Genomic DNA, 64,250 nt, shown 5'->3' with positions numbered 1-64,250 from the left:
TGGAAGAAATAGATATTAAGCAACTGCTTGTGGCAAGTTGCTGTTCAGTGCATATCCAAAGCAGCTATTGTATTTATGTTGGTGTTTACCAGTGTAGAACATCTTGTTATTTCAGTTCCCTGCAGTACTTGCTTCTGTGCAGCTGAACTGTGAGAGAGAAAGGGTTTTTCTTTCAGGTTCTGATGAGTTACCCAAGACAACTTACGAAACAGAAAAAATACTAGTTGAAAATAGTGTCTTGATCTTGAAAGATGGGTGAATCTTATGCAACACCTATAATGCCAGGTCCCACATTGCTTGACTAGCAGACACTGTGTGATTACAGGCAGAGAGGGGTTTTGTTCCTTGGTGAACAACAGTTCAGCCAACAGCCTGATGCATCTATTTGTGCATCCAATTATATGTGGCTGTTTTGACTCTTGGCAACACAACAAATCTCTTGCTAATAATTAGAAGATAAGCATATGAAACTTAAATGTATCTTTACACTTCACTGTTCCTAACTTCAATTGACATGTCTGCATATAGTGATAGCCTTTTTGTCAAACAAGCTCTTCATCACCAAGTAGTAGGATCACTGTGGAGCTATTGGGAACTCATAGTTGCAGGATTTGTCCCTTTCTGAAAAGAAATGATGGATGCAAGAGGACTTCTCTTGTGCTGCAGAAGTGCAAGCACTGCACATTAGCAGTGAAGACATTTGTCAAGACTTCCAGGCCTAGCTGAAAAAAAAAATTAAAAAAAAGAATTATTAGAGACCTGGAGAGTCTGTCTTTTAGTGTTGAATACACAGGGGTTCCTAATTTTAATGGAAAACGGACTGATTAGGCTTCTAACAGAGGGACAGTCTTGAAATTCTTCGTAATGCATCTTTGAACATGAAATGAAGACATTAGTGGATGATTAAGACCTTTACAATTGATTGCCAAAGCAGTCTTACGAACTCGGACATCTCTTTAATTAAAGTTTAAAAGCAAAATGCCTTAATCCCTTTGATCACTCAGAACGCTCTAAATATTAAATTGCCGCTGTTCTGCATTTTTGCAGAGTTTACAAGTGGAGTAAGAATAGCTATTAGTTTCTACACTTCCACTTTAACTGCTTGCCATAAGACTAGACACTTCAGGGACCTCCAGTGTAGCAAGAAGCTGCTACACACAGCTTAGCCTCATGTTCTGTATATCAAGTATTACTGACATTAATAATGCATATTGACAAATACCAGTTTCAGAAAATGTGAATATTTTATAAGTGATCCTATCTATGTAGGGTAAGCATGTTAAATTCTGGGTAAAATTTGTGGTTGAGGAATTGTCTATAAGGAAAGCAGTGCATAGGCTAACTGTAATGTATGTCCTCACTGAGTATTATTTGGATCTCTGTTGTTCCTCTAGGATATTACTACCTAAAAGTGAGTTTGGCACCAGCATCAGTAGCCAAGGATGGGTGCCTGAAGTTGTTGTATCGTTAGCCAAGCTGAGGTAAAACAACTGTGCTAGTTGGAAACTTCTTACTGCTGTTACAGTGCACCTTAAATTGAAGAATTTTAAGTCGTCATTTTCAACTTTCATCCCAGCTTTCAAATATTGTAGTTTAACAGTGTAAGTGATCTCTACAATTACAGCAGTGCATTCAAATGGTCATGTTTGTATACATTTCCTGACTTTTCCTTTGGCAATTACAATGTTCAAGTCAATGTTAGCAGGTAATAATGGTCTTAATGTGTAAGCTGCACTTTTTGTACCTTCTAAATAAGTCTGGCAGAGCACCTGCTGTATACTCAGCTTAATGAATAACTTCACATTCAAGTTCTAAGATTTAGGGATTTAAAAAAAAAACCTGGAATAGATAAACAGAAAAAAAAATTAGTACTGTTTTCCATATGCTATGTGGATACTTTACAAAGTACTTCAAGCTTGGTGATTAAAACAGATGCACTTACAACTTCTGTGTTGTCAAAGCTTAGTTCACTCAACGATACAGAAGACTGGTAACGCATACTTAAAGTGAAGAATTAGAACAAACTGTTACTTTTTGCCATGTTGTGCTGTAGCTGGGATTATTTTTTTTCTAGATTTCTCACCTTTTTTTGACCTGTTCTAGATGCAGGAAGGAGCAACCAGCTGAATCTGATACCTGACTTTATAAGTGGGTGAGAGGCCCTTTATACTACAAATGGCCAGTTCAATCCGGGGATGACTTTGTAAAGGTATTGTGTACAGGGTGCTTTGGAAAAAGCCTGTTTGGCACCTACCTGCATCATTATGTACTTCGTGAGAAATTCTCTATTTTTCCAAATCTAACCCATAGTACTTCTGCACCTGAGCATCGTAGTCCCTGACCAGAGGGGAAGCTCTGTCAGCCTGTCCTGTAAAAGGTTTTTGCAAACAAGTGAGCTGAAGTGCAAGAGAGGCAGTAGCAGCAGTGTGGCTCAAAAAGCCACGTGGCAATCTGCAGACACAGACTATTCCATGGTCTCTTACATTTTCAAAGTTTATTTCACACTGCAAAATTATTCTCGATACAAAAGCAAAACAGGATAATTTGAAGCTCAGTCAGTTTAGTGCTTTCTCACTCAAAAAAGCAAATGTTATTCCACCCAGCAGATCTGCAGGTGGAAAATGTAAGTGCAATATGCAGATTCAGGAAGACATTAGTTAGATCACTTAGTGTTTTCTTACAACATAGGAAATCAAAGGCAGCTTCTCAACAAGAGCAATTTCAGAACTGTATTTATAAATACTAAATTTCAAAGTAATGCTGTTTTAACATTTTTTCCCAGATAGACTATTCACCACTGGGCTAAGTTTGCAAAGGACTCAACATCTTTCACAATGAAACTGTTCAGTATTTTGCCACCCCACCGATGTGGTGTCAGTATTTTATCTGACCCCTCTAATCATTACAGACGGCATCCTGTTCAGTGCCTGTGCACAGTTCCTTGTTTAACAACCTTCTCTAGTAATGTCATAAAATGTGTGTTAATACCCAGGGGCAGCGTAAACAACTGGAAATGTAAGTGGGGGAACTTTGACCAGCTCGGCACTGTTTCAAAGTCAGTTTTGTCTCATAAAGAATTAGTTTGTCTTCAGAGCTTCAGGAACTTCCTTACGCCCAAAAGTAGCAGCACAGGTGCAATAAACAGGATTCAATCCTTGCAATTAATTTTTTTAATGTAATACTGTAATTAGACATTAAATTTATTATGTTGAAGGATGCTAATGGCTGTTCTGTCTGTAATAGGAGACTTGCTGTAGCCAGAAAACAGGTGTCCTTCAAGATCATGATCATTTCCTTTATGGGTTGATCTTAGAGGCTTGGTTGGTTGGGTGGTTGTTTTTAAGAGTGGTAGAGGCTGTAGATTTTATTAATTAGCCAGAAAAATGTGTTCGTGCTCAACATGGAAGAATACTCTTTTTTTTTTCTTTGACCTTGGCTAGCAGAGCAGAAAACTTAACAGGTCAAAACAGCTCCATCAGACATTGCTGATTTAATGTCTAATTAGTTTGCAAGTCGGGATGTTTCTACAGTAGTCACAAACGTTTTACCTTTTAGGTTTCTTCTCGCTTTCTTTGCCAACACTTTCTCCTGAGGTAGAATTGGTTTTGTTGTTATTAGACAGCCCTTGGCTAACACTCAATGGTTTCCAATTCAATCTCTTCAGTTGTACTTGCTGCAAATAAAAGGATGTTATTATTGATTGGCAAATGGATTGGAAGGCCAGCGTTCCAAAATTAACAACGCTGTGTTAATAGCTGAGACATTTTGAACTTTTTAATATTAGCTCAAGCTTACTCATCTACAATTAGGTTTTAAATACATCTTTTCAAAATATTTAACTGCATAAAGAGTCCCCTGCAATCTTTAAAGTGACACTGGTTTCTTCCAATACAAGGCTAAAGGCGCTACAAAAACTGAAGTCCATAGGGCCCATCCATATACCTCTCTTCACGACTTCTCAAAGGAGGGCTGTTCTGAGGTGGAATTGGGGCAGAAGTTAGGTCCCTGCTTCAGATCATGTTTTGGGAGATGACAGAGCAAGTCTCCAGAACTGTGGTTTTCCTGAACTCTGCCAAATAACTATTAAATCCGGCTCTGTAGGAAGACTGGCTTTAACTGGAGGAAGAAGAGGCTTTAGCCAAACAAAAGCCTGTATATTCTGGCATGATGGGAAAATTTTCTGTACCTACAGAAGCTTCTGAGTGGTGTGTGCACCGTGAAAACAGCAGCAGCCCTTAGAGCTGTAGGTGAGTGGCAGAAAGGAAGAGACGGCTCAAGCCAAATTCATCTCTTCTCGTATCAGGTTTTGCAGAGTTGACATACAGTCTGGGCCATAAGGCTTAGGATTTTTAGGTATCTACTTAGGCTGCTTGTTATAATATAACAGCTTAAGCAGCGCTTATTAGAGAAGAAACACAGACCTTTTACCTACAGGGCAAGAAACCACTAGTGGATCTGCACTTAGAAAGAAAGGAGGTAAATGCCTGAAATGTTTTGAAGTGGTAAAAGAAACCTCCCGTTCCAAGGATGTGCCCAGAGCTTGAGCCCAGGCTTGTAACGTGGCACCTTGTCTTGCTGCCTAGGCCAAATAACCCTGGCTGTGGCTTGGAAAATTTTCTCAATATGTGAATGTTCCCTTCGGTGCAGCCCTTGTGTTCCCTTGATCTGCTTTTCACGACTGGTGTCTTTGGCGCATGTTAGGAGTCTGCTTTTGGTACTAGTCAGTGGTCGCTGGAGGGTGCAACTGCATCAAACGTGAAGGCAGATGAAAGGGGGGTTTGAGAGGAGAGGGCGGGGTGCAGTCCTCCATGAAGTGAGGTGAGGACCACTCCCAAGGGCCATTTGAGTACCTTCCCCTAGGAGATACCCTTCTAGTGCAGACCCTGAGAGCGTTGCTCACGTTCTTGACTTTGTCTCCTGCCCTCTGATGCGGTGTTATAGCAGCTCTGGCCTTTTCTCCCTAAGTTTTGCAGTTAGCAATGTTGGGAAGTGTTTTGTGGTTTCTGATGTAAAATGTATAAGGTAGATGTCCCTGCGCATTGTTCTACAACTAAATACCTATTATTCAGTTGCCTCAGCTAGTAAAGAGTTGAACAGGGTAACTGAACTGAGCCCTTCCACTCTTGTTGCTCAGTATCCCTGCTTAGCACCTTTATGGCCCAAATCACAAGTGAATCTTAGGCTCAGAATTCAGGCTTGAAAAACCTATACCTTGACTGCATTTGTAGAGAGATACCTGTTAGTTTGTGTGCCGTCTTCTTCTGAAATAGATGCAGAGATTTATTGCACAGCCACATGAAGCAGATCAAAATGGCAGAGACTGCAGCAAGAAATGCAAAAAGAACTGCTACAAAATGTAAATCTTCATAGATAATCTCTGCAGGGAGGACAGAAAAAAATTAATATTATAAAATTGATTACAAGCAGACTAATGTTTAAACACAGGGTAAAGCCAAGAACTCCCATCTAGTTCGTACCATAAACGTTGACTATGATAGTGCCATAGGTGTTGGTTCCATATTCCTCTGTTACAGTGATAAAGTAGTAGCCAGCATCTCTCATGCCCACGTTCAGAAGCTGTATAGAGCCATTTTCAAAAGTTGTTACTCTGTCCTTGTAGACCGTGGATATGTTGACATAATTCCCACTTTTCCACTCAACAATTTTGGTGGTGCCCCAGCTCGACACGTGCTTCCACTCAATGGTAGCGACGCCTCTGCAAGAGTATTCAACTGAGAGGAGGATGTTTTGTGCCACTGTTGCGTTGATGTTGGGTTGTGGGACAACTAACGACACTCCTCCAGGAGCTGAAAGACAAAGGAGGGTGATGAGTGTGGAGGTGATACTGCACCCACTGTCCAGGGCAGGATGGGACCCCTGGGGTGTGATTCATCCTACCTATCTCAGTGGTCTGTTTTAGGAGAGGACGGATTATGCTTTGCCGTTTCTCTTTCTTTCTGCTGACCGTAAAAGGAATATACATACTTAAATTAAAGACATTTTTAATTGACGAGAGTCAGGAGAAATGTTTCCACCACACAGGCCAAGTAATTGCATGTGTTTCAGTGTTTCGATACCCAAGAGGAGAGAGTTTGGACAAGTCTTTTTGGGTAAGGGAGCATAATATTTTCTGAAAACTGAGCAATGCTTTGGTATGCATCAGTAACTGGCCTTCCTTTAAAATCCTGCATTTAAATGGGAAGTTTAATCGCCATGGCCAAGGTAACCTATTATATTAATTAATTACCATCCCCCAAAAGCAAGAAGCGTAGCAGGCTTAAGTATGTGAAGGCTTGGCAAGAACTTCATCATGTTTTCAGGATGTGTAATCAATGTTTAAGGCAACAGCTTTGTGAAGGCAGCCAGTTATATGCCAGTGCAGATAAATCACATGTAATCAAAGGTACACAGTTTCACACCAAGTCAGGGACTTCACGTTCCTGATGATTTCCAGGCAAAAATGTACGTGAAAGCATATTTAATTCTCACCTCATTCCTACTGATGTGATTCTAGAGCTGTTCATAACACTCTGAAATTGAACTGACCATTTAGTTTAATGTGTAACTGCAATGATTTCTGCTTGCATGTGGGTATTTCTGCATACAGATTTGGATGAACACCAAACATCTTAAGTTTCAACTGGCATACTTTTTTTTTATTTATTATATAATTAATGGCAGGTTTGGCACACTTGGCTAGAGACTGAAATCCTGTTATCTACCCGCAAAAATCAAACCAGACAAAACACAGATAAAGCACAGAGTAAGCCTCACCACTGAATGCCTTTTCCTGGTTTGGCTTGGCACAGCTCACCCGCTCGCCTCTCATGCTGTGGGAACAGTCTGACTGCAAGAGCACAACTGAAAAAAATAATGCTGAGCTGCAAATGTCTGTAACCCAGTGGGGAGGGAGGATGAGATCCTGAGCTATGCTGAAGAAGTGCAAAGCAGGACCGCTGGGGATGCTCCTGGAGGTTCTGCAGAGTCTTCAGGGAAAATAATGGTTTTAAAAGGCAAAGAAAGAAAAAGTCTCCAAGGGAAAGAAATTATTTTTAAAAATCTTATTAAAAAAAATAAGAAACCCCCATGGCCAGAGCAACCACAAATGGGGGGAGATGGGTAAATGAATTACGAGCTGACTTTGCTCTATTTGGGATCTGTGGCAGAATTCAGAAACTCTGCTGGTCAAGGTAAGGCAGGGAAGCTCGAGAAGCCAGTTTGATTCCCAGGTCCTCGCCTATGGGACCAGCACAGGAGAAAGCCTCAGCCACTCTGTATTTTATTAACCAGATAGGATCTGGGCTTTTCCCAAGATGACACGCCTGGGATTCCTACTTTGTGGGCATCTTGTCGTGCTCGCAGGGACACCATGCTTTCCGGGTAGCCCAGCACATCCTCAGCTAAGCTGCGGTCTGCCGTTCAGCCGGTGTGCAGGAGAGACTAACCAGAGCTGTGAAAAAGGGGTTTGTGCCAGCTAGAGAAACAGAACAGACGGGAACCTCTGGTAATCGCTGCAAATTGTTCTAATTGTTTTCTGCTCCATGTATTTATTTAAAGGCCCTTTGCACCGTTTCTGACCAGACGGGAGCCGAGTATCTCACCACAGTGACCGTTTTATGTTTTGATAAAGGCATGGCTCTGTTTTGAATATGTGATTGCAAGGTAAATGTAAAAAAAAAAAAAAAGTAATAAAAATCTTTCCATTAAATTATTTGCAAACATTTTCTGTCCCTATCCAGCACACAAAGCTAAAAAAGGCAGTGCAGTAGCTAACCATTCAACAGTATTTTCAACCCGCAGTCCACCTAGATGACCTGAACTGGTCTAATCCAAACAGAGCTGCATCAGCCTCCAGAGCAAACATCGCACCCACCCGCAGCACCCTGCGCAAGGCCGCCGCGCTCCGCCGCTTGCAAACCCGGACCCTTCGCGCCCAGTAAAACACGTCCCAGGGAGAAGAGGGTACCGGTGCTGCTCGAAGCGCAGCGAGTTTGCGGCTGGCCCTGGCACGCTGCTGCGCTCCGGAGCGTTCGCCGGGCCGAGACTCAAAGCTGGAAGCGCAGCTCTGCCTACCGGACCTGGGCCTGCGGCGTGACGGGGAGTGGGTAGAAAAGGGCTGGCGGCGTGGAGCCCCCACGCAGGAGCTCTGTAACGGGGGACGACGGGGGGGACAGCTCCCAAACTCTTGGACCGTTCCTCCACCCTCCGGTGCCCCGCTCGTGCGTCACCTTGATGATGAAGGAGACGGCGTGACGTGTCCGAACCAAACCCACTGGTGGCACTGCCCCCCGCCCCCCACTTCCCGGCCGTGGGGGCTGCCCGCAGCCTCCTCCAGCCCCGGCTCCGAGGGACCGGCCGCCTCCCCGCCCGCTGCCCCCCCCTCCCCGGGCTGCTGGTCGAAACCCACCTTCCCTCTTCCCCCGCGGCGTTTCCCAGCGTGACCCGAGCCCCCCCCCCCTCCCCTGGCTGGTTCACGGGGATTTGTTTCCCCCTCTTCGCTTCCCCTCCGCTGCTGGGCTCGCAGAAGGGAACGGCGGCTGCTCGGTGTGTGTGTGTGTGTGTGTGTGTGTGTCCCGGCCGCGGCTCCCCTCCCCGGGCGACCGGGGCTGCAGCCCCGGGCCGGCACCGCTCGGCTCCCCCCGAGCAGCGGGAGCGGGGACGACCCTTCCCACACGGTTGCCAGCCCGCGGAGAGCAGCGCTGCCTGCCTCAGCCCCCCCACCCCCCACCCCCCCCCGCCGTGTCCCGTGTCCCGTCCCCCACCCCCAGCAGCTCCTCCGCGCAGATGCCGGGCGCCGGGGCTGAGCCGCGGGGAGCAGGCGAGGAGGAGGAGGAGGAAGGAAGGAAGGAAGGAAAGGGCCCGGGGAGGAAGCGGAGGGGAGAGAGGGACACTTACTCCGCAGAGCCCACCCGGCGGCCAGGCAGAGGGTGACGGTGCCCACGACGACGCCCCGTCCCCGGCAGCCCCGGAGCGGTCTCATCGGAGAGGAGCCGATGCCCCAGGGGTTGCATTTAAGCGGCCGGACCGGCCGGCGAGGCCTCGACCCCCGGGGGCTGCCCGCCCCGGGCCTCTTCCTCGCTCCTCTTCCCTCCTCTTCCTCCCCCTCGGGCTGGTGGCGGCTCCCCGGGCTCTCCCACGCCTCACCGTGCCCCGCGATCCTCCGCTACGGACTGAAGACGCAATTGGCTGCGGACGGGGAAGCGCTGCCCGGGGCCGCCCGCCATCGCCCCAGCCGGGAAATGAGCGCGAGTGGGCGGCCGGCGGGGGGACGCGCAGCCCGGCCCGGCTGGGCCGCTTCCCCGCGGCGGGGAGCGAGCCGTGGGGGCCCGCCGGATCCCCGCGGGGGAGGGGTGGGGGGTGGGGGGAGCGGAGGGATCGGGCCCCGGGGGCGGGACACTCGGCCGAGGGCGCTTTTGGGTTTGTGCCATTGCTGAGGGAGTGGGGGCTGTTCGGGCGGGCGAAGAGAAGGCTGCGGGGAGACCTTGCAGCAGCCTGCCAGTGCCTAAAGGGGGCCTGAAAGAAGGCCAGAGAGGGACTTTGTACACGGGCGTGTAGTGATAGGACAGGGGGTAATGGCTTTAAGCTGAAAGAGGGTAGACTTAGATCAGATGCAAGGAAGAAGTTCTTCACTGTGAGGGCGGTGAGGCACTGGCACAGGTCGCCCAGAGAAGCTGTGGCTGCCCCATCCCTGGCAGTGTTCAGGGCCAGGTTGGATGGGGCTTGGAGCAACCTGGTCTGGTGGAAGGTGTCCCTGCCCGTGGCAGGGGGGTTGAACTAGGTGACCTTAAAAGGTCCCTTCTAACCCAAACCGTTCTATGATTGATTCTACGAAACATGCGTCTGCAAGGGAAATTTCCCTTCAGGGTGTTAAAAAGAACTTTCTTGCCCCGAGGACTCTGGTGAGTCTGTGGGTGAGGTGGTGGGGCTGGGCAGCAGCATCTCTGTGTCCCCAGGGGTTGTCTCGATGACCGCGCTGGTTCCCATCCCACCGTACCCAGCACAAGCACTGGGTGCTCCTCTCCATCATCTTCCAGAGGAGGTCCCCAGAAATACTTGTCTTTCTTTCAGAAAGCACGGGACAGCGCGAGTTAGGAAGAAACAGGATTAGAAAACATGCGAGTGCCCCAATCCTGAAAATTCATCCTCACTCAGGGGCAGATGCTGCCAGAAGCCATATGCACCCTGACGAGAGCTGCCCCTCTGACCAGCAAAAAAGTGACGCGCCAGGGTGGCTCTTTTGCAGAGCTTCCATCCTCCTCTTCCTCATGTTTCCCTCTCCTCAAGTTTTCTTTCCTAGCATGTGGATCAAAGAGAGACGCCTCAGTCTGCTGGTCAGCACCGGCTTCTCCGGGAGGGTGGGAGGAAAGGGCAACCCCCCCACGCGAGGAGGGACGGCCGGGGTCTGCCAGAGCCCTCTGCACCGGGCAGCCACATCTCCCACTGCACTGTATGGCCCGGTGCAGGTTTCCCTACACACTGCTTGTCTGCGAGGCTGACAGGTGGGTCCGGCGGGGGTCTGGGTGGCCAAAGCACAGCTCCGGGCAGGGGGGCGAGCAGGAGTGGGGCTGGGCTCACTCGGAGCTCGGTTGCGGGGGACCTGCTCCCACTGGGGCTTTCCAACACGGGTGATGCTCTCACGTGCAGCCAGGGGAAAGCCTCCGTGAGACATTAGGGTTTCCTGCTTGCACACCCCGGGGGGGACTTCACAGGACTTAGGTCAGGCCTTGGCAAGAGAGGGTGCAAGCTGCGTGGACTCCAGGGCCCGTCTTTTATTCAGGGTGCAATAAAATCTCTCCAGCTTCCCTGACTTCTGCTGCATCTCTTGAAGCTTCAGCAATGGGAGTCAGGAGAAGGGACAGGGGGAGGAGAGGTCAGTGAAGACATACTGCCCGAATATTTGATCTCACGTGGGTTTTGCAGCCTGCCGTGGTGCTGGGGGTGCCTGAAAGCACAGTTGCGCTTCATCTGCAAAGGCAGCCGACAAAGTGCTTTGCCTCCACCCCACCCGTCTGAGCGGCTCCTGTATTGCCAGGTCCCCTGTGCTGCCTGCGGCCAACATCATGGCTCCGTGTCCCTGCTGCAAATGAGATCCCCAGCAGCAAAATTTCTTCCTGATCCCATCGCTTCATGGCAGTTTCATTCCTCAAAGCGTTAAAGAAGGTCTCGTGGTAATATAAATTTATGACCTTTTCCCTTCTCATCTCTTTAAACCTTTATTTAAATTATTTTTGAGCTCTTGGCTCAGTGACCTATTTTGGCAGCACAGCATATGGGGCATACGCTCAAATAAAATGAATTGAATTTTGAGTAATTGAAAATGTATCACACTGGTTGCATTGATTTAATCCACTCTATTGGACAGATGTTAGTCATGAAATTGAAATCCAGGTCTGGAGTTCTTCCCAAATATTGGCAGGTTTGGCTTTGCAGTATAGGTCAAATGTTCAGTCCTGAGATAAGAAACGAGTGTTTTCAGCATCAATAAGTAACAGCAAAGAGCTTTTGGATTCCTTCTTTTTAAGGGGAAAATTATAAAATGTCTAGAGATTGGCTTTTTTTTAATATAAGAGATACAGTGACACATATGACAAAATGCCCAGTATTAAGAAAGCATTTAATCAGATTTTTATAAACCCCATTTATCTGAAAGCGGGCTGGTTCCTCTCTCCCTGAGAGCCCATCGCAAGCGGTGCACTCTCCCGCTGTGCTGCAAGGATCCCCTCTGCAAGGGAGGAGGTTTCTCTTAAGCCGAAATGCGTCGGGGTGTGAAACGGCAGCAACGGGTGAGCGCTCTGGGCAGGTGGGAGCCTGCTGGTGGGGCAGCGGAGGGCAGGGGGGATTTTTGGGGCCGGGTCCCCACTAGCAGCCTGCGGAGGAGCATGGCCGTGGCGAGCAGCACCGTAGGGGCTGGTGCTGGGGACCACGGGGTGCAGCCCCACAAACAGGTGACTGCAGAGCGGATCGCTTGACTTCAAGGAGTACCGCTGATATCTGGATTATTGATTAACAGCCAGTCTAACCAAATTTAACCTTGATGCTTGGCCCCTCTGAGTCCCCCCGGCACCTGCCTGCCTCCCAGCACCCCAAATGCAATGGGGGATGAGCTTCAGCAGACCTCTCCTTTTGCTGGGGATGGGGTTTGAAGAGGATGCTGTGGATGAGCCGGTGGTGGGTCCTGGGCTGCAGTGCTTGGGCATCAGTGCAAGGCTTCGACAGCGGAGCTGTTTCTGCTGAGTGGGAGCAAAAGGGTGCACCCTGCCCGGCTCTTCTGCAGGGATGCTGATTTGGTAGCTAACTCGGAGTACGTTTACAGGAAAGCCAGACTGGAGTGTTAATCCTGAGATTGCTTACCAGGGCATATTCACGATGTATTTTGCAAACAAAGCTTTTTATTGAAATCCTGTCCAACCACATTCAGGTGAGGCTAATGATACGCCGCTCTGGTTACAGATGTTTCATCCATTAATGTTGCTTTTCTGGTTTTATTTTTCTCTGCTTGTCAAAGAGCAGTTCTAGGAAACGTGAATGTATCAAGCAATATAGTACAGGCTGTAAGAAATCATTTTTTCCTGGTTTAATTACAAAGTGCCCTTAAACTAGCAGGCTCTAGGAATGATTTACAAGCTTTGTAAAAGATTCAGCTCACCATTCCTACAATACTATAGACACCTGCAGGTTTTTATTGCTACATACTCAGTATGTTAAGTTTCCCCTCTCTTCCCTTTCCTTGTTTCCATTATTTTAAGGGTTTGGGTTTTATTTCCTTCCTTCTATTTGCCATCTGCAAGTCTCTCAAGTTTGTCTAGAAGGCCTGATTTCTCTTCCTGGTGTCATTAATAATGGAACAAAACCACATTAACAATTGCAACAACAGCCAGATAGGAGCCAGAAAGCTCCCTTTGCTCTCTAATGTGCTGCATGAGTACTCTGAAATGCTTTATACAGAGGGTTTGCTTTTTTTTTTCCTTGCCCTTTTCCTTTGATGTCTTTTTGGACTCAACAGAATGCTTGACCTTGTCTTTTGTTGAAGAAAGGATAAAAACCACCACGGAGATTTCAGACCTGCAATAGCACTTTAGAGGTAATTTCATCCTGTGAGAAACCATCAGAGAAAATTCAGCAAATAAATCTTTAGAGGGACTGCAGGGCATTGCATCTGCAGAGTCAGAGGGCTGCGAAGGCTGCTCACCACTGCCTTGGGATGCTTTCGGCCGATGCAGTGAGCTGGCGAACTCTTCTGCCGAGAGTAGGAGAGAGCTGCAGCCTTCTGAACTGGCGACAGGAATATACACCAGGCACAGCTATAGAAGAAAAATAGGTAACATCCTGCTGGACCCTCCTCTTTCACATGAAGTTGGCCCAGGCTTATCTTATTCTGGTCTTCTGGAAGTGAAAAGAACATTCATTGGGAAGTCTCGGTGTGTAAAAACATTCCTTCCATCCATATAAGATGAAAAAAATTCTTTGTCAGCACCTCTAGTAGATCCTGGCCAAACCTGTACTTTGTTTGTCAGTGGTTTCTTTTTGCCTTTTATTTTTTTGGCGGAGACACAGTACAAAAAGCCCTTCTCTTACCCCAGATCAATCAATAGCCGAAAGAGGAGAGACCATAGGCAGTTCTGGTCTGTCAGCATTCCTCACTTTCTAAGCTATCTAGACTGCCTGAGTCTCCTTGTCATTGTGGTCTGTGGTTTTGGGGGTTAGGAAAATAGAGGAAAAAATGAAATGAAGTGAAACTCAACCTTGAAAGATGCAGAAATGTATATCTGAGGATGCACAGAGGCTTAGTAGAAGGGGGACATTTGGAAACAGCTTTTATCATATAGGAGGTACGCAAAGCACACCTTTGAGTGGGGATAGCCAGGTGACTGCATTTGCTGACGAGGCACTGTTCAGTTCAGAAATGAACCAGGCTTTTGCTATGTGGCATTGAAAGTCTTCCGACATGTTACATCTTCCTTCTGTATTTACAGAGAGTGCAATACCCCCGTATTTTTTCAATGGGAAACCAAAGCACAAAGGTGCTTTTTTTCTAGGAAGTTTATGGCAAATCAGAGAAAAAAAATCCTCACTTTCTTGAGTCTCTGAGGTGGCCTTTATTGCTTCCAGATGGTGTGGCAAGAGCACAGGGCACAGCTAGCGCAGGCACAGTGGCTACAGGCTTGCACTACGGTAATGGGACACGTTATATGAGCACTGCGACCCATTGAGCTCTTCATTAGCATTTTTCTCTCTCTCTGTCTTCCTTCCTCCTTCTTTATCCAGTTCATCATGCTTAATGCACCTGCCTGCAGATTATGCCTAAGACATCGGGGCACTCTTTATCAACACTAGCCGCAATTCTTGCACCACAAGCAATACCAACAAAAGCAGCTTGACCCAGAGAAGCAGCTGCGGCACCAATCGGGACAGGTGTGACAGCCATGAAAACATACTCACATCCTGCAAAATTAGAAGTAAATCTTGTAGGAGTTGGCTGCAAAGGCTTTCTGGTATGGCTGTGTTATGAAGATCTTCCCAGAGACCGAAGGACGACAACACAGCATCCATGCTTCATTTTTACTACAACTACTGGGTTGGGATTTCCAGCCTGGCACAGTCTGTGTGTGTCTCCGGGGTCCTCGGAGATGCTGTGTCTAGTGACATAGGCAGGCTGACTCTCCCAGAAAGCTGTGTATGTGTCACTTGAAGGCTTGTTTCTCAGATTTTATAGTCCAGCTCTATAAATCAAAGAGGGTTAAAGAATCCCAGGCATCACCAATAGGTAAATCTATTATCAAAAACTTGTTTTGGTTTATCTAAAGCTGCTCAAGAATTTGAATTCTGTTCACTGAATATTGTCAGGATCCTTTTCCCAGGCTAGAGTCCAAAAGCCCATAAGCAAGGTGTACTGTCTTTGTCCTCTTGCCTTGTATTCAACAGCTCAGGTGTAGAAGCTCTCACCCAAGACACGGGAGACCCAGGTGAAATGTGGACACTTCTGGGGACGTGGGATGGAGGACAATAACTGGATGCCCATTTCTTTTACCCTAAAATGTTAACCCCACAGCACAAAGTAGGCTTTAATTTCAGAAAACAAAGTAATAGAATCCTAAAATCATAGAATGGTTTGGGTTGGAAGGCACCTTTACAAGTCATCTAATGTCATCCCCCCCCGCCCCACCCCCCAGAATAAGCAGGGACATCTTCAACTAGACCAGGTTGCTCAGAGCCCCGTCCAACCTGACCTTGAGCGTTTCCGGGGATGGGGCATCTACCACCTCTCTGGGCAGCCTGTGCCTATGTTTCACCACCCTCATTGTAAAAAAATTCTTCTTTATATCTAGTCTAAATCTACCCTCTTTTAGTTTAAAACCATTAACCCTTGTCCTATCTTTCTTATAAGCCCCCCTTTAAGTACTGGAAGGCTGCTATAAGGTCTCCCCAGAGCCTTCTCTTCTCCAGGCTGGACAACCCCAACTGTTTCAGCCTTTCCCCATAGGAGAGCTGTTCCATCCCTCTGATCATTTTTGTGGCCCTCCTCTGGACCCGCTCCAACAGGTCCATGTCTCTCCTGTGCTGAGGACCCCAAAGCTGAACACAGCACTCCAGGTGGGGTCTCATGGGGGCAGAGCAGAGGGGCAGAATCACCTCCCTTGACCTGCTGGCCACGCTTCTTTTGATGCAGCCCAGGATACTGTTGGCTTCTGGGCTGCAAGTGCATACATTGTCAGCTCATGTCCAGCTTTTCAACCACCAGTACCCCCAAGTTCTTCTCTGCTTCTCTCAATCCCTTCATCGTCCAGCCTGTACTGATACCAGGTGTTGTCCCGACCCAGGTGCAGGACCTTGCACTTGGCCTTGTTGAAGTTCATGAGGTTCACATAGACCCACTTCTCAAGCTTGTCCAGGTCCCTCTGGGTGGCATCCCATCCCTCAGGTGGGTCAACTGCACCACTCAGCTTGGTGTCATCTGCAAACTTGCTGAGGGTGCACTTGATCCCACTGCCTGTGTCACTGCTGAAGATATTAAACACTACTGTGTGTACGAACCCCTGAGGGACACCACTTGTCACCAATCTCCATTTGGACATTGAGCTGTTGACCATGACTCTCTAGATATGACCATCCATCCAATTCCTCATCCACTGAACAGTCCATCCATCAAATCCATATCTCTCCAATTCAGAGAGAAGGATGTTGTGGGGGACCGTGTCAAAAGCCTTACAGAAGTCCAGATAGGTGACATCTGTAGCTCTTCCGTTGTCCTCTAATGTCGTCACCCCATCATAGGAGGCCACTAGGTTGGTCAGGCACGACCTGCCCTTGGTGAAGCCATGCTGGCTGTCTCAAATCACCTCCATGTGCCTTAGCAGAGCTTCTAGGAGGATTTGTTCCCTGATCTCCCCAGCACAGAGGTGAGGCTGACAGGTTGGTAGTTCCCAGGGTCCTGCTCGCTACCCTTTTAAAAGTGGGTGCAATATTTCCCTTTTTCCAGTCACCAGGGACTTCACCTGGCTGCCATGACTTTTCAAACACCATGGAGAGTGGCTTGGCAACTACCTCAGCCAATTGAAGTTCCCCAGCAGGACCAGAGCCTGTGAGCACGATGCCTCTTGTACCTGGAGTAAGAAGGCTTCGTCAGTAGGCTCCCCTTGATCAGCTGGCCTATAGTAGACACCAGCCACAAGGTTCCCTTTGTTGCCTCGGTCTCTCCTTCTTACCCATAAGCTTTCAACCTGCTCGTGGCTGTTCTTCAGAGAGAGCTCTTCACACTCGATCCACCTCTTGATGTAGAGGGCAACGCCTCTGCCCCTCCTTCCTCCCCTGTCCCTTCTGAACAGCCCGCAGCCATCGATAGCCGCACTCCAGTCATGAGATTCATCCCACCGAGTTTCAGTAATGGCAACTAGGTTGTAGCTATCTAGCAGCACGGTGGCTTCCAGTTCCTCCTGGGTTTTGCTCATGCTGCGTGCATTGGTGCAGAGACACTTCAGCTGGGCTGTTGCCCATGTCACCTTCTTGGAGGAACACCCCTTGATTCCTTTGGGGTATTTCACTGGTGTTTCCCTGTTGTCTCCTATTGCCTTAGAAGCCCCTGGCTCATCTCTGTAAGACTTCAGGTGTGCTGCAGTGCACCCAGCATGTCTCAGAGCAACAGGCTGAGGACCCTCACTAGCACCCTGTCCCTCTAACCTTGGCGTGTTGTCTCACAGCTTGTGACAGGCAAGCCTGATATTATCTCTCTTCAAGTCTAGTCTAAAGGCTCTGTCAATGAGCGCTGCTAGCTCATCAGCAAGGACCCTCTTCCCCCTTTGAGAAAGGTGAATCCCATGCGACACCAGCAGGCCTGGTGCCATGTAGACCATCCCATTATCGAAAATCACATAATTTTGGCAGTGACACCAGTCACGGAGCCGTGTATCAGTAGACTGGGTCCATCCGTTTCTTCCAATATTGCTGCCTGCAACTGGAAGGAGAGAGGAAAAATAACCTGTGCTCCAGATTCCTTTACCAGCCATCCCAAGGCCCTGAAGTCTCTTTTGATTGCCCTTGGACTATGCATTGCAGCAAAAATAATAGCAAACTAATAATGCACTTCTGATTAAAAAAAATATTTATGTTCCAGTTTGGCCAGACACCAGGAGGTCAGTCATTCATATAACCCTTCACCTCACATCAATGTCTGAAGTTATTGTCTATTGTCTAGAAAAGGGCTTGGTTAGTGTTACACCATACAGAGAATATAGAAAAGGAGCTTTTATCAATGTAAGAATCATCTGACCATTTTCCAAGGTACTCTAGTTCTACTTTGCTGACCCATGGTACCTTTCGCTGTTGATCATTAGCACTGTGAATTTTTTCAGTTGCAGAATTCAGCAAAGCAAATGGCACATCTACCCACTGTGTACAGAATAAAAACAATCTCAAAAAGGGGCAAATACAAAAGGGACTCTTATGTCTTCCTTTTTTTCCCTCTGAGTTTCAGTTCTATCCTCTCCATTACCAGAATAGCACAAGCCTTTGTTGTCTCAAATCTTGGGATGCCCCAGGCGCTCAAGCCTGTCTCCCATCTCCAGTTTGGTCACTGCAGGAGTAGTGATATGTACAGATTGGGTGAGAACTCAAATAGAATTAAGCGTGAGTAATAATTAAGCAAAGCAATAATTAAGCATGATTAAGCTGGGCTAGTTGAAATGGACCATTTAAATATCTACACTTTAGTCTCAACAGCTCTTTTTATGTGGATCACCTGAGCATCTCTCCATTTCACTTGGCATGAATTTGGTGCAAAGAATTTACTTTGACCTGCCCTGTCAGCACAGCCGTGTCCTCACGTGGTCTAACTGAGCTGCCGAAACCAGAACCCTCTTTTTCTACCACTGATTTAGCTTGCTCTGGCTTTGCAGAAGGGCTGAGCAGGGGTTGCCCACAGAGTCTCTCCCGAGAGCCAGGCTTGATGCTCCTCACTGCCTGTGTTGGCTCCCATGTCTGGACATGGTGCCTGCGGGGCAGCTGGGAATGCACAGCACTGAAGCAAATTGAGTCAAGCCCATCCGGCCCTGCAGAATGACTGCTGAAGCATGTTAGGCATGTTGCCTTTCAAATAATGACTGTGATTGAGCAATGGTGCTGTAATTATGGTGTCTCCTGAGGACGCAAGTATGGGTAATTCAGGGCCCTCGCAGCCCAGACCCTTGCACACACACTACGGATGGTTTCCTCCTGGAGCACCGCAGACATCACAACGCCAATTACAGCCTTGGCCCGGCTCCCCACCTCAGCCTGCGTGTGGTGGGGAGGCATTAGCAACTGCCCCAAACATATCAGAGATGGAAACTTCATTTATTTTTTCCCTCTGCTTTGCAGGAGTGCAGTGTGGATAAGTGGCTGGTGGAGGAGGTCACGCAGCACCATCACTGACAGCAGAAGACCTTCCAACATCTTAGCGGAGGCACCTGGTGCACGGTGACCTGGGACGGGCTGTGGGTGCCTTGCCAGGGCCCAAAGGCCACCGGCCACTTGGGGAGGTGTATATCTGACTGGCAAGTGGCAGGCAATGGTGCTCGGTGGCAGTCTGCATCTCCTGGTGAGGATGCTTCTGGTGGTACTGGGAGAGCCACATTCAGGGTATGGGAAAGGCATGCGCTGAAAGGGAAGCGCTGGTTTGTGTTACTTGGGGCTGCGCTTAGGTGGTGCTGGAGAGTAAATATTCAAAACCTCTGCGATTTGGGTGTCTGGATGGGGAGTCCCTAAAATATCTTGTGAAGAATGGTGATCGGGTGGACTCAACGCTGCCCAATAAGGCACATGTCACAGGACGTGCCAGGGCTGCAATGTTTAAGGAAAAAGATTCTTAAATTGTCTTAGCATTTTAGTACTTTCTCAAAACTTGATTTGAAGAACAGGAGCCGCTGCAGCTTTATCCAGTGACAAAATCCTTACCTGACATTCCCACCAGAAGGATATTTAGAGTGGTACAGTCCAAATAAAAGTTCACAGACCAAACAGCAGCTTATGCATTCTCTTGCCTACAAGAGGACAGTTGGGGGAGCGGCAAGCGCAGCCTCTATCCTACCTCTCCTGCTGATCCTATTTCTTCCACCTTCCCAAGAAACCTCTTTCTCCTTTCTTGCCATGCAAATTAGGATTGGCACCAGGGGTTTGCATTGTCCTGCAAGTTGTGCAGGGGAGAGGGGAACTGGGTCGGGTGGTGTTCATCTTTGGCAGACCGTGGCGGGGCTTCTCCCATATTGAATCTGCCTGCAGGAATTTGGAGCCTGAGTGAGTTTTTGTGTCACGTTCACCTGTTGAAGGTAAGCATCCTTTCCCCCTTTGGTGCTTTATAGCCCTGGTGCACACAGCATTTGGATAAGGGCTCTTGGTCAGGGTGCTTGCTTTACAAAAAATGTGTAGGACCTAGAATCTGGTCCTTCACAGCAACAGGGCCAGTGTGTGATGTTGTTGGACTCCACAGTGGAAGTACAGCTGGAAATTCCAGGTTTTATATCCAACTAGCCAGTTTTAAGTTTTGCTGTTGATTTTAACAGTAGAGTGCCAATCTGAGAGACATCTCCACTGCAAAGCTAAAAGCAGGGTCTAACATGGCCAAACCTATGATCCATATTGCAAGCTTGCCTTTTCTATGCTTTTCCCCAGCTGTGGTCTTGCCACCCTGTGGGGTTCGTTTTGAGTTTCCAAGAAGGGGCTACACAGCAGCATGTGCAACTGATCAGCACAGAGCCTTGTCCAAAGCCCCAGAATTTGCTGGGGCTTCGTGTGTGTGTACTGACCCTCACATGCAGAGAGACCACTGCAAGACCATGACCTCAGTATGTGCAGTGTTTCCTAGATTTGGGTCGTCATCATGAAGCGAATGGGAGGACTCCCTTAAATCAAGCTGCACGTGAAATTGAAAGAAGTGCTTGGTCCTAAGGATAGCAAGCAGGAGCTGTTCACCTAGTGCTCTTGAAAGGTTTGCCCAGCCTTCATCTACTTGAAACGGCATTTATTCTGTAGGTTTTACAAGTATCTCTTAGTTCTGTGCATTTAGTACTTTCTGCAAATTTAAGTTTAACTGTATACTTCTGTGTCCCAGATTTCTGTTTCAAATGTCTAAACAGTTCTCTGTACCTGCAAGGGCTTTGGAAAGGTGGTCTTTTAATGAATTGATGTAGAAACATCAATACATCAACTGGGGCAAGAAGTTTGATATTCAGTCTGTATTCATCTCTGGTCCTCATTAAATGTTTGATGTTTGATTCCTGCTTTTGGGACAACCTCTTGTAAGCCTGTGGAGGACCTGTATTTTAATTGGATGAATTGAAGGAGTCCCAAGACAGAGATTGCAGGTTTGAGTTCAGCCTCATTTCCACTTTTTTTCACAGTCTTATTCCCAGACCGATGCATGCAAAGGTGACTTTCCTCCTGATGAGAGGATTATATAGCCAAAGCAACTTCAACAAGGTGGGTCTTAGACCTATCTTGATGGGATTAAGCAGTAATCTTTCATAGACTGCATGCAAGTTAGCATGAATTCCTGCTAAGGTGGCATTAATTTCCCTGAATTATATCAGGACACAACATCGCCATGGCCTCAGTGACTGCAGTGCAGTTAAAGGCTGCCTTTTCATTTATGCTTTGCTATTCAGGTGTCCAGCAGTGCTCACAGACACTAAAGAATTCATTTTCGGAGTAGTGTGTTATTCTCAGTTGCCTGAGCACCTCAGAGAGGGCACAGTTAATACAACCTGGCTACATTCTCGCTACAGACCCAATTACTTCCCATACCCCTTCTCCTCAAGCCCAGAGCAGTGGTGTGAAAACCTGCCTCTAACCAACCACAGCCGTCCAATGAGAAGCTACACCGCAGTGGTGCATAAAATAACTCATTTCTGGAAACCAAATGTCTCTGGTTTATGTCCAGCGTATAACTCCCTGTCCATAAAGTGCTTCTTACACTTACAACTAGTAACCAAGTAGTGAGGCCAAGAAATTAAAAAATAAAAAGGCCCTTTCAGTATGTAAATGGGCTTCTTTTTCTTTATCTCTGTTTCACTACCCAATGAATTGATGACAACTGCGTAGTTCCTAATATTCAAGGTCCAGTGTGTATGATACCTAGCTGAGAAAAGTATTACTTGCAAAAGTATATCCTGAAAGTTCCCCTTTACCACCCATAAACTTTCCGCCATGCGTTTCCTTTAATTAATGATGATATGGTACAATGGGGTAAATTTATGCAACACAGTCCTTTTTCTGATCTCAAAGGCAGGTTTGGATGAAGGTGGATGTTAGTAGGTGCTGAGCTTCTGGCCATTGTTCAGTACCTTACTGTCACTTTAAGCATCCTCCAGGAGGGGATGTTTCCCCATAGGAGAGAATACTCTCACTTCGAGCACCGTATGGTTATCCTGAGTTGTGTTCCTCAATCCTGTTCCCTGTGTGTTTCTCTTCTTTCCTGTAGCTCTTCCCTCTTGTTTCCTTGCCCATACCAACAAACATTTTCAAACTGGCAGGGCTACCTACCTGTTCCTTCCTAATTCCATCTAATATGATAATCACCAATTAGATAATTAATCTTTGCAAGTAATTATCCTAGTTAGGTTTGAAAACTTGGTATGATTAAGGGATGTGCAAGGGGAATTAATCTCAGCTAGGCATTGTTTCAAGCGACATGTCCTGCTCAGTTCTGTTGCATATCAGTCCTTAGACTGTGCTCATCACACGGTGATCTGAGCCCTGGCCAGAGCTGTGTTATGTGATGTGCAACACAACATTGCACAGTTCACCAAAATTGTAAAAATTGTGGAAAAAGTTGGAAGTTTTTCAGTTTGCTTTAGTCCTATAGTGTAAAATTTCTCTCCAATCCTGTAATTATGTCAAGGTCTGTTATTCCTGAATTAAAAGCATAGCTGAACTCTGTGAGAAAAATAAATCCTTGTTTTTATTAAAGAAAACCCTGTCATGCCCTTGCTGCAATACAATGCAAGTGTCACAGCTGGCAGTTGCATACCAAGAATTCCAGAGTTGTAAATGCTTCATTTTTTTAATTTTGCTTTCTTCTTCTTTAATTATCACACTCTCTTTCCTTGTCTTTGCACAGACAACCTCAGGTCCAGTATACAGAGAGTCTGCTGATGTAGGACCCAGTTTAGATTTAGAAATCCGAGTCACACTATGGTCTTGACTTCTTCCCCATTGTTGGAGCTTAATGGTAACAAGCAGGGCTCTGAGCATTTGTCAGCATTAAGCTAAAAGTGGTAGTGGTTGGTTACCTGAATGGGATCTGATGGCCCATCTCTGGCAGTGTTGGGAGAAGTATGGAACTGAAGGCATCACTGGGGTTTTCCCATCTGAACTCTGGGCTGGACATCACATACCCTAGGGCTCCCCTGAATGAATTCCTCCTTAAAACAGAGGATAACTTTCAGAAAAGCTTCCAGATTCACTGTAGCATTTTCAGTGATGAAGAATCCACCTCAATCATTAGCAAATCATTCTAACATTTAATGGACCTTACATTTAAAAAGCTGAGCCTCATTTGTAGTCTGAAGTTGTCTAGTTTTAACTTCTAGACACTGGATATTGTCATAAGCCCTGCCTGTGAGAGAAGAGAGACATTATCAAAGTTGTAGGAACATGCTCTGAGTATGATTCTTCCCACCTAAATTTCAACATTACAGTGCGTAGCATCATTTGGGGCTTCCTTTCAGGACAACACAGCCAACAGTTGGTTTTAGACTGCGATTCACCTGATCTGTCTACAGACATCTGCATTAGATTGTCTGTTGGCCCATACTAAAGCGCATCTCATTTGACCAGCTGAGCACACGATGTGGACTGCTCCTCATTGCCTACCCAGTCACTGATAAGTGCAGTTCAATAGCATAATGCCAAGAATAAACCTCACTAGAGATTCAGACACTAGATGATAATTTCTACTCATAATTACATTTCAAGACCTGTCAGTTAGCCAGTTGTTAATCCACTTAGTGTACATGGCATTGATTTTGTATTTTTCCTGTTTCTTAATCAAATTTCTGTCTGATACCATCTCAGACACTCCAGAGGAGAAGTAGTCGAAAAATGTCAAGGAAAACCAAGACAATGGAAGCCTCAGGGTATCTCAGTGGATCTTGCCAGCCCAGGTGACAGTAGAGTGCTGCCCACATGCTGGTGTTTGCTGCTGTAAGTCTGTGTACTACAAATATTTTAACCACTCATTTCAGTCCCAGGTCCTGGACAACTGACTGTCCACTTTGCATGAATGTTCATTACTGCGTTCTCTGGGTCTTTTTTTGGAGTGAACCATCTGGTTTCTTCGAAACCGAAACTTAGGTGCTATTCTGGAGACAGTTCACTCCAGAGGACTGAGATTGCACTAGATTGGGCTTCTCCAGCTTCTACAGTCTTCCACTTCTATTCCAGCAAGCTTTGCACCCCCACACTCTGGTTCATTGACTCTACAACTTGGCCTAGGGGCCCAGGACTGCTCCATCCTGCAGAAGTATTTAGTCATGTAGACATAACCTTTGAGTCCACCGGGTCCTCTCCCTGCCCCATGGAGTCACCCAGCACAAGCAGCATCCATGAGGCTTTTCATCTCCTTTGAGGTAGCTGACCAAAATCCAGTCCAGCCACTCTTAATCTGAAAGCTCTTTTTCCCATTTTTTAGAATCTTTCTGCTCATTGTCATGCATAAACCACAATGGCATTAGGAGCCTTGAAGAGTTCTTATCACAGCTGTATTCACATAAATGATCCAGACCTTTCTGGCCTTTTTGGCCCAGCTTTTGTTAGTTTTCGTAAATAACTGCATGCAGCCAGCTAAGCTGGACTTCTGTTTTTGTGGACAAATTTGGGTCCAGACCACTGTATGGCAATAAAAAAGGCAAAGTTTTATGAAAACTTTAAAATGAAAACTTTCTAGGATTCAACTGCTTGTTATTCTCCATGACTAAGGTGAGCACATATCTGAAAGGAGTCCCAGTCCAGCCCACCAAAGGGATGCTGCTGCTGAACGTGTTTAGCCTCTAGATCATGCCACAAGACTGTTGTCGCATTCTTCCAGGGTCACTAAATTCACACAACGGCTGAGGTGGGAAGGCACCTCTGGAAATTGTTTAGTCCAAGCTCCTGCTCAGAGCAAGGTCAGTGAAAGTAGGTTGCTCAGACCTGTGTCTGGTTGGCTTTGAATAACAGCAGGGATGGAGACTGCACAACCTCTCTGGGTGACCTGTTCCAGTGCCTGACTACACTTAGAGTGAAGAAGACTTTTCTTATGGATTATGCTGCGTTTCAGTTTGTGCCATTGCCTCTTGTCCTCTCACCAGGCACCACGGAGAAGAGTCTGGCTCTGTCATTTATTTCCCCACCCTTCAGGTATTTATGTACATTGATAAGATCCGTCTGACCCTTCTCTTCTTCAGACCGAACGGTCTCAACTCTCTCAGCCTCTCGTTGTATGACAGATGCTCCAAACCCTTAATCATCTTCGTAGTCCTTCACTGGACTCTCTCTCACCAGGGCTAAGCAGAAGGGAAGGGTCACCTCCCCTGACCTGCTGGCAATGCTCTGCCTGATGCAGCCCAGGAGGCTGGTGGTGGTTTTTCTCTCAAGGACACGTTGCTGGCTCAGCCCCCAGCCTCTCCTGGTGCCTGGGGTTGTTCCTCCCCAGGTGCAGGACTTGGCACTTCACTTTGCTGAACTTCGTGAGGTTCCTGTCAGACCATTGCTCCAGCCTGTCCAGGTTCCTGTGGACGGCAGCACACCCATCTACTCTATCAGCCACTCCTCCTTGTTTTGTATTATCTGCAAACTCACTGAGTGCGCACCGTGCCCCAACACTGAGGTCATTAATGAAGATGCTAAACAGCAGTGGCCCCAGCATCAAACCCTGGGGTACACCGCTAGTGATTGGCATCCAACTGGACCTTGTGCTGTGGATCAGAGCCCTCTGAGCCCGGCAGTTCAGCTGCTTTTCAGTCCACCTCATTGTCCACTTAACTAACCCGTACTTCATCAGTTTGCCCGTAAGGATTTTGTTAGATGCCGTGTCAAAAGCCTTGCTGAAGTAAAGATAAATAACCTCCACTAGTCCGGTGTTGTGAATTAAACTGACCAGGAAAACTGTCCTCCAGCTATGAACAGAAGTTCTCGACTCATGCAAAATGAATGTTCACCATGTATAACAGAGCATTCTTCCAAAGATCTCAAAATCCTTTTTGGAGTCAATTAAAATGCTGTCTTTCTTCAAGGGACTGGGAAAGTGAAGCACAAGTGAGTCAAGTGAGTTGCCTAAGGTAGATTTGCAAAGTCTAACTTGTGCATCAATAACTCCAGGGCCAGATAAGATAGCTGGTGGAGGGAAACAGAGGAGCGGAGGAGGAAAATGGACACCTTTGCCAAGGCAGATCCTATATTACTTCGAGACACCTGCCAAAAGATTTAAAAAAAAAAATTTGGCCAAAGAACTGAAACAAAATACTGTCTGTTCTTGAGGTTGTTTAATGTTCAAGAAAGACATTTCCTAGCAGAATTAAGGAAAACTTTAGCTATACATCATTTGAGATGTTCATGCTTTTGTGTCTGATAATGGAAACCTTGCTTCAGTTCACATTATTCTCCTTCTTCTGATTATTCCAGACAGCCCAATTTCCAGTCACAAAGATGATCCTGGGCCCCACCTGGGGGGCAGATAAAGACATGCAGCAACATTCCCATCCTTGGGGATGATGGATTGCCTTGAAATTTTAAGGATCAGCCCAGCAAGCTGGCTTTTTTTCTGGATTTACAAATGTCCCACTGTGAGGGATTAACGCCTTCCAATTCTTCCCTTGTTATAGGAGCACAGAAGTCAGCAGTGGTCTAGAGCATGAAAAGTTATTAGAAGACCAACAAGCTCTGCTAACTGAGCTGATGTATTCTCCGGCAGAGGTTGCAGTAAAAAGTCTGAGAACAGCAAGGGAAGATTGGTGCGTGGTATGTGGGGTAAAGCCAGAGAGCACGGCATTTGCATGGAAACAATGAGAGGATCATCCTGGCCCCACGCAGCTCATAGCTCATGTGGAAATAGCTCCCTGACAGGGCCAGAAATGTCTGGCAAACCTGCAGGTGTTTCTTTGCTTTCTTGCTGGATGCCAGCTGTTATTCCATTGAGGACACATTTAGGAAATCCTAAAAATGAGCGTAAGTGAAAAGGGGAGGAGATGCAGATTTCCCTTCTGACGTGTTATGTTCCTATTTTTCTCATCTATGTAAACCAGACATCCAAAGATGCCTGGTGAGGATCTGATGAGATGCTGAGAACTCACTGCAAACCAAATGCTTCCCAAACTACAGTTTTTTTTTTTTTGTGGTTTTTTTTTTTTTTTTTTTTTTTTTTTAATTAGACATAACAGATAGAGTATTATTAACCTCAGAAATGCCAGAAACAGGTAGCAGCTGTCTAAGGTGAGAAAAGTTAGTGAAAACTGGAACTATACAGAGTCACCGGCATGGACACATCTAAGACACAAAGGAGGTAAATCCACAAGTGGAGAGGTAAACTGAGGCCCTCCAGTACCCCAGCACATTTTTTATAAAGAGGGGGTAAGGAAAAGAAAGGAATACTGAACTGGAGGCAGTAACCTGTAAGAGGAATGATTTCATGGGAGCTGGGTCATTATCCCCCGTGCTGGCAACACCTCAAGGACTTTGGGTGTGCTGGACTGAAACAACTAGGCATTTTGTCATTAAATATAGGCTAGAATGGCTTTTATATTTATTTTACTTGCAGCTAATTGCTTTCAAAACTTTGTCTGACCTTGATGAATGTTTTCTCATTAAGCTTACTGGGGGATGTTCTGAGAAGGGAGTCATATAAGGATGGAAAATGGAAAACATTCAGGAGAGTTACAGTAATTGTGTCTTTGCCATTTTCATCTCTCCACGCGAAGCAGACCGTGTTTTAGTGGTATGAAATTCAGAGAAGCTTTGTAAGGGCGCAGTGCCTCTGCTGAGTATGCCAGATACCACTTACAGTGCTAAGACTTTCCTATTTGAAGTCGCTGGGAGTTTTTCTGTGGTGACGCTGAGCGGTGACATGATGGTGGTGGTGATGCTCTTCAGCAAGGTCCTACCCCAGAGCGCTGTCCTTCGATGCTGTCTCAGGAAGCTGTGGATCTATTGCCCGCCAGGCCAAGGGTGTGAACACAGAAAGGCTTTAATGTCAAACTTTGAGACTCTGCAGGAGAACAGCAGAATTTGGGCACAGTAGCGTAGAGAAAAGATATCTTAGATGTAGTCATTTGCCTTTCAGAGCCTCTGGGTGGGATGGTTGGTGAGTGGGACGCTGACCTTGACATGAGGACACTGGAGTTTCACTCTCCTCTGGGCCATGCAGCAGGTCTGTGCCCTTCTGCAAGTGCAGTATGTCAGCTTTGGTCTGCTCCACAGAGAGGGCCGTACAGGTCCCCAAACTAGGTCACCCCTAAATCTTTCAGGGGAGTATGCTTGAATCAGCACACAGCAGCTGCAACTCGACAACAAGAGCCCAGTTCTTCTGGTGCTACGATAATGATAGCTTTGGTGTCTCCCTTAGCTAAGCATGACCTCACATGCTCCCACTCAAATCACTGGGGTGTGAAAGACTTCAGTGGGTGACAGCCTAGAGCCATAGTTAATGGTAAAGCTCTTAATTTTCAAAACAGCTTTTTTCCCCTCTTCTAGACACGTTATAATTAATATTTTGTGACAGTCTCTAGAGATACGGGGAAGAATTTCTGGTCTTGGTTTAACAAAGGATATCAACAGGACTGCTGTGCACGGGAAGTTAAGTGTTCCCAGGTGTTTACTACCTCTAGGGCAAAGCATGAAGTTGTGTGATATTTTTCCTGATGAGAGCAGAATCTCCGCTTTGCTGGGGATGGGTATTCTAAGGGAGACGGATGCTCCACGTGGGGAGCGGAGTCATCAAAGCCATATTGAGAACTTAGGGCTGCCTGTCCTCCTCCCAACCCACTGCACTTGCCTTGGTACAGTTTGGAGCGACACGTAGCTCCTCGCTGATCTTGCTGCGGCTGTGCGTGGTGGCACCGGCAGAGTTTCTCACCTTGTGCATGCACAACGGGGTGTTCAGCCCGCGCTGGAAGCAATTCACTGAGCAGCACATCGGTTTCACTCTCGGCAGCTCAGTTGGCCATCAGGGTTGCTCTGCTGCGGGGTATTTTGGATATGTGGCTAAATATCTTCCCTTCAGGAATGCCAGGTGTTGCCACGCGCAGCAGCTCCCACAACCACTTTGTAAAGGTTTTGTGGCGAGGGGCTGCCCAGAGCGCGGTTCCTGCTGGCTGTTGGGGGGGGTTTGCGACTGACCCCGGGTCAGCCACTGCACAGCTGCCGAGGGAAGTGTGAAGTGACAGCCATCCATGAGCCATCACTGCAGGATCCTCCTGAATCTTTATTTCAGCTCCCATCTTAATGACCCATCCCACTCTGGGATGACCTTGGTCCATCAGACTTCAGGCTAGAGGCCAGACTCACTAGACGGCTGGGTTGCTTTTCTTCTGAGACATTGAGAATATATGCAAACAAGGTATCGGGGGCTTTTCTGGACAGACTTGGTGGCTTGAATCTTTTGGGATCTTGCCCTCAGGATTTCATGTCCCTGCAGGCAGGTTCAGGATCAGTTTCTAGCACCTTTCTGTCATCACAGTCCTCTGAGTTCTCACACACCAGTTTGTGTTTGTCCCCCACACCATCCCACTGCTGTGTTGGGTAACACCTTCGCACGAGTGATTTAACCAGGTGTTTTAGAGAAGACTCATTCAAGAGTCTCTCTGGCACCTCCATTTTTTCCAGCTGGTTGAGTTTTTGTAAATAGTGGCTATGTGAATTTTTCTTATCCAGTAATTAATGGCTGTTGCTTCATCTTGCTCATGTGTTTCTGCCCTACCAGGTCATATGAGAGGGGACGTCCTCTCCTCAGCCACATGTCAGCAGACTGGCTGTGTAGCCTGAGACTGCGGCATATGCAAAAGTTTTTGTGGTATCCAGGATAGCTTTGTAAAGCATACAAAGAATGGTGCAGAACTGATATTACTGCTGGACTGCTGCGGTGGTTGCACTGCATTCAGTAATCTGTGTTTTTATAGGTTTGATGCGCATCGCCATCAGGGATGATTATGCTAAAACTCTAGCTGTTGTAATGGGAACAGGTTTGCTCACCTTTTTTTTAAAGTCAAGAATACTCAATCTATTAAACATTAATTTGTTTCCTTTGTGGTAAGAAAAGTATGTGGCTTGAAAATGCCGTAAATGTTGGAGCATGATTTGTAGCCTTGCTTTTGGGTGGGGTACTGGGGCAAAGATTGTGCTCCATCACCACGCGCCTTTAATCACTGCAGACTTCGAGCTCACACATTCTCCTTGGATGAACAGAGCGTGTCTTTATTATTCTGTGAGGACTTTAAATAATTCATTACTAGAGAAAGCAAAGGGAAGAGTGATGCTGTTTGTGCTGTACTCTAATTGCTGAATGCATCTTGACCTTTCAAATGAGGCCCCAGATTTAATCACGATTCTCTTCTAGCCCAACATTTGGTGAACCCCTCTGTTCCTCCACCTGCCGCAGGGGGATAAGGGTGCCGGTTCCCCCCATGATATTGCAAACATCCCACCTGCGGGGAAGGAGGTTTCTCTGAAACAAAACCACAGCCAGGTATGAAACAGCAATGATGGTCCCCAAGGTGAGAAGCATGGTGAACGTTTTAAAGGGGAAGAGCTGACTGTAGGTCCCGTTCACCAGGGAGCAGCCTGGGTAGCAGATGATGGGGGGGATGCTCAGGGCAGGCTCCCCCGCCAGCACCCTCAGGAGGAGCGCAACCAAGAAGCCGGCAGCCGAGCCGTAGGTGTTGGTGCTGGGAGCGAAGAGAGCGCAGCAGAGCTGGGGGAAGAGCAGGGCATACACCAGCTCCCCGCTGAGGAACCAGAGGTCATAGACCGAGCTGGAGTAAAAAGCCAGACCGGCAGCCCCAGCCCCAAACACCAGCATGGAGGTCCTCATGGCCCATAAGACCTCCGTCTCTGTAGCCTGTAAAACAGAGATCGTGACATTACAGACACGGCGTTAACTGGCGGGGTGACCAGCACTGCCCCGGGTTGGTTTCCACCAAGCCCTCGCTGCTTGCAGGCCCTGCTTGCCACCAGCAGCCGCCCACGGCAGACACCCTCTGGAGATGGAGTTGCACACTGTATTTTTAAAGGTCATGGGTTTATGCTGTTTCCATTAATATCCTTGTCCAAATTTTATACCAGTCATTTTTTAAAGAGCAAATCTTTATAAAAAGCATTTTATAAAGAGCAACTCTTTATAAAAAGTAAATTGGCTTGTGGGTATTTGTATCCCTACTAAGGATATGAACACCCCTGACCTGTGTTTGAAGCTCTGGCTCCAGAACTCAGTTCAGCAGCTGAAGGACAGGCACCTCTAATCGCAGACCACACAGACTGGATTAGAAACCATCTTGAAACAAAAGCGTCTTGTCTGACACCAAAACTACTGAATGCTGTAACCAAGTACCTTTTTCCTCAGGATTTTCCTGTAGATGTTGTGAGCGAACATGGAGCCGGCGGAGAGAAGAGCTGAATCTGCAGAAGACATTGCAGCAGCAGCGATGGCTCCCAAACCAGCAATGGAGATGTATGCTGGGCAGAGATAGTGTAAAACAAGTGGCAGTATCATTGCTGATTCCCCTCTCTCGAGTGGACTCGGAAGACCATAGCTTGTCTGGTTCCAGTCTTTAAAACAGAACAAGGAAAAGTCACAAATCCTTCACTGACATTTCTGCTGTCCTTGAAGTTGCCTTTCCACAGGGACCACTCACAGCAGGGCTAAGGACTGAGACCCACTCGATATTTTAGGACTTGGATTAATTTTTTTGGATTCTCTTATGATCTCCTGTGATTCCCCTTAGCATGCTGCAGCTCTCGCTAGATCAAAGATTTTCCTTTTCCCCAGTAGCATCTATAGAAATAGCTGTGCTTTGTGTGTTTCCAGAACTGGCACAGTTAAAGGTCAACCTTCTAGACCCTGCTGGTGAGGAGAAGGGAGTTTTGCTCTGATGCCCCTAGTGACAGATGAATTAATGAGTTCAACTGATTTCTTTAAATGTTCAGTGATCTGGCTGCTCTTTAACCCTTCCTCACAGCCAGCACAGGACTGATCCCCCTGCACGGGGGCTGTGAGTTTACAGAACTGAACTTCCCGATTCCTTCGAGCACGTTTTCTTCAGAACCTTATTAACAATCTGTAGTAATATTGCTGGGTCTTACAGGTGGAAGGCACTAACAGAAGCAAGCATAAGATTTCTTGGAAAATAGGATTATACAGGGGTTTTCAGGCTCTGCCTTCATCTTTCCTCAACACAAGGTCCATGAAAAACCATTCCATCGTCATGAAATAGCTTTAAACAGGTCTTGGGGCCTTTTAAATGTCTCTAGGTAGTTGTGCACAGAACCTCGGAGGGTACAGACCACCTAGCTTGGTGGCCAGGGCTATGCTTTTAGGTACACAGGACTAGGTAATTTGAAGTCTAAATCAGGACTTCTTTGGACCTTGTTTTAATCACATTTGACAAAACCACATTCATTATTCAAAATCACATTCATAAAGAATTAGTTTTACCTGTTGATGCTGCAACTGCACCAATAAGCACAGAAGGGATGGCCATTGAGAAGCACCCAAGTCCAGAGAGGTAGGAGATGAGCCTTGCCTGTCCTGGCGAGGCAGCGGAGAGCACTCTTTGGAAGTAAGTTTGCCATGGGATGCTCCCAAGCACCTGAAATGTTCAGATGTTACCAGTGGTACCCACCAGGCTGCTGTAGGGCATCATCCATCCATTCAGGTAGATGATAATCTTTACCGTTATAAAACTCTCATTTAAAATGCAGAAACATTGCCCAGCTTTAACTATCGAGGGTGATATTTCTGATGTTTGAGGGTGTCCTTTTCCTTTGTTTTCATTGTGATGGATGTGAAATTTTGATCAAAACAGGTTAATAGTTTGGCAGACTGAGAAAGCTGAAAAATAGATTGCTTGACATAGTGAAACAGGCACAGAGGAAGGAAAAGAGAAGAAAAGTTTTTCAGGAATGCAACTTTTGTAAAACATCTATCCAAACTTACCTAGAGTATAATCTAAAATTAAAAATAAAATCACCGTTCTCGCTTTCTTAGCAGACAAATTTCATCAGATAAAATCTGAAGATTCTGTCCTCACCAAACAAGCTCAAGCTTCTGTGTGTCCCTGTTGCCGATCAAGCAAACAACCTTCTGCAGTCTTGGCTATATTGGTAGCTCAAAAGCTGAGTTGTGCAGCGGAGCCAATGGCACCATGCTTGCTGATGACCTGCACTCGTGTCATTTTAATATATTTTTTTCAAGTAGAGGGAATTTTACATAATTGTGTTAAAAGCACACGATTGAGGCTGCAAGACCAACCTCTCAAAAGGTAGGAAATGCCTCATTTAGGTGCCAGGAGTGGAACTAGTTGCCTGCATGGCCTTAATCAAGAGGTACATTCCTTCACGTTGGTAAAAGATGTGTTCCTGATGCTTCTTTCTTTCGCACAGCTGAGCCCTGGATCTCCCCAGCCCACTCAACGTGCTGCAGAGTGGCTGAGAGAAGGTTTTACACATTGTCCTGCCCCTGCCAACTGTGCAATGTAGGGCTTCTAGCTGGAAGAACCCACAAGTTTTCCAGCAGAAAGTCCCCACACAATCCCTTGTCCCAGCCACCTGTCCAAGCAATACTCCATACCAGGTAGAAGAAGTCATCCAGCCACCTTCCAAGATACTGTTTTTCTATCTTCCCAATCCAAGGGTCCTGGTAAGATTGATGAGTTGCTGTGTAATAAATACTTTCCGTTGCAGAGTTCACCAGGGCAAAGGGGATACAGACCCACTAGGATAGAAACGGAAATAGTTAATGATTTCCCCAGCGTCCATGTTCTTGGAGAATCTATTCAGATAATGAAGGTAGATGTAGAACATTAAGTAACATAAGATTAAACCAAGACCAAGTCTTCCTTTCTCCCCCTTCTTTACTCTAGATCTACATGTTTCTGATTCAAGGCATCATCAAGAACATGAGTCTGTAATTCAGGTCAATTGGTGCCTTCAGCAGAAACATCTCTCTCCTTTCCAGCCAAGATTGTTCTGGACAGGTTCTGCAGACCTTACTTGCGAGCAGCTGCATTCACCCAGCAAGGCCAATAGCTTGTGAGCACTGTCTGAAATGCATAAGGACTGTAAGACGTTTCAGGAGACCTGTTCTCCTGAAGAGGAGCTGTAGGGCAAGGGCTGGTATTGGTAGAGTTATTTTTGGTCCGAGACATGCCGAAAAGCAGAACAGGATTTTTTCCCTTAGTTAGGAAACCGGTAACAAAGAAATGCACAGGACTTGCCAGGCTGAGGGTAATGAAAACCAGCTGGATGACATCTGTGTATGCAACAGAGTAGAGGCCTCCCAGTAGAGTGTAGAGTATGACAGTGCATGCCGAGACAAGGATAGCCAGAGAGCCTCCAATGTCCAAGATGACCCTCATTGTTGCTCCTGCAGACAAGGGCAGCAGTCAAGTATTGTAAGACAGATTCATGTGTGCAGAATACAGAATAAATAAGGATATGTTATTCCCTTGATGCCGGCATACCACACTGTATGAGAAGCGCACGGTCCGCAGAGAGTGGGCAGAGTGAGGACTCAGAGAGCCCATGTGCCCTTTCTGCTCTTGCTGCTACCTTGCTGCATGGCCTTTGCCAAGGCACCTTGCCTTCTTGCATCTGCTCTCCCACAGGCAAGAGGAAGGTACTAACTCCTATTACCAGACCTCCCTATTATAATATCATGAATATATACTACTGTCATTTGTTTCATACCTAAAAACATATTTTCCACAAATGAGAAATGCTTGTGTTCCTCTCACAAAAGGAGACACAAAGCACAACTTTCCACAGCTTACTCCAACATAATTCCCAAATATGTATTGTACTCTTATAGCTGTGCCACATGACCTTTAACAAATACAACAGCAAAGTAAGTATTTACCTAGGGATGCCAGGATAGCTGCAAACCAGAACACCTCTCCTAGGAGTGGTGGAATGAAGAGTAAGCTTCCCATCACGTTTCCATAAGTTTCTTGAAGGGGATCCATCACTGTCACATAATTCTTGGATCTCATTGGATTTACAAAGAAGAAACCACCTATCAGAAGTGACGACATTTTGGTAGAATTTTGCATGGCTTATATTCCAGGCAAAAAAAAGTAAGAATACTATGGTGTCTGGGTATCAGACGTGTATAGTGAGTGTGGAATTCGTACACAATGCAGAGAACAATGAAGCCAGCCAGACACCAAGGCCTCACTTCTCTTGCCTGTATGTGGGGGTTTGTCCCTCTGAGAGGTCCCAGATTATAAAGGACATCTGCTTACAGGTAACAGATAGGACCCTCTACTTTTGGTAGACCTACATCTTTCCAGAGTGGCTACTGGAGGCGGGGTGGGACCCCTTAGGGCACCCCAAATGGCACAAGATACCTGTGTGACTGTAACAGGACCTTGGCTCAGAGGACACCCACATACAGTCGCCTCTCCATCTCCAATGACCTACCAACCTGAGACACAAAGTTTTCCGAAATGCTTCCTGTGGAAAATGTCACTAGGCAGCGTGAGCCACTGAAGACTCATATTTGGCTAAAAAAAGACACAAATTTTTGTCCTTGACCATGTGATGCAACATGTTGATATTCCTTCCTTTTCTGGTTACATTTTCATTTTGATGGCTTCATTGTCTCTTCCCAGAACTATATTGTTTTAATCTGCACATCGAGCTGAGTCCCACCCACCTTCATCTAAATATTAGACTTCAGACGTACAGCCATCTCATTAAAAGCAAAGAATACGTATTGTGCCTAACCCTGAAGCTAACAGGACTGCTTGTCTGGGCACTACTGACCTGAGTAAAGATTGCAGGATCAGACCTGCACTCCTCAATTTCATTAGTAAGAATTACTCATGTAAGAAATGCTGGCAGTATATTTCCAAGCCTGATTCATATTCACGTCAGTTGGACTCTTTTCTCTGACTTGAGAATAAGGGTTATTGTTCTTTTAGAAATTCCTGTGCAAGGTCTGCACAGGTCTCCTTGCTTTAATCATCCTGTGTCCCTAGAGAGTTATGCTATAACTCGGTGTGGACTGGAAGAAACTTTGGTCTTGGCGATACAGCTGAACCTCAGTGTGAGTCCAAGTCCAATAATTCTTGGAGTTAGAAATGGCAACTTAGGTATAGGACACTGCAAACAGCTTACTTTCAACAAAATAGTGACTAGCTGTAAACTGCGATAAGCTGGATGCACTACATATTCATTCTGAGATGACACTACTCAGAAGAATGGTTTTAGTGGAAAAATCAAGACCGTATTATTTCATCACACAGAAATTTTGAAGAAGAAATTAAAATGATACCAATACTCTCAATAGTCAGTGAATAAGAGACCATGATAAAAAAGCAATGTGCACATAGCCACATGCTTCTAAAATTCTCGGATAAGATTTTTGTCCTATAAATTGCTCCAAACAGGCAAAACTCTACACTAGCTCAAAGCTACCTCCATTTCTTATGTTTCACTTTAGAGAATAGCATTATAAATGCTTATTCTGGATCTGTGGGTGACTGAAGAAGTAAAATCACCTTTAAAATGTACTCCATACTCTGTTATGCATCTTAATATACTCATATGATTTTTTTTTAAAGCTTATGTGTTCTGATTGAATGAATTATTTACCAATAACAAGGGACAAGGCAAACCCCACAGGTGCTTGGACCCACAATAGTCCTTTGGAAGGCAGGTAGACAATTTCAGCTGTGCCGTTGATATATGCTCCTCCAACCCAGGTGGCTGTAAACATGGAAAATGGAAAAAGGTAGGAATTGTGATACGTATTCTCAACTAGTCTTGTAGAACACGCTGAGAGCTTGGAAACCTTTTTCTCATACGAATATTTAATCACACTTCTATTTTCTTCATGAAGTTTTCTCCTGTAGTGAGATGTGCTGCTAAGTACAGCTAACTGTATTAGAATCTCACCCTAAGTAACCTCCTAAATAATTCAAGAATGAATACCTATGCGTGCATGGAAAAGCTCGATGTTTAACCATTTAGAGGCAATTTTAATATTCTAATTTTTAATTTCATTTTTCTCAGTGGAAGACTTTTGCTAGAGCAAACAGAATTGCCTTTGTTATCCTCCTGTGACTGATAGACCATCCTTCATGAGCATCACTTACACATTCTAAGAAAACAGACATTAGGAAAAAAAAATGCAAGCAGGCATTGCAGTCAGAATACAAACCTACAACACAGGCTTAAGTGTCTTAGCCAGGTAAGTACCACTTGGGGAAGTCTTTGCAAAGAACGGGTCAGGGAAGCAAATTTCAGATGATGCCAGGCAGCAAGGAGAGAAAAGGGAAGTGGAGGGCAGCAGTCAGTGGGGAAACATTTTCTCTTTAGGAGAGAGATCAATGTTCACCATGAGCAGCAATTTATTCCACGCAGAACTGGATTGTTCCAGGAGTAAAATTCTTCTGTTATGCTGGATAACAGAAACTGGTTCAAGATTAAGACCACAGTCCTCCTTAATGAAAAGTGTCGTATTCTTCAGTCACTCTTAAATTAAACTCTTTAACTCTTAACTAAACTCTTAAATTAATCTCTTTAATTTAAAAGAATCTACATAAACATTAGGTTTTGCTCAGTGTGAAGAGGTTTGGAAGAATCCATCCCAAAATGATTCATGAAACCATACTCCTTTAAAGCCACACTTAGGTAAAATCTGCCCTGACATTAAAGGAGTTCACTCGCTTTGAAAGAAAAGTCCCCCAGATCTATGTAATGCATGCGTTTTAAGAAGAAGTTTTGAAGTCCTTTAAGAAAACTTACCTGTTGCAGTAAACAATCCAATGAAAACATTTATATTCCTGCCTCCAACTAGGGCCATTTCAGTTGGGTTTCTGTTCTGCTGGTCCTTTTTGCTTTTCCAAGAAGCCCAAATTCCAGTAGCTAAAGTTAATGTAAAAAACACACTCAAAGATACCAAGCCTGGTATATTTAGAGCCATTTTCTGTTGCTTAATTTAGATCATAGAGAGGAATAATGGCTTGATAATCTTTGACTGAGTCCACAATCAGAAAAAAATAGAAAAAAAATCAGAAAAAATAATGCCACCTTGTAAAGAAACTGCTAAGTATTAGTTTGCTGTACTTTGCAAGGAAAGGTGCAGTATGAAACAGAGCCATATACCCAAAAGTCTTGAGAACTGGATGCAGAGTCTCTGTCTTTGGAGGACTACTGGCAATTCTTCTGTCTTCCCCTTTCCTCAGAAGATATCCAATCCTATTTTTCTGGGGAGGAGAGAATAAGAGGGTAGGAATTAGTGTTGATAAGAGCAAGGGAGCCCTGATGTGGAGGTGATACCGTCTTGGCTTACAGGAGGGAAAATGTTATATTTTGTCTGATATGCAACAGTATGAAAATAATCTGTATTTCTCTAGGTTCTAGGCACAAGGTTAACACAGAAGATAGGGCTAAGAATTTGTCTGTTTAAAGTTGACTGAACTAAACCCACAATAATCATCAAAATAAACCTAGGAAAGAGTAAAAGAAGATTTACCACTGACCAACTGAAGGAGCTGCACGCTGATATTCAAAGCAAGCGCATTACCATTTCGCTGCTGGAAACAGGCAGGAGAGCAAGGTGTTAGACTGCAATAAAACTACAGGAAAGGTAGAGACATTTTTAGACTACTTTGTGAAATTCCCTTTAAACAGACATAATTCTGAGAAAAACTCATATAGCATTAAGGAATTAAGGCTGCTACATTTATTATAGAGTTGCCACACCGCTATCTTTTTAGTTGCCCTGGGAATCTTTCATCTGTCCAGGTATGATTCTTCATAACCAATTCTATGTAAAAACTGCCCTATTTAAGGCACTTGTTTGACTTTTCTGGATACTCGCGTTTATCTGCGGAGTGGGTAGCGCCTTTCCAGGCAGAAGTGACAGATTTCTTCATCACTGATGAACCCTGAGCAGGAGTTTGAAAGCTCAAATCTTTAGGAAGGTTTTCTGCAGTGTGCCTTCTCCTGCAGACAGCCAGGAGTAGCTGTGCGTGGAAGTGACAGTGGCACAGGTTAAGCATGTCCCACGGGCAGGGGATGGTAGGAACACACGGGCACATGGGCGATGGCTGTGGGAAGAAGAGGGGAGAAGTGCAGGAACCCCACGTTTTCTGTGACACCTCTCTCTCTGTACGAGGGAAAATAAGGTTTTTGGTAAGTTATGCAGTGACCTGGTGGGAAGACTCTATAAGAAGTGTTTAAAAAAAAAGTGAAAATTAAAAAGGATTAAAAGTCCAAGAACCAGATGATTATCCTGCCTTAGGAGAAATATTCCTTTATATTTATACTCAAATACTATTTTGACTGAGTGAGGGGTTTTAACTTTGAGCCAATTATTTATGTACAAAAAGGGACACTGTGCATTTTTAAGGCACATTTTCTAGGTGGTAATTAGGAACACTCCCTTTCATCTCAATTGCACCTGCTACAAAGTTGTAGAAATTGCAGCTGTCAGTGGCAATGGAGACATTGGTTTCTTTGGGCTGTCTTCCTTGCTTAAAACAGGATGTTTCAAAAACTTTAAAAATGCTATTTACACACAGACACACACTAAGCTTTTTTCTATAAACAAATGTTTTGCAGCATATTTCCTAGGCAGGAACAAAAAAGGGTTGAAGGTGCACGCGGATGGGTCTCAGCCCATTCTGCAGCCAGGCACTCCTGGGAGGAAATATCTGGTGTTGCATCCTTCATGTAGGGGTCAACTAAATTCGACACGTCCAAAGCAAGATTTGAATTTGTTCTTTGACAGTGGCAGAAAACATCTGGACTGACTCTGCTTTTTAACCATCTCTTGAAAAAAAAAAAAAAAAAAAAGAAAAGTGTCAGGCATAAAAATCTGCAGGGAAACTTCATTCAAAGATCCAGAGAGGTGGAAGGCAGATGTGGTAGGACAAAAGGTAAGTGAAAACATTACACAATGGGATGAAAGAGACTTAGAGAAAAAGTACGTGTAAGGTAGTTCATCTGAAGCTGGAGTGGTTTTGATGATATACAGTGCATGGAAGAAGAATTGTAAAAACATACAGTTATACCAAGAAGACCAATTCCTCACTGAATCTGTTGTTGTGCTCTTTTGCCACTAGATGACTCTCAGCTACTGCGTCTATTTTACCAAAAAAAGGAAATCTCACTAATGGAGAGATGTTTGAGGCGGGCTTCACCTCCCTGCTCATGATGGAGGGCTGCAGCTGTGTGTGCCAGCTGCTGCGCTGCTCACTTCAAGCTCCCTGCGTAACCCATGGGGAGAAATATGCAATTTTAGGATGTGATTCACTGACCTATTTTAGGTCCTGTGAGGCAGGACAGAGCAAGGGCAGATCTCAGTCTGCTGGACTCAGGGCTGCTTTTAAGAGCACTGTCACTGTACCCAGTAGATGTTTCAGGGCTTGATTTGGCTGCTTACAGAGAGGTGGCTGGTGCCACCTGAGACCTGAGGCTCTGAGATGTCCACATGGGCAAGCAGAAGTTACAGAGCCCCTGGGAAGACACATACCCTTCTGGAGCAGCAGCCAGGGTATTCTGGTGTATCATCTCCAGTGATTTTGGGGATCTACTTGGAGGATACTCAGCTGAGCTCTTGCTTTCTCCTTATCACTTGACCTCGATGGAACAAACTCTGACGTGGGTGGTTGATAAAAACAGAGGAGTGCCTGGAAGAAAGTGAGCAGCGCTGTGTGCCAAGTTTTCCATCTATTCTGGAAATGATCTGCACCGTAGTGAGCACTTACAGCGACTCAGCTTTGAAGCTAACCAACTGGAAGAAATAAAGACGGACAAAACAGGGGCCTCTCTGCCTTTGACAAAATCCTTGCCCTGCCTTTCTAGGTTAAATGTGCTATGTTATTGATGATGAGCTTTAGGCGGCCCTCTGTGGCCCACGGGCTCAGGAGGAAAGGGGTGCTGCGGGGCGAGAGAGGTCTTGCAGGGAAGGGCATTTCCAAAGGGTGGGTGTCCCCTGTCACTCCTCCGGAAAGGAACAAGCTCAAAGAGCTGGTGCAGGTAGGAAATGAAATGAAGTACTCTGAGAATCTGGAAAGGTCCTTTTTTTTTTTTTATTTCGTTTGGGATTTTTTTAAAGTTTGTTTGCAAAGAAGTGGTTGCCTGTGAGGAGCTCCCTGGGAGCAGAGACACGGGGCTGGGGCTGGGGCAGTGGAGCAGAGGCTGTGGCACAGGGAGGTCTGCGGGGACCAACCCCTCCACCAGTTTGCTTTGCTCTGCTCGCCAAGAAAAACTAAGCACTGGGGCCTGAGGCATCTGAGCTATTTGCATCAAAACGATCTGACAGTTCCTCTTGAAATGAGGTGGCATGAAATAGTCTGTGGTTTCCAACCCAGGTATTTGAATCATGTCCTTGATCCTCGCAGCCGAAACACTGGGCCATTGGTCTCCAAACATTTACAATTTTTCAGATGGTGTCCTTGGTCTAAAATTTTATTCCTATCGCAAGTCAATCCAAGGAACACTTTTTTGTCTTCCAGCCAACACAGATTTGTGTGTGGCTGATATCCTGCATGAGTGTCAGATGCAGAGGAGAGGGACAATTTGATTAGAAAGTAACATATTTTTACTCCTTGTGTGAAAGCCTGTGTGGTGAGACTGCACAGTGAGTAATAAATATAAAAATTAAACAAATATTTTGTTATTATGCCTGTGTGAGTTTTTGACCATTAATTATTTAAGATTGATAGCACTAGAGAAGACAGATAGATAGGTAGGTAGGTAGATAGGTAGATAGATGGACAGATAGAAGATGAACAGAGATAAAAGATAGATATAGAAGAATATTGTGAGTTCCTTAGTTTTACTAAATTCTTCATGTGTACAATACATAAAATATTTCAGAGGCAAAATACTTCTTTTCCTTTGTTAGATTTCACCGAAATAATTCTTCCCATTTTGAAAAAAAAACACCCCAAATTAAAATCTGTAGTAATCCCAATTCTGAAACACGATATTTTATATTTAGTGAAACCAACTCTGCCTAAACCAAAATTATTTTTATTAGTATTATGTAGCCCTTTTTTTACAGGTCTCTGCAGTGCTTGGTGCAAGGAGCCGCCCCCGTTATGATGTGCTGGCCGGCTCCTGGAGAAGGCTCTGGTGACACTTCTGAGAGCTCAGGCTTTGACACATGTAAAAGGTGATTTGGGGCATCTGAAAAGCCATGAGCTGAAATGATTTCACTGAATTTTAGCCACCTATCTTGGTTAAATTGATTTTTAGCATCCTTGTGTTTGCAAGAGATGAGCATTTGCTTTGGTCACCCGCACCTCTGTGTTGGTAGCTCCAGCTGAGATTCTTGGGTCTCTAGAGATCTGCAAGTGGCTCTCAGGTGCGACACAGGACACGTGGGAGACCCTTGCCACCTCGAGTGGCATCTGGAGGCTGAGCAGGACTCTTTGCTGCACTTCAAACGGCACCAGATGCTCCTGTCTAGGGTAGGCAACCGAATCTTGCCTGGAGAGGCAATTCCTCCTGCCTGCTTTAGACATCCCTTTCAGTACGGGCTGGGGGAAGGCTGCCTCTCTCCATGGACTCTGTGGCTTGATGCTTGACTCTTTTCAGTGGTTCAAGTTAGGCAGGATGAATTTAGCTCTACTTTCTGTGTTATTCCATATGTCTTCCTACCAGAGCTAGTTTGAAGTCGCAAGTCCTTTAGGTCACACAAATCAAGCCAGAAAAGAACTTCAGAACAACAACAATATTTAATATTTACGTATATCAGTGAGGCCAGTGACTGCACAGTTGACAGGACAGAGGGTGTCCCCGTTAGCACACAGAGGTGACACTGAACATCCCCAGAGCAGGACAGCCTGGAACAAGCAGATGGCAGCAGTACAGTGCCTTTACCTTCCTGTGCTGGCCCTGGTGTGTGCCAGTGGGTACCTCTCGCAGGGCTGGCACAGCCCAGACTGGCTTTATCGTAGAGGTGAGACTCAGGGAGACAAACCTGAAGGATGAGGGCAGGGCTGATATTTAGGGGCTGTGAAGAGTTCATAGAGCCCCTCTGCTGATGAAGGAGTCTCTCTCGGTCTGGCTATGTGCTGAATATCCTTACTTCTAGCTGCCTTCTTGACTCTTCTTGGTTGAATCAGTTGGCTTTGTTTTGATGCCCACTTTATATGGTTGCACTGTCCAGGCTTCACTGCCAACAATGAACGTGCGCTTTTCAAGCCACCCGGCAGGTTTGGATGCACCTAGTCATGATTGCAAACTTCAGCTTTTTTAACAGAAGGTACTTCTAAGTTTTGTGGTCAAATTTCCTGCTTCTAGAGGTGAAGCTATGCTCCAAGGAAATGTACACGTGCTCCTCATCTTAGCACAACTGGCATTTTCTTCCCCTTTCTGTATAAAGGGGTTTGTGTGCTGCATTAGAGGATAGCACAACCAACCAACCATGTCTGCAATAACTGTGTTCCAGTAACTTGCTCCCATGCTACATTGCAGAAATATGAACGTTTGACTGAGAAAACATAAATGTCTTTCTTTGAAAAATAGACTCCAAGTGCTTTAAATATATGCAGGTTTTCCTAACTGCATACATGCCTTCAGGATGGATAAAGATTATCTTACAGTTTGGCTGACTTAGGGAAATCAGCGGCATGTCCAAGAAATAACCTCTGAGGAGGTCACTGAAGTGATGGGGTTTCTGAAATTTGCCAGTCATGGACTTTAGCATCAAGGGCTTGATCTTAAATGATGATGGGGAATTACGCAGTTCCTGGTTGAGATTACTGTTGCTGTAACACTAAGACTGATGCAATTTTTTGCTTTTCAGATTATATCTGTTATTTGCTACTACGCTGCACATAATCACTACCTTTATTGATTTAATGTTTGTCTTTACCAGTTAATTGCTTGTCCATGTGATCTATTCTGGAACAGCCCTACAGACCTGTGTGGAAATTAGTGAGATGCCTATGGAGTCTCGTGAGGACAAAACTGGTGCTGAGGTTCTCCTCCTTTTAGTTAAACCGGACATTGTTAAACTCTTGCTCCAAACCCTACTGTCTATGTTGAACCAAATGCCCCTCCAGGGCTACCATGGCTCTTAGATGCTCCTGAAGAACTGATGTAGAAGTGCACTGGACTTTGTCAAACATGATAGCAAGCTACCAAACGAGCACAAGGGGTTTTGGCTCCAGAGTGGCTGAGGGAGGCTGAAAACCGCGTACTTCAGTTGCTTCTGCAGTGTTGCACATGCCACTCAATATATTCTCTGCACATCCTAATTTAAATCTGGGAGTGCCTGGGTAGCAAGTTAATAGGAACAAACAGGTGAGCTCAAGGTGGGATCTGGAGGGGACATGAGGATATTTACATCCAGCCAGAGAGCACCTGCTTCGTGCAGCTGATAGATGTATACATTAACACCAGTTCAGTTCCCATATACACAACAGGACAAGTGGTGAGCTTTGGTCTGGGGACTTTTGTGTTTTATGCACAAGTACAGCAGTTGGGACCAGGCAGATTCATGTTTTTGCCAGTACCTGAGATTTAGCGGGAATATTTAGAGAGATGAAAATTTGGTGTCTCAGATCTAAATGACCTAGCCTTTTTCCACCCGGACTTCTTTGTAAAAAATACATTTTGCCCCATGAAACTCCTGAACATTTTGGGCTTTCTTTGTCATCCCCCCCAGAAATACAGCACAGTGCACTATCCTTATTGCATGTGAATCGGCAGCTCGGGGTGTGTCCTGGCATTCCCTGTAGGTCATTCACATTCCAGAAATATTTGTCTGAAAGGCAATGGAAGAAAGATGATTAATTAATATTCCAGAGGGATATCAGACTTACTGCAAAAATCTTGGACAATGAAAATAAACAGTGAAAAGGAAGCAGTGATGATAAATGAAACACGGAAGAGGTTTTCTTCCACTTTGTAAAATGACATTTTTACTCCTGTTGACCAGCTAGAAACACCTCCACTTCTCATCTCTCTCACTTACAGCTGCTGGGGGTCATTACACTTTATCAAAATGGCTTCTTGAATAGGAACACAACCATGCAACTGAGTATGTCAATACATCACACTGCTCCGCTGTTTTGAAATATCTGAAGGCCAGGTTATCCCTGACTACAATGTGAGGGAGAGAGAGACAGTGTGCAAATGCATCTGCACTGCCTCAGCTGCCCAGAGGAGCTCATTCAGGGGCTGTGAAGATCTCTCTGGTCATGTACCATTCCCAGATCCTGAAAAATAAAAGTGGTAAGAACGTAAAGCACTCTGATACCTTTTATTGCATACCAACCTTTCTTTTCCTCATACACGTGCCACATATAAAGCCGGTAAGTCCATTGATGACTTGAATAAAGCAAAGAATAGCTTCAATCACACCAATGACCAGAAGAATAGAGAAAAGGACAATATTCCAAAGGATTATGTTTTCAGGTTCTTTGCAAATGCTCCATGTTGTCTGGTTGAACAAATAACTGTCTCTGTGATAGAGAAAAATAATTGACAATGAATACATTTCTAATAAAATTAAAAATTGAGAATGCTTTCTGTGTTTTCTGGCATTACATTTTCTGAACTTGATTGCACAAAGTGAGTCTCAAATTCTACTATAATTGGTGAAAGCTGGTGATTCTCTTCAGAATTGCCTTTGCAGAGGTGCAATTGATGACTAGAGAAGAAAGCCACATCTGTACATGCACAAGAATCTCCCTTTTGTTTTATGGCAGTGCTAATAACTAAAGGGAAAGGTCCCTAATGGTTTTCAAATGTGTCTCCATATTCTCCTTTCCTGCTGTGGTATCTCAACCCAGTCCATCCATAATCTCTAGCTCTGGCTTGAAGAGTGTAGTTGCCAAGGATAACTTTAAAGAGCTAGAAAAGACTTTCGCTTTGCTTTTCAGAAGCAGGCAGAGTAGACTCAATTCATGATGATTTAACAGATTAATGTGGCATACTTGCCAAACATTTCCTTTTGGCTCTGGTGGGATTCACAGCTCAGCAGCCTTTTGAAAGTGTACTGCAACTTGCAAAAGGGGCTGCTGACAAGCACAACAGAAGAGACTGAGGCAGTTTGCCCAAAGATGATCTTTGGTCAAAGAGATGACCAGCTGGAACACGCTGGCTCAGAGAAATATGAGTTTATTCGTAGACCAGGTGGACCATCAGTTCACTTTGGAAAAATTCAAATTTGCTATAAAAAGATGTGTGTGTGTGGGGGGCAATTAGGGGAAGCAAAGTTGGAAGAGCCTGTATGTCATACTTACTCCAGAGTGTCGTTCCTGAAAGGGTAGAGGTATTCTCCATCACCTGTGTCACACAGAGGGCCCCCAATCAGCCCCAGTGAGGAGATGACCACACAATACGCTCCTCCCGCGAATCCCAGCACAGCCAGGACCACTGACAGCAGCATCTGAAAGGCAAAAGACCTTCAACATCACGTGCACAGAAGTATGGAGTAAGATGGAAAGCTTACACTGGATGGGAAGGGAATGATCTTTATCTGTTTCTTACTATATGCTGAAACTCATAAAAGTAGTATGATATTTGTAGGAATAAAAAATAGTTAAATTTTGCTGACTAGTGCAGCTATCCTAGCTGTGAAAGGATTTCAGACTGTATTTGTTTTGCTTTTAAAAGTGGGTATGCCCAGAGCTTTAATTAATCAGAGTTTTATACTTGACCAATCAATTATGAAAAATCCGGTGGTCTTCTTTCAAAAAGCCAATATGAAGTACTGGCTTGATGTAGTCCACATCATGCACCCTGGCATTTCCACCTCCACCAAGAGCACCTTTCTCAGCCCTTGTACCAACAGAAACTAGCAAGCAACTACCGATCCAGGTGTGAAAGCGACAGAAGATGCATTAGTTGTTTTTGCTAATTGATAAGGAAGGCAAAAGAGCCTTTCTTCTTGCTGCTTTCCTTCATTTTGCAAGAGCATGACATGTGGTTACCACTGCTCGTGTTGAGAAATCTAATCGTGCTGCGTGTGGCAGCGAACTAGCAGTGACTTCGAATTATACGTAATGCACCTGTACATTTTACACTGGCCACTCCCACAGAAATTACCTTTGCTCTGTTTTGGGGTAGTTTTCTATTAGTGGATGGAATGCATCTGGTTGCTGTTTGTATACAGAAACAAGAATCTCAAGCAGGTGCTACTGGTGGTGTACCTGGGACAGGCTTCCCACTAGTCTTGTTAAGAGTCCCTGCCTGTGGTTGTTCACAACTCTGCCAAGAAGGAGAAGAGCAAAGGAAACTTTGGAGCAGACCGACAAAGCCAGGAGAAGACCTGGACTGGGGGCAAGGCAGCAGGACTGCCTCGGAGTCAGGGCAGAGGCACGACTGAGGAAGCACATGGGAAACACGCCTGTCCCAGACTTGGGTTTAAAGCCACATACCTCTGGCAACATTTCCCTGTTGCCAGCAAATACCAGTGAAATCTAATAGCCCACAAAGAAGGTAGAAACCACCTCCTAATGCCAGCTGCTCCACACAGTGCTGCATGACAGGGACAAATGGAAATATCCACCATCCACGTTGCAGATTTGTGACATAGCTTTAAAAACTATTCACTATCCAAACATGTTCAAGCTGGTGAATGCAGTTTCCAACTTGCCAGCAATGACATTACTGTTTTCTGTACACCTTGCAAGCTGCCAGTGTGTGAACTGACTCATTTTGTGTGTCCTTTTGCCTCTAAAGCAATCCTTGAGTTAGAAGTTGCTGGGATTTCTCATGAGATTTATTTCATCATAACTGATTAATAACTCTGTCTTTTTCTGCAAAGCTGGACACTCTTTTTGTCTTTATCTGCATGTTGGCTGAGTTGCCTCTTAGCAGAGCTTCATTGTCAGCAAAATGTAGGTAATTTAGTAGATTGTCCCAGACCAAAGCAGCGCTGGGTTGTAGCTGATGCACTGTCTCTCATAATAAGATCACCAGCCATGCCTCGCGGTGAAGGTGAGTGACTGATACTCTGTCTGAAACTCCTACCTACGCTGAACCACTTCTCCCCACCTATTTTCTCATTTACTTCAACTGTGCATTCTGCATCTCGGTTGAAGGATCTTAATTATGCTAATGATTAGTTTCAGCACAGCGTAGCAGTATGGGCATCCCAAAGACAATTATGATAGAAAAAGTCAAATGGTCTTTTGCTACTACTATGTTTTATGATAGTGGTTAGTACTAGTAGTATTCATCAGTACTACCCTTGATGACTGTTCTTTGATGCATGATTTTCTCATTTGAAGTCTGTTGCCTGTATAACTAGCTTCATCTCACCGATTTCCTTTACTATGAGCATGTTTATATAGACAAAGACTACTTGTCACTGAAAAAGGAGTCTGAAGTTGCTGCAGCTGTTAAATTGGCTCTTCTGGGCACTTTCTAGACACACAGTGGCATTTCTCCATTATATCCATTCTTCTGGAGTCTTTTCTGGAGGCTTGTCCCATATTCTATGAATTTTATTAACTATCGCAGCATCTCAACCTTTCAGCATTTTCCCTAGCTGTACCACCTTCATTTATCACTTTTTTTTTGATTTTTTTTATTTCCTCATTTGTGTCTTCAGTTGCAACGTGATGTCTAAGCTGGGAAGCTGGAGTTTGTTGAAATTAATTTCCCATGGTGTTTGCCTGTTCTCTACCTCTTGCAAAGCTCATCATTTTTTGCTGCTTTTCTTTTAATGTTTTCCCTGCTTTATCCTTCACACAGTTGGATTGTCTCTGGTGAGCTGATGAAGACTTTTAGCATTTCTTCTTTGAGCATTTGCATCAGCTGCTTTGGTGAAGTTACCAAGTTCCTCCTGTCCCAGCTTGTGCTGCTCTTTATTGCCCCGGTTCTTGTTTCATGCACATTTCTTTCTTCTCTGTTTCTATCTCTGGAGGTGTTTTTTGTGGAATTATTATTCTGTCTGGTTATTCAGATATCTTTGCTTATCTATGTTTGTTTGTCTGGAAAGCTGCTATGGTTATTCTTGTTCTGCTAGTAACTCTTATGGAAGGCTTAGAGAAAAATACTGGAGTATATTTGCTGATGCAACAACAGAAGCTGTATTTTGGGGGGGCCTTTTTTCCTCATTGTGCCAGTGCAGTGGATGTGTTCAGATGCGTACACACTAAGCTGCAAGACACGAAAGCTTTCTAAATCTGCTACTTTCCAAAATCATTACTCCATAATGCAAAGACAAGAAGCCATCTAGGTATGTTTGCAGGCAACAATTCAAAATGTATTAATGAAAAAAAACTTACTCAATGCAGCACATAATCACTGTGAACTGGAGAACTCAATAAGGTGAATAAAAGGATGAGAAATTTACTAATTATTATTACTGTTGTTGATACTTCAGCAGCATGTAAAGGCTGCCATGAAGTCTGAAACTATTAAACCAGGGATTGCACAAAACATAATAGGATGGAGTCCCTACCCTAAGGAAAATGGTTATGTTGAATAATAATTCTGATCAGTATTAGTTCTGTAGCCTTTTTTTTTTTTTTTCTATGAAAAGCAATGCTGAGTATTCAGTGTAAATTATAATTTTATACCTAAGGTCCCCAAAGCAGAAAGGTGGACAATCTAACCGTTGGATTACAGAGTCTCCTGAGTAGTTCCAGTGCGGACTATTTCTCTGCCAGTAGGTAGAAGTTGGTGGAGAAGCCACCAAGAGCTGGGGACCCCATATTGTGTCCACACAGACCCACCTCGCAAGGAGCTCTGGCACCTTGGGAGGTCGCTACCATCCTGATGTTTGAACCAGTCCCAGGGCTCTTCTGCCCTCCAGCGCCTGGTGATTCACACCATACCCTGCCTTGGGTATACAGCCCATACGGTTAGGGCATCTGAGCAACCCTGCCGTGGGTGTCTGTGCATTTCCTCCTGCTATCCCCAAAGCAAAGTTTCCCTGAGGTTTCTTCTCCTGAAGCAGCACATCATTAGCCTTCAAATCTCCCTGCAATACTCGCCTCTTTTTACATGCTTGGAAATCAGTCTTCCCCAGGAGCTGCGCAGGGGAAACTGTTGTTTTTGATGCCATTCACAGCCACTCGCTCATTGCTCATGTCCCCATCTCATCTCGACATTGAGCCATGTTCTGTTTAAACCGTGGAGTGACTTGCAGAGCTTCACCCCTTTCCACCTCGAAGATGTGGGCAGTTCCCACAGTCCCAGAAGACAGCGTTTTCAAAGACATACCATCCTCGCTGAGCCTATCGTCTAGTTTGGTTTGAGTAGCTTCATCACCTGGCCATCAGCTAGGTCTCTTTATACAAGTATCGTAGCACATAATCAAACTGTTTTCTCAACAGTGTCTATTGTATTCCTCTCTAACAGCAAATAAGGAAGAGGAGGAACAGCTTGTAGGTAACCAAGGAGTGATGGGAAGATGCAGACAGGGTACCTGGCACCCATGGGTGCTGCTAGGAATGGCTCAGGCAGTGAAAGGGTGGGGTAGGGGGGAATGGAGGAGGGTGGGGAGTCTGTGGAGGTGGGCTGCTGGATGGCACTGTGCTACCACCCACGTTCGTGGGCTGGGGGAGTGAACCCAGGCCGTCTGGGGAAGTTTGACTCTTGGCTCTGTAGTATTTTGTGGTGGGATGAAAGACAGAGAAGGGAGACCTGAGATGCTGGGTGAACTGAGCCCGGTTCAGCTGGATTTCCCCTCGTGACTTATCACATTCAGCAGAGCGTGGGAACACCAACAGTACGGCTGTTGTCCACCACCGCTTTCTACATCATGCAAAATCAGGAGAAGCAGCTGGCTCAGCCACCGGGTTCAGGGTGCCTAGGCTCACACCCCAGCTCTGCAACTGGCCTACTTGGCCTTCATTAGCATCTTCTCTGTGCATGTGACCTTTGGTAAAATCAATATAATGACATGTCCCTTGGGATGTACTTGCAGACATCCTAATGAAGAATGCTATTTAGGTATTATGAATAATGAATTAACTTAAGTAAAACATCTTGAGGAGGTAAAGGTCTTCTCATGGATCAAACTAAATATTAATTGAAGAGTACAGAAGAGACGTGCTTTATTGTATGGAATATCTCATTCCAGGCTGCTTCTGGGAAGGATGCAGACTAAAAAAAACATTTCTAACTCAGTTTATTCTTGCTAATAAAGACAGCCACACAGAAGTCTGTGCCCAGGGCTTGAGGATTAATGGAGATGCCTGTATAACATGTTGCTTTATAATATTCTTAAATATCAAGGGAAAAAGTCTCTCTGGCCTTTCTCTGGATGACAGAGAGCCCAAATTGCATTTGCACCTTTCATGTGCGTAACGCTTGGGCAAATGTGTGCTACGGGTCAAATCCTCCCATGGGCACCAGCCTTCAGGAAGCAGCGCTGGCTCCTTAGCACCAGCTGCAGCAGCTCAGGCTTTTAGGATGGGCCTGCAAAGTAGGGGACCTATCTGTCCCTACAGACGTAAGCAGGGATGAACCTGTGGAAAAGCAAATTGCCGTGCAAGGATATGGAGGAAACAGGACCAGGTGGAAGCAGAAGGAACAGGCAGCTGTCTCAATCTTTAGATTGCCTTGAGCAGAAGGAAGCTGGAGCCATGGTTTACTTTACGTGGGGTGAAGAGAAGTAGCTTTGTGCCCCTCTGCCCTCAGCGTTGTGCGTAAATGCTCCAGCACCTGCCCTGGCTGAGTATGATTTCCCTCATGTCAGTGGCTGCAGTATCATAACATTCTTGTTGGCCAACTGAGCCCTCAGCCCCAGCCCAGGGACGCTGTAGATCAAGTTCCTGCTCTGCATTTCCCTGAAATGGCTGTTGATGGTGGTGTGATGGTTTGTCATTGTACGTTTCCACCTGCTAAGCAGCCATTTAAGAGCTATTGTGCAAACCGTCTAGTGCCATTTCGACACATAAATATCCACTTACCCCACATCTGTTAGCGCAACATCCTGCTCCGCCTGCTCCCAGCATCATGAATGCCGGCAAAATAACCTGTGTGAGAAAAGCACAAGCTGAATTGGTGTGCAGTACTTCTGCGGGGATGGTTTTTAAAGTCTAGGAGCTGGGGCATCATGTTCCTCAAATGCAAACCACCTTCTGCCTCTTCTCTGTGAGTTACACCTGCTTAGGTGTTGGTGCTTGCTGAAGAGTAACTCGGGAAGAAGCGTGGGATTACAGCTAGAGCTGGCTGGCAAGTTTCTGGTACAAAAATTCTGATTGCTGAAGCTATGCTTCTTTTCAGCAGGGGTTTGTTGGGTTTTTTTCAGGAGCAAATGCATCAGTTTTGAGCAAACGGAATTTCTACTCAGAAGAGATGTATCACTGGAGTAAGAATTATGTCCGTTTAAATTTTCTGAGCATCTTACTCTGGATTATAATTGGGAAATCAGTCTTAAACATCCTGAAACACACCTGACTTTGGTTCTTTGTGCTACACTTCTGGAAAAGCTACAAAATGGACTCCACTCCACAAGGAAATCCCAGTTCACACCAGCTTTCTCCACAGTTATTATCAGGTGGAGCTGGACTGATGCAATGAAACCAGTAACCATCTGTGTCTCAGGATATAATGCCACTTTACAGAGGCACTCTGGAGATAGGAAAAGCTGAATTTAGTTTGGCAGCTAGAGGGCAAGCAAGCTTTTGTGAGTCTAGCTGTGCAGCCAGAGCACTCCTGCTGTCTTGCCTCTGCCCACCACCATTTGCAAGAAAATAAGTATTTGAGAAAGTAGGAAATGGTCCCTATAAAGTAATGAAAGAAGGGGAACCCCCCAAACAAACGAAAAAAGTAAAAGCTGTAAAACCAGCCTGACTAGATGTTGGAGAGATGTTGTCCCATGTAGGGCAGGAAGAGCAGAATGTCCATGGTGAACATAGCCTGGGGAATTTATGTGTGCGCTGTGAATATCTCTGTTAGACTGTAAGACAGCGTTATGAAACCTGCTTAGATTTGGAGGCCCCTAGATATTTTTCAAAGGATTTGCTCTCCATTGCCTTTTATGCACACCCCAGGGGCAGCCTCCAGCACCTGCAGTGGTCACTGGACCGCAGCTAGAGACCTGCAGATGTAGAGCGTTGGGGTTAAAAAGACGTTCCTCTTCCTGAAAAGAAGTCAGCTCTTAAATAATCACAGGTGGTCCCCAAGGCAGCCTCAGCCCTAGCATGCTACTGTCTGGCACTCAGAAGGAGAGCTAATACCTCTGCCTATCAAACCAACACTCCCTTTCCTCCAGGGCTGTCTTCTTTGGAGGTTTCTCATCTCAGCTGCGAACACCTCTGTGTCATTTATTAGCCTGGCTCAGGATGAAGGGTTTGCTTGGCAACTTCCTTTGTTTTGCAGTGTCTGATTATAAACACCTGCCTTTTGACATGGGAATGAAACTTTGCTAGATTTGGCTGTTGTCAGTAAAATGAGGGCTGTGCGTGAGCCATGGCTCAGTCAGGCATTTCCCAGTGTTGCACATAGGCTTTTCATCAGGAAAGATGTTACTATGACACATGGAGCCAGTCTTCCCTTCTTTACACCCTAAACTTTCGAAATAAGGAAATGGAGAGGTTTTCACGTCATATAAATTTCCATTAGAGAAGCAGCAGTGGAGGAGGAAAGGGTGAGGCTGGCTGCTCAGCCAAAGGCAGGTTTTCTAGCTCACAGAGCCAGGCCAGGCTGTTACGAAGTTTCCCCAAAGTCCTGGCTCTGGAGGCTGTGTCCTGGTTACAGGGAGATCCACCAAGATGGGGCAACCTGTTGGCACGACTTCCCTGAGTTTCCTTTGGCGAGAAGCTGGGTGCATGGGGGAAAGCATTGCAGCCTGGTCAGTCCTCACTGTGGAGTCAGGATACAGACCAGGCTGCAGTCGTGGGGCATTCTGCCCCTTTCTTAGCTCCCCAGGAGGCTCAGAAGCCAGACTTCTTTTTTCCATGCTTCCAGCACCTGGAAAATGGAGCTGATGATAATGCTTTCTTTCCCCTTCTTTTCACCTGTGGGCATTTGTCACGCTGTTTTCTGGAAAACACGTACACTCAACAGCATTGTTTGTGGATCAATAATTACTCCTAATGCTGTATTTTGAAGGTCAATGCAAATTTTTCCTCCCCTCTCACTTGCTGTTCTCATTTTTGATGTATGTGGTGCTGGCCACAGGCAAGCCTCTGTGGAAGCCTTAAAAGAAGGCATGTTTTCAATGAGCCTGTGACGCTCTCATGCCTAACATCTGCCTTTCCTTTCATTGAACGCCAATGACTCCTGGGCTTGCAGTGATACGAATTTTCCACAGGTCTCTCATGTAGTTCCACTTCTTCCTTTAGGCTTCCTTCCACAAACTCATGCTTACGTTCAAGCTCAGCATGAGTAATAGGCCCAAGTGGTAGCTGGAAGAAGAAGCAGGCAAGCTGCTGGTGGAGAACAATTTACTGAATGATCTTATACCAAGTTTCTGCTTTGGGAAGCATGAGTCTGAACCACATTCATTGTAGCTTTTCCATAGACTTACGTGGCAGCTGCATCATAGCCTGACTGTGAATGAGATTTGCTTTTTTCTAAGTTAATTATTTCTAAACATTCATTTTTCTGACATGCAGGTAGCTAGCTCTATGCCAGTTTACCATCTGCCCAGGCTGCATAACAGCCAGTACTTGTCATATGCATGTTACTCGCTCGGCTTTTTATCTGCATTTGGGTGGATAATTGGAAGACTGTAAAGGGAGCAGGCTTTCTAGTGAACTGGAAAAGATCAGTATTCCCAAACATGTTCCCTCTAGTTATGGATATTCACAAAAAAGTGAGTGGTGGAATGGAGAACTGGTTATAGAAGAACACATACAAACCAGATCAAACCCAAAAGGAGGTAGGTGGGTGTGTGGGAACACAGCAAGTGTTTGGGATTTAAGCCATTTGGAGCTCCACCTTCATGGAGTGTTGGCTGGGTCTCTAATGAACACCTATTGAAACATGTTTTAGTTTTCCCCTTCATGTTTTTTGTGAATTATGTGAGCATAAAATCAGTTAGAGGGGTAACGAAGGGGTGCAGACAATAGTGAAAACTCACCACTTCCAGCTGAGCTTAGGACCTCATCTTTGCTTTGACTCATGGAGGATGAACACCCATGTCACCCTTCTCCACAGTGAGAAGTCAGTCCTATTGCTTCCTCCTGACTTGGAGACCTGATATTTATTTCCGGAATACCTTGTATTCCTGTGATTAGGGACTTTTCCAGTCTTGGATGCACTTTCTCAAACCAGTACCCAACTTCCCAGTTAAGCTGCTCGAATGTTTATGTGAAACATATTTCTATGACTTTTTTTGTTAACAGAGGTTTTCTTAGCCCTAAATTTAAAACAAAACCAAACCTATAAGAAACAGTAGCAACACTTCTCTCTTACCAGTATCCCAGCTCCCAGAATGCCATGGAAAAACCAGACCAGATCAGTTATCTCGCTGAGCTGCAGAACTTGTCCATTGGGGAAGTACAGGAGGATGTTGGAGACTATGGCACACGCCGCCAGTGGGAACAGGGTGATCCCAATGCACTTTGAACACTTCCCTGTGCACATGGTAGCTCTCTGCTGAAGAAAGATGCAGGGGGGTTTGGGTTACTGCAGTGCAGGGAGCACGGGGTTTCAGCAGTTTTCTTTAATAAAAGAAGAGTCGGTTTTGAAGCAAGAAATGTTCCAGTTAAGACTTACAGAGATAATCCTGTTTTACAGAGCCTGTTCCCTTCAGAGCCTTTATTTAAAATGGAATTATGAAAAACTGGAATGTTTAACTGAATTTATTTAGAATTGCCAGGACTAAACATGTGTTGGTATGAAATGAATGGAGAGTTTCATGTTAGTTCTTCATGGACAAGTGTCTGTCCACTGGGAACATCAGTAACAGAACCATGGCCACACAAACTGATACCCTGGCTGGCGGATTTCGTGGTGGGGCTAAGGCCTCGGGTGGGAGGGGAGGTGGATGCACCACGTTGTCTGGGACCACTGTCTTGGGCAGCTGATTTGAAATCTCCTGCACTGAAGGTCTACAAGAGCAGGAAATGACTGCCAGGAATGCCACAGAAACATTCAGCCCTGCCTTGGCGCTGGGGCTATTTCAATCAAAAATATGCTGTCAGCAAGAATTGGAGAAACTTTCATTACTGTTTCCTGTGATGTGCTTATTCTGCAGATAAGGGTAGATAGGACTGTGGGTTACAGGTCGGTAAGGCACCCACCCTAAAATATCTGAAAAACTGGAAACACGTCTAATCCTGTGGCTATTTGCTAAGGGAAGTCACAAAGCTGTCCCACCTCATTTCCAGAGATCTGTCATAAGGTGTAAAACAGCAGCTTACTATTTCACAGCGGTCAGGCTCTTCTTTTAAAATCAAAGACTCAACATAAATGAAGCACTGGTTGAAAGGGATCTCTGCAGGTCGCCAGTCTGACCTCCTGCTGAAAGCAGGACTACCACCGACACTAGGTCGCTGTGTCAGCCATGGCTTTTTGTAGCTGAGCTTTGAAAACCCCCAAGAATGGAGCTACCACCACCTCTCTGGGTGACCTGTTGCAGGGCTGCCCCAACCTCTTGGTGAAAAAGTCTTTCCTCATGTCCAACCTGAGTCTCCCAAGCTGTAAACATGGCTGTTGCTCCTCGTTATTTCCTCTCCCACCACTCCATCACCTCTGTCACTCCCTTCCAAGTTTGTTGTAGGCTGCTATTACATCCCTCTTCACCAAAGTGAACAACTTCAGCTCATACTGCACCCACGCTGTGATCTATAGCCAAAGAGAAAAGGCTGATCAGTACAAAAGTGGATCCACAGATATTTCTCCATGTCAGGTTGGAAATTTCAGACTACTGGGTCAGAGATTATTGAACTTTCACACTGCCATTAACTTTATGGCACAAACTGATCACAACTTCTTCATGATGTTTTATCATAGTTTCACTGCAGCACAAGGCTTTCAAATGCATAAAAATACAAAATATCAATCTGTGGGTTTCTGTCCTCACAGAAAGCTGACAGTTTATGACAAAGATGGTTTTGATCTCCTTTGAGCAAGTTAGAAAATTGAAGATGATCTGAACACACACCATTTCAGTACACACACCTGTGTTACACACGCATACACACAGCCACACACGTGCACATGTCTATGCTTGCTACGTGCAAATAGTTTTTGTAATAACTGAGGCAGTAAACAGTGAAATGTCCCTCAATTTAGTCATGTGCATTGGCTAATCCTGAAAGTTTTGTGACAGAAGTTGGTGTGAGAAGGTATTAAGCAGGCTAGGAGTACAGAATCAATCAAGGTTGGGTTCCCAAGCAAAAAAACCCAGGCGAAAGGCAGTATGAAGATACTTGAGAAAGCCAGAGACAGGCTGAAGCCGGCTTCATTGACAGAACGAAGACAGCAAAGAGATGAGGTAAGGCATGAAGACAGACTAATGTCCTCAGACCTCTGTAACTGAGAGGGATAACAGAAAGACTTTATGGGATGCTGTATATTTCTGTCAGGTAGCTGAGACTGGCAGACACTTCTGAGTTTGCATTTCTATAGCAAAAAATTTGCATTGTTCTCTGCTGCTACGAGTTTAATAAGAGCACTATACTTATATGCCTTTTCTTCTGAGCACTCCACAATCACATTATACTTTTTAATCCAGCTTTAAACCAAGCTAACTGGCATTAAACTATTCCAGAAGGGAACGTTTTTAACAAAGATGCTTCTTGGTTTACAGTTATTACCTATTGTTTATATAGTGCTTAAAATTGGGCAGGGCATTTTGCAAGCCTCTGGAAAGAGCTCCAGCTCAAAGAGATAAAAATCTAAGCAGGCTGACAATGTGCAAATGAAAGATGAAGTGGGGAGGGAGTGAAGGGAAATGGAAAGAATATTGGATATTTCACCCATCTTTCTCTGAAATACCTAATGCATTTGCTATTTTTTACACTGAATTTTGCGTCTCTGCTTTCCTGTCTCATTCCAGCTTTTGCTTTTCCATGTGTTTGCCCAACATCACCTACTTTCCCTCCCCAGAGAGAAGCAAACAAGCACAGGCACAGACTAGCCTTGTTCTATAAAAGCTAGGTCTTGTAGGCAAGTTATAAATTCCCTTCTGCATCTTTCGTACATAGCTGGAGGGCCCAATTCTCCCGCAATTCTCATGAAGAAACACAATGCTGCTTTGGCTGGAAGAACAGGGGTTTACAGCCCATTCTCTCTGACCTATCTCAATACCACTTCAAACTGCGAGGAGAACTTACCTAAACATCAATCACCAGACCTAGCGAGAGCCTCTACCACCAAAATCAATGCCGCTTTGCTACCTGTGCACATCAGAGGATCTGACCATGTTATTACAGCTTAGGAAAACACTCTGGATTGCCAGAAGCGCTCAAAACGCTTTATTAATTCAGCGAACAAAAGCACTTTCTACAGCTTTGTTAAGCAAGGCGGCTAGAGCAAGCTTCTAATTTTTAACTAGGCTTTTAGAAAGTTTTGCTTTTTAATGCTGAGGGAAGCATGTAAATACCTTTGCTTACCTTCTACATGGGGCTAAGATGGCCTCCAGGCTCCAGAGTTCCCCACAGCCAGCTTCGGGCTTTCCAGCTCCTCTCTCCTGGAGCGTGGCAGTCTGAGGGAGGCACAGCGATGTTTTGGGGTGATGGCCTTTATTAAACAAATAGTTGTTTCTCTCCAGAGAATGAGGAAATACCCCAAGTTATCCCTGGTTGGCCAGTGCGAGGTTGGCGTGTCACCCAGCATTATTGATTATTTTAAGGCAGTGTTCCAGTGGTCAATGCCTTAGCCCCCTGGGACATGCAGATTGGAGCAGCGGAGACCTTTTTAATGCTGCAACTATTTCAACCATGCACACTTTGGCAGAAGAGGAAAGGCAGGAGATGGCAGGGATGCAAGCGTGCAAAGAAAGACAAACAACGGCTGCATGGCAGAAAATGTGGTTGAAGCATGAGATGGTGGCACAACAAAGTCTGGTCATTGGCATGGAGTCATCTTCTGCACAATGGCCGTTAAAATTTGGCACCTACTTTGCTCCAAAGCATGCTGCTGGGAGAGCTGAGTGAGGACAGTGGGAATGGGAAGGGAAGGAAAGAAAATTCTCAAAAAGACAGGGGAAAAAAGAGGGAGAAGGGCAGAAAGGCTGAAGAGAAGGGAGAGTTGTGACCAAGGGAGGAAGCAAGGAGAGAAAAACACAATTCCAAGAAGGAGAGAGTGGGAATATGGAAGGGAAACTGAAGATTTGCTTTGGCAGAGGAAAAAAGAAAGGTAGGAAAGACACCAGGGATGGGCCAAGAAATGAAAAACACAATGAAGACTATGAAGAAGTAATAAAATTAAACTGGGAAAAGACTCATAGTAAAGAAAAAGGGACTTTCTTTTGTAGAAAATGTGATAGTAATAACTGTTAAAATATGTCCAAACACTAAAACATATGAGCATATGTTACTTGGTAGATTAGACTTGGCCCCAGTCATGCTCAGAATATGCTCAGGTCCCTCTCTTTGACTGAAAACATCCCCCCTCTGGCAGGCACCTGCTGTTGCCTTGTTTTCAACATCCGGATGGAAGGATGACTTGATCACAAAAATGTTAATGAAAGGGGCAAGTGAGTGAAAGCAAAGATGCAAAATACTCCACTCTCCACCCTGCTGTCTCTCATCTTCATTCTTTAATCTCACTACAAAAGATTGGCTGTGTAGGGTGGAATTCATCTCACATGACTTTGGATGTCCATGAAGTAGATGTTACCCTAGACTACATTTATTCCTAGTGAGAGAAACAGACATATTTAAGGGAAAAAAATAATCACAAGATCTATTTTAGGAGTTACTGTAGGGTTACAGTAAAGCATTAATGGAGATCTAGATGTTGTCATCTGTGGTCAGATGAATCTCATCCATGAGGACTACCAGCGTAGCAGGGTAGCTGCAAAAGCACAGGGGCAAAGCTTGGGACTTCAGTCCCCAGGTTGCATATTTTAATGCCACCAGTGTCAGAGGATGCAAGGAAGTTTGTCTTCATCACTGACACACAGCAGTGAAAATCTTTAAAAAGCCCATAGAGTGATATCGGGCAAAGGACCTTCATTACAATACAGATGGCAAAAAGGAGGCAAACTGAACTGAACCCAATGCCCCAAACTTCAACTGACATCAGTGGCAACAGCATTTCACCATGTTTTTTGTGGTGGTCCTTCAACCCTGAGGAAAAGAAAGTAAGTTTCAGACAATCTTCAGACAGGGCAAAGGCACAAGCCCTAGTGGCATTTAAAGCATTTAAAGAATTAAATTGTAAACAACTGGAAGACCATTAGCAATTTGCACTGACAGCTGGGGCACCTGGAGGGAATCTGCCAGCTTATGTAGAGAGTTAAGAAGCAAATAAGGAAACTTCATAATGACACTTAAGGTGAACCCTCCCCCTAAATCTCATATCCTGGTTGCTTGGAGTTTTTATAGACTCTTACCCTGTAACATCTCTAAGGTACCACCTTTCCCATCCTCACACAGCTAACACTCTCCTTTGGGCTCAGCATCCTTGATTTTGATTCTGCTTTTCTCTTATTTTTGCCTGGCTCATAGCCCTCCAGGGTGATGCGAAACACTCACCTCTAGTTTCTCATCTGTACTGTGTCCCCAGCACTATACATTGTTTTACTGACCTTTTTAAGTTTCTTCTCTTAACCTTCCAAAGCCTACCCGTACGCCTTCCATACTTCATCTATTGCTTATCATTTAGTGTCTAGACTTGATACCTAGACTTGATTGTGTCTCTTAATTTCAAATATCTCTCAGTCCCTTTCTCCACTGAATGCTTAATAGTTTTTCAAGCAAGTGCACCATGAGCAGAACCGATATTGTATTAGTTTTGTGCTTTTCCATTTGCCTACAGCAACTCCATTTGTTGTCTTTTGTTCTGTTACATAGATTTTAAACTGTTTGGGACAAGTTCAGTGTTTTCAACTATGTTTGTACAACACTTTGCACTCAGGGGCTTAACCAAAGACTAGCACTTTTAGCCATTACAGAAAAATAAAAGTACTGGTAAGCTATATTAAACGCAATTCTCTTACTGCTTCAAGAATATCTTAGATTTGCTCATTACTGAGTAGGATCTATATTCAGTCTTTGATGAGATCTGAACTAAATATTGCTCATCGTGAGGTACAGAAGGAATGCCCAAGAGAAGAGCACAATAGAAGTCTGCATTAACACCAGAAAGCCTGACTCCTACCTGTTTTTCTGAACTGATGAATTCATCCTAAAGAAATGAAGAAAAAAACCCAGGCTCTAAAACACGTTTAGAAAAACTGAGTTTTCTCTGTGAAGTGTTTAGTGGCTAAGCTGAGTGTATACGATTGTGTACATCTATTTTTCCCCCTGCAATATTGACTTTGAAGGCAATGAAAGCATTTTGTGTTCCACTGATCAATGCCTCCTGATTATATTGACTTACTGTACATTAGCTCTGGTTCCCCTTTTATTTATATCCTTTTAGGCATAAACTCTTTCTTAATTTTCCAGTTACACATAGTAGCATGGGTACTGAGAGAGGAAATGTAAATATGCAAAAAATCCTGTTCATCATGCTAGAAATGAAAACCATTCCATCCCTACAATTTCCCTGGGTGGTGCAATGTGTGTTAGAAACTGAAGAATTACAGCCTTGTGCAGGTTTTTGAAGGGCATATCTGACTGCCCACTTAACTCTATTAATAGATCTGCTCCATTTGGAGTGCAGCTGCAGTGCTCTAACGAGAAAATGCCCTCTTTGCTGTTGATACGTTGTGTAAAAAGGAGCCAGGCAGCTCTGCTCTCATTTATTTTAGTACAAACCTTAAGTGGTTCCTCTGAAGTTAAAGCTTTATTCCAAGTACACAGTGACACTCCACACAATTTAATTTATTCCACTTTGGTGCTGTGACACAACTTATCTCTTGCTGCTCTTTCCTATGACGCTTTGTTGTTAATGTTTTCTTCAAGTGAGGGAAAAGGAGGTTGATTTTCCTGAGGAAGAATCAGGAAGCAAACTGCTGTTAAGAGGCTTTTTCTGAGATGGGCTGGCTCTGAGAAAGTTCAGGAGCTTGGGCATTGCAGACAATCTGCCCTGCAGCCCCAGCTGGCTCTCCCTACTCTTGCAGCAGGTACCCAGGTTAACATGCCTGCTTGTATCCAGGAGCGTGCAGATGCCCTGTTAAGGTAGAAACAGCAAGGTGGAAACAGCAGTACCAGCATTATTCAGGTTTTCCTTTATCTAGAGCATCCCAGACCCACATAGCCCCAGCCAACAAAGAGCTGATCGCATGGCAAGAGCACCGAGGAAGATGAGGAGCAGCTCAATGCAAAAAAGCTCAGGTTTTGAATCAGATCAGAGATAGCCATAAAAAATAACTTTGAATAATTGAGTGGTGCAGGTTATGGTGCTTATATTAAGAATATATATGAGTCTGAAGAGGTAGAATGGAAGTTGTTCTAGACCAAGTTTGAAATAGGCTCTCCCCATTCTTTGAGGGTGTATTCACTGGACAGTACTGTCACACACAGGTGGTCCTAAAACACAGCATATGCTGGTCGTGCACTTCACAGCGACAACAGCTCAAATGTCACATGGATGGATCTTTCCTTCTTTTCTATTTTACCAATATTTTTTCCTTCTTTCTTTTCCCTTGTCTCTCCTTTTTATGCATAACCCCCTTTTCTACATACTTAGACTCTCCCCTCCCTGAGGTGACATCCTGCTGAGCACAGGTTTCCCCCTCCGATGGCAGCACACACATCATTGCCTCTGGGGACACAAGTGCCACTTCCAATGGAGAGGCTTTTGGGAATAAACCCCATGGTTATCAGTGAGTCTGTGAGCCTGGAGCGCCCCAGGGTTGCACAGCCAACGCTCTGTAGAAGCACCTTCTGGAATGAGGGGGAATGGTGCTGAAAAAAACACCCAGCAAGATCTTTCCAAATAGCAAAGTATTACCCACTGCTTGCTTGTATGTGTGTATGCTCATCTGATCTATCGCAAAGCTCATTTTATTTAATTACCTGAGTGTTTTGTCCAGGGACAGCACCGTGCCAGCCCCACTGTTTTCTAAAATGGCAATGAACCATGACCTGTGGCCAAGGGTTGTTTGTGCTCCTAACACAGAACAACGCTGTCACTATCCAATATTAAAATAATTAGAGGTTTGTGCTTTCATTTTGCTGGTTTCGTGCAACACTTCTTTCTGGTTTTGGCTGAAAGGCATTTCTCATCCCTGTGTTTTGTCGCTGGGGTTTGTCCAAGTATGTGCTCAGGGTGCAGGTGAATTAGGAGCTAAAAGCAGTACCCACTGGAAAATGCCCCTATTTACCTGACCAAATGGGAGAAATGACACTTCTTCTGGTGACCCTTCTCTTCCCTTCCTAACTTGCCCTGAACTGCCCTGCGTCTCTCAGAAAACCTTCAGTAATGAAGAATAAATATTGGGAATATACTGAAGAAACATGGGTTTTGTCAAAAAACACTCATTGCATTTTTTAGAGCTGTTTGACATCGTCAGGAGGCAGGGTTTCTGTAGTCCAGGGTGGTGGTTTTGGTCAGACTGAGACACATGGCTTGGCCAGGTAACCTGTGAGAGATTAAAAACTCCGGTGTGAGGCTGAGGCACCTGGAGCAGCGACTCCCACCAGAATGAAAGCGGAGGGCAACAGCCGAGAGGTTAGAAGCGATCATTAAGTGTTTTGTTATTGCAAGGGGGACCATCCTCCTATTTACCATCTCCATCTGGTTTTGTGCCAAAAGAAAAAAAAAAAAGGAAAATCGATACTAGTTGTGTGTGCATAGCTGCAATGTTTCAAACAAGTACTTGAGGCCAGCTTTGTAGCCAGAATTACTGCTTGCTGGGAAAAGTACTTACTTTGCCTGTACTGGAGAAACTAATATATGTGGAAAAATTGGATAAGCCTAGGAAATACAGCTGGTCTTCAGATCCTGAGGTCTGTTTGTTTTTTCCAGCTGGTGCTGGCTGGTTGAAGAAAGGACAATCCATCCTCTTTCTGACCCTGAGGTTCTTAGTTTGGGCCCACTGTGGAACAGAATAGTATTTTAAATCTCCACATATCTTATTTAGCAGAAGGCCTGAGGCAATTAGGGCAATATTTCCCAAAGTGGGAAGTGCTTTTGGACATTTCTTAGCACTGCTTGAGTTTCTGAAAGGGATTCTCTGCTTGCACAGACAACCGCGTCACAAAATTTTCCCAGAAATGAAGCAATCTCCATTTTCAAACTGTTTGTACTTTTCCGCTCCTGTGTCCGCTGGAAGGCAGTTTCAAGGCTTTTTTGAGGGTGAGGCGATGTTGAGGAAGGTGGGCTGCAGTCATTTTTGTGTGTGGTCTAAAATTAGGTACCAAAAGGAGACATAATTAAGGGTCCTTTCTGAAAAGGTGTGACCTGTCTGTCTCCATCCTTGGAGATATATCATCTCCATCCTTGAAAATATTCAAAAGCCATCTGGGCATGGTCCTAGGCAACCATCTCCAGATGGCCTTGCTTGAGCAGGGGGGTTGGACCAGACCTCCGGAGGTCCCTGCCAACCTCAGCCGCTCTGTAATTGTGTGAAGGCTCTGTGAAGGACTGTGGTA

General features: G+C 45.1%; 3 protein-coding genes across 12 annotated transcripts; all 3 read right to left on the bottom strand.

Moving 5' to 3' along the window:
- Positions 1-422: 422 nt before the first annotated feature.
- Positions 423-9,132, bottom strand: VSTM5 (V-set and transmembrane domain containing 5). Of its 7 annotated transcripts, none has more exons than XR_007508832.1 (6): positions 8,896-9,132; positions 5,899-5,960; positions 5,478-5,807; positions 5,237-5,377; positions 2,255-3,673; positions 423-722 (listed from the first exon to the last, which is right to left on the bottom strand). XR_007508832.1 is itself a non-coding variant. In XM_049823106.1 (5 exons), the coding sequence occupies exons 1-5, from the start codon at positions 9,009-9,011 to the stop codon at positions 3,630-3,632; spliced, it is 693 nt and encodes a 230-aa protein (XP_049679063.1). In that variant the 5' UTR covers positions 9,012-9,132; the 3' UTR covers positions 2,105-3,629. The 7 variants fall into 7 exon arrangements, 5 of the variants coding, with proteins under 5 accessions (XP_049679063.1, XP_049679065.1, XP_049679061.1 ...); XR_007508833.1 differs by lacking the exon at positions 423-722 and having other exon boundaries at positions 2,105-2,368; positions 3,549-3,673; XM_049823106.1 differs by lacking the exon at positions 423-722 and having other exon boundaries at positions 2,105-3,673.
- A 20,899-nt stretch (positions 9,133-30,031) lies between these two features.
- LOC126048140 (high affinity choline transporter 1-like) lies at positions 30,032-37,639 on the bottom strand. Its single transcript, XM_049822724.1, has 8 exons — positions 37,462-37,639; positions 36,307-36,420; positions 34,568-34,723; positions 33,927-34,075; positions 33,281-33,424; positions 32,147-32,300; positions 31,043-31,260; positions 30,032-30,553 (listed from the first exon to the last, which is right to left on the bottom strand). Exons 1-8 carry the CDS (start codon positions 37,637-37,639, stop codon positions 30,032-30,034), a joined length of 1,635 nt encoding a protein of 544 aa, XP_049678681.1.
- Positions 37,640-41,610: 3,971 nt separating this feature from the next.
- On the bottom strand, positions 41,611-58,289 carry LOC126048423 (transmembrane 4 L6 family member 1-like). 4 transcript variants are annotated; one of them, XM_049823403.1, is made up of 7 exons: positions 58,155-58,289; positions 56,222-56,382; positions 55,009-55,191; positions 51,555-51,620; positions 45,927-46,072; positions 44,957-45,143; positions 41,611-44,443 (listed from the first exon to the last, which is right to left on the bottom strand). In XM_049823403.1, the coding sequence occupies exons 2-7, from the start codon at positions 56,243-56,245 to the stop codon at positions 44,423-44,425; spliced, it is 627 nt and encodes a 208-aa protein (XP_049679360.1). In that variant the 5' UTR covers positions 56,246-56,382; positions 58,155-58,289; the 3' UTR covers positions 41,611-44,422. The 4 variants fall into 4 exon arrangements, with proteins under 4 accessions (XP_049679360.1, XP_049679361.1, XP_049679362.1 ...); XM_049823404.1 differs by having other exon boundaries at positions 55,009-55,188; XM_049823405.1 differs by lacking the exon at positions 56,222-56,382.
- Positions 58,290-64,250: the final 5,961 nt, after the last annotated feature.

Source organism: Accipiter gentilis, chromosome 19, assembly GCF_929443795.1.
Source record: "Accipiter gentilis chromosome 19, bAccGen1.1, whole genome shotgun sequence".
In the NCBI taxonomy this organism is placed as follows: domain Eukaryota; kingdom Metazoa; phylum Chordata; class Aves; order Accipitriformes; family Accipitridae; genus Astur; species Astur gentilis.
This window is presented reverse-complemented; position numbering and strand designations above follow the sequence as displayed.

Bases quoted from the DNA above. Each gene is read 5' to 3' on its own strand.
- VSTM5 (XM_049823104.1), bottom strand. From the start codon at position 9,011: ATGCAACCCCTGGGGCATCGGCTCCTCTCCGATGAGACCGCTCCGGGG. The intron at 5,808-5,898 runs GTAGGATGAATC...TTTGTCTTTCAG, and splicing joins AAAACAGACCACTGAGATAG to CTCCTGGAGGAGTGTCGTTA. The intron at 5,378-5,477 runs GTACGAACTAGA...TCCTCCCTGCAG, and splicing joins TATCATAGTCAACGTTTATG to AGATTATCTATGAAGATTTA.
- LOC126048140 (XM_049822724.1), bottom strand. From the start codon at position 37,639: ATGGCTCTAAATATACCAGGCTTGGTATCTTTGAGTGTGTTTTTTACA. The intron at 34,076-34,567 runs GTAAATACTTAC...CCTTGTCTGCAG, and splicing joins AGCTATCCTGGCATCCCTAG to GAGCAACAATGAGGGTCATC. The intron at 30,554-31,042 runs GTACTTGGTTAC...TCTGTTTTACAG, and splicing joins GGAAAATCCTGAGGAAAAAG to GCTACAGAGACGGAGGTCTT.
- LOC126048423 (XM_049823403.1), bottom strand. From the start codon at position 56,245: ATGTTTACAGCTTGGGAGACTCAG. The intron at 51,621-55,008 runs GTAAGAGAGAAG...TTTCTCACACAG, and splicing joins TTCTGGGAGCTGGGATACTG to GTTATTTTGCCGGCATTCAT. The intron at 45,144-45,926 runs GTAAGTATGACA...TCTCTATCACAG, and splicing joins TTCAGGAACGACACTCTGGA to AGACAGTTATTTGTTCAACC.